The 68047-nt window shown below is 36.0% G+C and overlaps 2 protein-coding genes and 1 long non-coding RNA gene across 5 annotated transcripts; 2 read left to right on the top strand and 1 right to left on the bottom strand.

The window, feature by feature from the left end:
* Positions 1 to 15088: 15088 nt before the first annotated feature.
* Positions 15089 to 26245, bottom strand: LOC104884451 (vacuole membrane protein KMS1). The gene is made up of 8 exons (XM_010669099.4): positions 25867 to 26245; positions 24540 to 24751; positions 24179 to 24257; positions 23527 to 23826; positions 17213 to 17364; positions 15957 to 16073; positions 15674 to 15853; positions 15089 to 15584 (listed from the first exon to the last, which is right to left on the bottom strand). The coding sequence occupies exons 1-8, from the start codon at positions 25946 to 25948 to the stop codon at positions 15423 to 15425; spliced, it is 1284 nt and encodes a 427-aa protein (XP_010667401.1). The 5' UTR covers positions 25949 to 26245; the 3' UTR covers positions 15089 to 15422.
* Positions 26246 to 30660: 4415 nt separating this feature from the next.
* Positions 30661 to 33847, top strand: LOC125496025 (uncharacterized). Of its 2 annotated transcripts, XM_057393687.1 has the most exons (3): positions 30661 to 31081; positions 32979 to 33423; positions 33632 to 33847. In XM_057393687.1, exons 2-3 carry the CDS (start codon positions 33048 to 33050, stop codon positions 33634 to 33636), a joined length of 381 nt encoding a protein of 126 aa, XP_057249670.1. In that variant the 5' UTR covers positions 30661 to 31081; positions 32979 to 33047; the 3' UTR covers positions 33637 to 33847. The 2 variants fall into 2 exon arrangements, with proteins under 2 accessions (XP_057249670.1, XP_048497302.1); XM_048641345.2 differs by lacking the exon at positions 30661 to 31081 and having other exon boundaries at positions 32702 to 33423.
* Positions 33848 to 52816: 18969 nt separating this feature from the next.
* LOC125496023 (uncharacterized) lies at positions 52817 to 55737 on the top strand. 2 transcript variants are annotated; one of them, XR_008968792.1, is made up of 4 exons: positions 52817 to 53446; positions 53570 to 53659; positions 54727 to 54793; positions 54989 to 55737. It is a non-coding gene; the product is annotated as an uncharacterized LOC125496023 (long non-coding RNA). The 2 variants fall into 2 exon arrangements; XR_008968791.1 differs by having other exon boundaries at positions 54721 to 54793.
* Positions 55738 to 68047: the final 12310 nt, after the last annotated feature.

Genomic DNA, 68047 nt, shown 5'->3' with positions numbered 1-68047 from the left:
TTGGGTCTGTTCTAGATCCCAAGATCAAAGATGAACTGATCAAGCTGTTAAAGGAATATGAGGATGTTTTTACATATGCGGTCGAAGAAGTGCCGGGAATTGATCCCGATGTTGCCGATCAAAAGCTAAACATAGATCCAGGTTAAAAACCAATCCGGCAGAAAAAGAGGCACCTGGGTCTGACTAGGAATCAAGCTGTTGATCAAGAAGTGCAAAAGTTGTTAAAATCAAAATTCATCCGGGAAACTTATTATCCGGATTAGATTGCTAATGTAGTCATGGTCCCTAAGCCAAATGGAACTTGGAGGATGTGTGTGGACTACACTGATCTAAATAAGGCTTGCCCAAAGGACAGCTTCCCTCTGCCAAAAATAAAACGGCTAGTCGATTCCACAACGGGGTATGCACTATTAAGCTTCATGGATGCTTATTCTGGTTTTCATCAGATTCCAATGTGGCCACAAGATCAAGATAAGACTTCATTCATTACTGAGAAAGAGCTCTACGGTTGGCTGAGGATGTCATTCGGCCTTCGAAATGCACCAGCTACTTTCCAACGGCTAATAAACACTGTCTTCCAGCCACAGCTGAGACGGAACATGGAGGCTTATATTGATGACATGATCGTCAAAAGTCGGAAGGTGTGGATCATATTGAGGATCTTCGAGAAACACTCCTGACACTTAGAAAATTTAAGCTGAAGTTGAACCCGCAGAAATGCGTGTTTGGGGTGGTGGGCAGAAAGTTTTTGGGATTCCTGGTCGACCAGAGAGGAATTGAAGCAAACTCTAACAAGATTCAGGCTATTATAAGCATGACATCTCCGTCCAAAGTTAAGGAAGTTCAACGTTTGATAGGGTGCTTGGCAGCCCTAGGACGTTTTCTTTCTAAATCCGGGGACAAATGTCATCACTTCTTCGCAACGATAAAAAAGAAAGCAAAGTTTGAATGGACGGAAGAGGCAAAGAAAGCTCTCCAACAGGTTAAAGAGCATCTCTGGTAGTTGCCTCGATTGATAAGCCCGACCGAGGGGGAGATTTTATTTGTATGTTTGGCTGTTTCACCGTATTCAGTAAGCGATGTCCTCCTGGCCGAAAGAGATTCAGTACAAATTTCGGTCTACTTTGTAAGCCATGTGCTAAAAGATACCGAATGTAGATATTCGTTGGTGGAGAAATTCGGCCTAGCACTGCTCATGGCCAGCCGGAAACTAAGGCCATACTTTCTGGCTCATAATATCCTCATCGATACTGACCAACCCCTAAAGCAAGTTCTGCACAAGATGGATGCTTTTGGGCGAATGCTAAAATGGGCCGTGGAGAACATGTTCAACCTAGCATTTGAGCCTAGAAAAGCAATCAAGGGACAAGCCTTAGCTGATTTCATCGCGGAGCTTACTCGACCTACGGTTGAATCCGTCTAGGATCCAGCTAGGGGAAGGCAGCATTGGACCCTTATGGTGGATGGATCGTCCACTCCAAACGGCTGCAGGGCTGGTATAATCTTCCAATCACCGGAAGGGGACAAATTTGAGTATGCAATCAGATTTCAATTCCATGCATCAAACAACGAAGCAGATTAAGAAGCGCTGCTAGCCGGCATTAAAATGTGCAAAGCGGCTGGAGCTTTGGAAATTGAGGCAAAACAGATTCCTTGTTGGTGGTTAGTCAAGTAAATGATGACTTTGAATGTAAAGAGGCGTCCATGACGACAAAGTACATGAAGTTGATTCAAGAAGAATTAAAACCATTGAAGCGATTTGTGCTCGACCAGATCCCAAGGTCTGAGAATCATCAAGCCGATGCTCTCTCAAAACTAGGTAGTTCGACCGAAGGGGATGTGTCGCGAACTGTGTTTTGGGAGGTAAAGCCGGCAAAGATTATTGATCAAGAGCAAGTTCTGTTCCTTAGCCGAGGAAATGTTTGGATGGATCCCATCCTTGAATACAAGAAGACTGGACGCCTGCCCTCAGATCCCTTAGAATCCAAGTATGTGAAGGCAAGGGACAAGTGGTTCGAGCTTTGGGATAAAACCTTGTACAAAAAAGCATTTAAGCAGCCACTCTTGAAGTGCATTACTAGGAAGGACGGGTTAGATGTCTTGAAAAAATTGCATGAAGGAGCTTATGCCTCTCACATTGGGGGAAGAGCATTAGGAGAGAAGGCCTTAAGGAAAGGGTATTATTGGCCCACCTTAAAGGAAGACGCCTTTGTCTATGCAAAGAAGTGTGATAGCTGTCAGAGCATGGCAACGTATATCAGAAGCCCTCCAATTATCTAACTCCAATTCTTTTTCCCCTTCCTTTTGCCAAATGGGGAATGGATTTTTTGGGGTCGTTCCCTGTAGCTGCCGGCCAGAAGAAATTTATGATAGTAGCAATAGACTTCTTCACTAAATGGGTCGAGGCTGAGGCTATGAGAGGGATCACCACTAATGATGTAAAGGGGTTTATCTGCAAGAACATCATTACAAGTTTTGGTATGCCTTAGTCTATTATCTTTGACAATGGACCACAGTTTGAGACGCCTAAGATCAAAGAATGGCTGGCCGATCAGGACATAAAAGCTCACTTGGTTGTTGTTTCTCATCCTCACGCAAATGCGCAAGTAGAAGCCTTTAACAAGATCCTCTCAAATGGCATAAAGAAGAAGCTGAACAATGCGAAAGGTCTATGGGTAGCAAAGCTACAGCTAGTTCTTTGGTCAATCAGAATCAACTGGGGAGACTCCATTTATGCTTGTCTATGGCTCAGAAGCCGTCATTGCCATTGAAATAGAAGAATTCACCTTAAGAGTTATGCTATATTGAGAAGAAGCCAACTGGGCTGCTCTTCGCACGGCCTTGGACCAGGTTCCAGAAGTCCAGGGCAATGCTCTCTTTAGAATGCAGCTGTAGAAACTGCGAATGGCTCGTGAGTTCAACAAGAAGGTGATAAGACGGCCGTTGAAGGTAGGGGACCTTGTCTTAAGAAAAATGGAAGCAGTCGGTCGTGCCAAAGAAATGGGCAAGCTCACACCAAACTAGGAAGGGCCTTACAAGATCATCCACGAAGTCTAGAGTGGCACCTTCCGTCTGGAAGCGATGGACGGTCGTCCTATTCCTCGAACGTGGAACTCGAACACTTTGAAAAAAATACTACATCTGATGTAATTTGAAAGTGTAATTTCCAGATAACAAAGTGCCATAGCACATTAATGAAAAAGTAGAAATGTATACATGTATCTTGGCCCCCAGCCAAGCAAAATTCATATAATACAAATCTACTTTCAGTCTATGACTATCTCTTTACTTATTATGCCTTGCAATTTGATTAAGGGCTCCCACCATCGACGAAGCTGGTGGTCTAGAACAAATATTCATAAAAGAACAGTAAAACACAAACACCCTCTATTAGAATATCGGCTAATATGTCAAAATCCCACATGACAAAGGCCACCAATTGATAAACTCATAAAGTTAACATCAATCTCCTAAACGAAGGCGACGGGAATTAAGAAACTTTAGTATAAGGGTCTTACTTTCCGTCCAAAGGCCACTCACTGTAATAACCACCTTTGTAAAGGAAGAAGTTATTGCAAGCTTTAACAAGGATGGACGGATTGCCGAAATCCTAGATTATACTTTGCATAGTATATCACCATCAAACATGGTCGTTCTCCTTCTTAGAACAAAGAAAATTAATAAAATTTCTTCGTCCAAGAAGGGTGGATACATATTAAATATACTAATGCAAGTAGCAAAACGTCCTTGAACAGAGAACCAAGCCTTGGTGCAACTTTGAGTGAAGTTCTGACGAAGAACTCTAGCATTTCAGGCCGAAAAACTTTGACACTTGGTGTTATTATTCTCATAATTGGATTAGTGCGTCCATGATTGGATTGTCAACATCTTCGGCCAAAACAGTTTGCTTATAAAGGGGAAAGTTATTGAGGTTGAATTATTAAACAATGAGCAGAATGGAAACAAGAGACAATAAGTGAAAAAAATAGATTCTATTATAAAAATTTAAGGAAAACTACAATGTTAGGCTTATAAAGAAAAACTAAAGTACAAAAGGCATGCGGCCAAGATTGAAAAGAAAACAAAAGTTAAGCGTCCGGCTCGGGAATATTGTTGGTATCATCTGCTTGAGCCTCTGGATCAGCTTCCTCTTCCTCGTCGTTTGAGGATTCTTGAAAGACTAGGAGCTCCCTTCCGGCCATGGTAGCTTGGTGAAGGCTTTCGTGAAACTCTAAGCGACGTTCATATCTAGGAACATCGTGTGATTCAGCCAGCATTTCGAATGCCCTCACAACCCAAGTCTTGGAGGTATTTATTACCTCATTAAGAGCCTCCTTGGCCGACTCAAAAGCATCAGCGGCCTCTCTCTTCAGGTCGTGATTTTTTGCTTGAAGAAAGCAATTCTCTCTCCGAAGCTCAACAGCCGTCAGAAAGGTCGTGTTTCTTTCGTCCGTGAGAGTCCGCCCAAGGGCAGCCTTCTCGTCCAGAAGCTCCGTCAGACGAACGAGGTATCTCTTGTTGGCCGATTCCAGCTCAGTTGAACGCTTCTCCCAAGCCTTCCTCGATTGGCGATGCAATACCTCCTGCTCGGCTATGGCAAACTGAGCCTTATCCCCAACAGTGGTAGCATCCCTGACGAGCTACTTGTTTTCTTTTCTGAGCAATCTTGCCCAGTCCTCAGTAATTATGCTGCGAGCAAATAGCTGAAAAACAGAAGGTCAAGGAATATCAGGACGATCACAAAAGTAGGCAAATTTGCCAAGTATAAAAAAGAAGACTTTAGAGAAATGAAGAATGTACCTCAGTAGCTAGTTGAGATATGTAGCCTACATGCCCAGATGAAGCCCCTCTTAAGCCTTTGATGTAAGGCTCAAGGAAGCATTTGAATAGCTCCTTTTTCAGCTTCTCACGATCGACCAAAGTCATCCTCGCAAAGGCCGCGGAGGAGTCGTCGTCCTATAAGATGAGAGAACCGTCAGGAGCTACTTCAGCATGCCCCTTTGCCTTTATCTTAAAGAGGAGACTCGTCAGTATTTTTGACGGGTATAACCACGGTTAGTTTGTTGGACAGACTCATCGGACGCCCGGCGACGCGCAAAGTCTTTACATCTTTAGAGTCATAAGACTCACTAGAAGATCGAAAGGCCGATCTATAAGCCTCGGACATCTGTGAAACACGCCCCGCTACGGGCCCGGAAAAAGTCGAGCCGTCCTTAGTCATGTCCGGCTGAGAAATGTTTTTCTCGGCCCCTTCGGCCTCGTCCAAATTAACAATCGCATCTTGTTCAATAATAGTAGGGGTGCCAAACCCGCTGGACCGGTATAGGAAACCACGGCCTTTTCTTCGGCCGAAGGTGGAACTTCCTCAGTTGAAAGGGGAATTTCGACCTTCGGCACAGCAGGCCGGTCAGTTTTCTTCTTCTTAGCCGTGAAGCCTTTGGATTTTTTGGGAGGAGGGGCATCTCCCGTTGCGGTTAGTCTTTTCTTTGAGGCCGCCTTCTTTGCCAACGCCTTAGACGTTGGGGCATTTTTCTGAAAATAAAAAACACAAGTTAAAGACATAAGCGTCAAAGAAAAAGAGAGAGATAGAGAAAAGGAGATCGTCCAGAAGAATGGCAAGACTCCACTATGGACGGGGTCCTGTCAAAAAGGGAGATCGTCCAAAACAATGGCAATACTTCAATTTAGACGGGATCCTGTCAAAAAGGGAGATCGTCCAATGAAGATAAAAAATGTTTTCGGACGATGTCTCCACCGGAAGCAAACCGGCCAAAAAGCATTGGTCGCCTTTCTTTTTGAAGTCAGGAGTGTCCAACAATGGAGCCCGTCCAAAAAGTCAATAAAAATATTGATTCTCAGGACGGGCACCAGCAAAATAAGGAAGCCGGCCAAGGGAAATATGGCCGATCCTCTTTGGAACAGGGACCGTTTGAAAGTTAAAAAAGGTCGGCCAGTTGTTTCTTGGACGCCTTCCGTGTTAAGGAAAGGTTCGTCCAAAAAAAAAAGAATAAATATACATACCAAGGTATCCGTCCTCTTTTCTAAGTCGGACTTGCTGTAGTCCTTCTATAAAGAACTCGTGAACTTGGACTCACTGATGTCTCTAGTCCAGGATTTCTTCAGGACGACTTTAGTAGAAGCTACACAATAAGAAGGGCATTGATTAGAACAATTATAATCTTTGGACGGGGGCATTTACTTGGGAAAAAAGATGGAAGTAAACCTCTATCCTCGACCTGCCGCAAGCCTGTAGTGACCAAGAAGTTATCATTGTAAAACATTTCTTTGAAAGGAATCCAATTGGACGGACCGTTAAAAGAAGAATTGTTTAGAGTGGAATACTCCGATATTCTGAAGTATTCCATCATCTCCTCAGCTAAATCGTCCTCCAGCTCTATGTAGGACGATGTTCATCCAGTATTAGTAGTCGCCCGGCTAAAATATCGATACCGTCTGGCCACGGCTTCATTAGGGGCTTGGACGAACAGGAATTCTGCCTTCCATACATGCATTTTGGACGTCTTGTCCCATGATGTCAAAAAGCCCTGACGATTGCATACACTAAACTAGGCTCCGTCCACGGTTTTAGGAACCTTAGATACATAATGTATCTGGGAGAAAGCAGCCAAGGAAGGGGCAACGCCTTTCAGCTCGCAAACGGCCAAGAAAGTCAAAATGTTTTGCTAGGAATTGGGGGCAAGTCGGCTGCGGCCGATGCTATAATACTGAAGAAATAGGCTTATAAATGGATGCAAGGGAAATCGTAACCTTGCATTCAAAGCCAGCCGATAGACGGCAAAATGGCAGGATGGAGCACTAAGTATAATGTCCTCTCGACCAGAAAGAACAAAGCGGTATCCCGGCATCGGCATGGCCAAGGAAAAGTGATTAAGGTCTGGGCATACTCGTCCGAGCCAACTATTGTCGACCAGGATGAACCTAGGGTCTGACAGAGTACCTAGGCGACGTCTAATTTCGGAAGAAGTAGTGGACGGCTCCTCCGAGTCATAGGACGAGCTGGAGGAAACCTCCACTTCATTGGCCCCGTCAATCTCCAGACCTTGTTCGGACGGGCTAGCTTCTGAAAGTCTCTCATTGGTTCTCTCCTCCTGGACGTTTTCCGGAGAAGAGATTTTGTTTGCTGGTCGGGTGCTTTGAACTTCACGCTCCCCGTCAGCAGAATTCCGGCCTGTCGATGCCTCCATTTTCGAACTGGAGGCCGGGATATTCACCCCTCCTCTAATACGAGTTGTTTGCTTGACGCGTGCCAGATTATTACTCTGCTTAGGTTAAGACTGGGTCGTCTGACTTTTCCGTTCATGTCCAAATAAATAAAATGCATGTCCGACCAGAATATGCCCAACTCTAGAATATGTCGAGGAAGAAAGGCTCTCTTTTCTAGGGTTAAGACCAACCCTTAAGAGGCCGATATTGTTCGATGAAAAGGACGAATCTATTTTTTCTTAAAAAGAATGAAAAAGAAAAAGCACAAAGTAAGGATTAACAAAAGAAATACCTGTTGAAATTACTCGGACGGATGGTAGAAACTTAGCGAAGATCTTGGACGGATTGAAGAAACTTAGTGAGATCTTGGATGAAGAATCTTTCTCTCTCTAAGGTCCAGTAAGAAATTGAGCAGAGTCTCTCTCTCTAGAAATTCTCTCAAGGGTGTGAAAATGATTTCAGAAACGACAAGGGGACATATTTATAGAGAGGTAAAAATGACCTCCCCCTCCGGTAAAATAACCGTTGCATTCCAAAAAAAACTCTTGAGGGTTGACTTGTTGAGACCGGCTAAATGGCGCCCATTTCATTTTGAAAAAAGATAGGGCAGTTCCTATTGATTAAAAGAGAATTCCAACCGTCTTGGCGCCTAAACTACGCAAAAATCCTCTTTTAAGGGGTAAATGTTGTAGCCTAAAAAATCCACGGTTGTCAATGAGACACGTGGCCTCATCACGACCTTACATGTGGCACCTTATTGCTACAGTAAAGTACATGGTCCTGAACAATGTATGGACTAAAGTACACCTTTCTGAATAAAGAAAGTTGTACTAGCCCTTCTTCTTGCCCAATCTATACTCAGGCCTAGTAAAAGCAAAGGGCGTCTCTTTGCTAATAGATGATGTGTACTCTCCAAATCAATGATCGCCACGTGTCATACTATTATTGCTTACCCAATCAGATGTTCCCAAATAAGGGTGACATCAAGGTATAGCAGTCATTTCAGAAACTATAAATAGTCCTTGAAATCAGGGGAAAGGGACATTTTTCAGAGCAGGGTACTGTTATTCTGCCATAAATTCTCTCTCTCTACTTTCTCTCTCTAAAAGTTTCCTTTCTACTCCTGACACCTGACTTAAGCTTCGGAGGGAGAACTACCCAAACCTCCAGGGTGGGTCCCTTTTTGCAGGTCTGAAGGCGAGCTCGGGTTCGGATTTTGAGTCCAGGCATTGTTGCATAAGTATTTTATTATTGAACCTACTGTTGGGGATAGTAGTATTTATTTACGAGTCTAGCACTATGTAACAGGTTGTATATCTACAAGGGTGATTGGGTGAATTAATCTATGAGGTGTTGGTTGTACTTGATATGGTATGAATATATTAGTTGGAATGATTGTTTGGTTATAAAGGTGATCAATTGAATTAATCTATGAGAAAGTGAATTAGTTGTCAGAGATGTTCTCCGGAATGATTTGGTTGTTGGAGATGTTATCAAGAGAGAGTGATAGTAGTTGGCTAGCCAATAGAGTTAATGAGTTGTTTTCATAAACAAGAGTATAAGTTTGATCATTTGAGTAATACTTTTAGTTTTGGGACAAAACTTATTTTAAGGGTGGTAGATTGTAACACTCCGTATTTTTATATCCATTTAGTAACTATTTGTATTCAATCATTTAATGAAACTAATTTTAGATTTCTTTTGATTAAAATACCTTTTTTTGCTAGCTATTGACTTTACCCTATAAGTGGTCAAAAATAAACTCCTAAATTTACTAGGTTACGTTAGAACCCAATACCTATCATATTAGTATGATAAGTAGAGATAAAATTAGAAAAAAAGAAAAGAAAGAAAGCAAAAGAAAGAAAAGAGTGTACAACATCCTTGCTCCTCTCTAACTCACGGCCAACTATGTTATATTTTTCTTCAATTTTTTACCTCCATCAGCATTAAAACTACAAAATTTCCATCAACCAAGGCCGGTTTTGGACCTGTGCAAGCTGCCCAATTGCACAGGGCCCCAAAATTTTAGGGGCCCCAAAAAAAAGAAAGTAAAAAATACTTCATCTCCCCTTAGTCCCGTTAGATACGCTTTTCCATTTTTCAACCTTTCAATAATGACTAAATTCAACTCAATTCTCCAGATTTTTCTCCTCTAATTGCAAATTTCCTTAAAAGTTAAGATTTTCAATATTCTATTATGCTGCAACTGTCATTTATTTCCTTACTTCACCAAAGTTTCCTACACTTTCAATCTTCCTCCTTTCCCTCTCAATCAAGAGCCAAGAATTACAGTCATGAAAAGATCAAATCATGAATTTTTTTCTATGTCAAACGGCTAAATTTTACAGCCTCTATGTATATTCATCCAATCTCAATAATTTCTCAAACAATCATTATACGAATCAGAATTGCAGTTGGAAAAAAAAATCAGATTCGTATATAAATACCATATGATTCATCTGAAGTACTCTCCAAGTCTCCAGTTCTCCATACTCCAATCTGGGCAATTTCAAGACTCCAGTTGCATCACCAGATAATTTTCAAAAAATCCCAGATTTTTGTTTGAAACTGTTCAATAATTTAGAGGTAGACTTCACTCTTCGCATGTAGTTTTCTGTTCTTATTATTCCTTAGTGTGTAATTTTTTTTTTGTTTGATCGATTAAGCATGGTGTAATTTCTTGTATGATTAGGTGAGCAAGTTTCTGAATTGGTGGCCAATTTGTATTATACATGCATTTAGATTTTCCATATCAGATATTTAAAGATAATTATTTTTAGCAAATGTTGATGGATGAGTAGTGAGAGTGTTATTCTAACTTTTGTTTGTTGTTTTTCGTTTGCCAGGGAATGGTAATATGAAATAGAATGCTCTTGTCAGCTACACTTACACATAGTTTTGCAATAACGATCCATTTTTCTATACAATCATAATGAAAAAAAAATAATTATCGCACATTTTTGTATTAGGGCCTCATTTTAAAGATTGAACAGGCCCAAAATGTTTAAGACAACCCTGCCATCAACCATCATCACCCACTAACCATGATTTATCCATCTCCCATGTTTATCGATTTTTGTGGGTTTTTCAAAAGAGGATAATTTGTTCTTGGGTTGCGTTTTTCGGGTCGTAAATCGGATCGAAGTGGAGATTGAGTTATTTTATAGAGTACTTTCAGCCTATTACTTCACCTTAATCAAGTAAGTCATGGAAGTACGTTGAGTTAACAATGTCGCAACAATTTATTATAGTAGTTGGGAGTATATTGATCAATACTCTTGTCATTTGTCTTCCATCTTGATACGTTATCAAGTTAGGGTATGCATACTAGTAGGGGTGAGTAGAAATTCCGGGTACCCAGACCCAGACCCGGTATGGACCCGCCGGACCCGGTCCCGGTCCAACTGGGTCCGGGTCTGGGTCCAACTAATTGAACCCAGTTGCATCCGGTTCCAATTCTGGGTAGAATTTTTTCGGACCCAGTACATGGTGGGTACCCAGTTTGACTGGTTCCAGCACTGGGTACCTGGTTGGAGCGGGTCTAGGTCCGGGTACCCAGTACTTAGAATTGGTTTTTTTCATATACTCATATAGAATTGATAATAGGATAATAGTTGTTAAGTAAAAAGTTAGTACTTAGTAGGCCTTTAGGCCCATTTTATTTTTTAAAAAAATTTTATAGCTCAATTGGCCCATCTTAGTATGTTGTTAAACTTACAACTGGTTACCCAGTTCTGGACCTGGTACCCACCGGGTCCGGGTCTGGGTCCAAAAATTTAGGACCCGGTTTGACCAATTCCAATTCCAGATGTTTAATACCCACTTTGGTGTTTACCTTATCCAGTAAGCCTAGCTAGCTCATTGGATTTCTTTTACTTCCTACTCACATATTGCAAAGGAGTTATATTTGAGCGATTACAGAATGGTTTAGAAAGATAGAAAGATTGGAGTTGAGATTGTTAGAACCTTAATATATTATATATATAATCTATACAGCTTTTAAATAAATTTGCAAGATATTCCTATATGTCTTGCTTGCACATCAGATAGTTTTGTTATAATATGAAATCTTGCTCAGCCTTTGACTGATACTACAGTGTCTAATGTGCAAGTACCTAAAGGTAGTTTACTTTTGGTTGGATTAAAGAGTTCATTGATCTCCTTTAGCTTAATAGATAGTATTAAGACTTCCGCTGTTATTTGTTTGACTTTAGAACTTATATTTGGTTTGTAATAATTATTTACTTTCTATGCTATCTGGAAACAACTTTATCACCTCAACTTGTTTGTGTCCCCAACTTATTCCTTTTTCTTGTTTCGGTTATATGTTTGAACTTTATAATACCAATTATATAAATTTACATCCAAATCAACCTTACAATTATATTCCCATCATTATTAACTTATATCACTAGTTCCCAATACTTCATTACACAAGTTCTATATATAGACTCTCAACCTCCCTTTTTATATCGTCTTTCCCCCCTTTCATTGAGAAAGTAAAAGATACAACATCTGCAATTTAACCTAATTTGATACTCATAGCATAAAATTGTTAGCTCAGATATAATTTTTTCGTAACTTAGTATTATAATTTTAGGAAAATTTGTCAGAAACAACCTTTTATAATACACTTTTTGTCAGAAACAACCTTTTAAATTTTTTTTTGTCAAGACAAACCTTAAACCAAATATTTTTGTCACATTAAACCTTTGGTACGAAAAAGACCCTTGACTTAGTTTTCAGGCGTTGACCATCCAGCCCCACCACGAACCACCCCCACCCGAAATCAGCCCCTCGCTTTCCCCACCCTCGAAACTACCGCTTTCTTCCCCACCCAAAACCACCAACCCTCACTTCTCCCCACCGCAACACGACCCCGACCCCTCCCTCCATGCCACCCTCAACCGTGCCCCTCAAACCCTAAATCCCCACCCAAACAAACCTAAACCCTAACAAAGAAAGAGAAGGGGTGGTTTCGGGGTGGGGGGAAGTGAGGGTTGGTGGTTTTGAGGGTTGTGGTTTTGAGGGTGGTGGGAAGAAACGGTGGTTTCAAGGGTGGGGGAAGCGAGGGGGCTGATTTCGTAGGGTGGGGGTGGTTTCGTGGGTGGTCAACGCCTGAAAACTAAGTCAAGGGTCTTTTTCCGGCCAAAGGTTTAATGTGACAAAAAAATATAACTTTAAGGTTTGTTTTGACAAAAAAAAAATTAAAAGGTTGTTTCTGACAAAAAGTGTCTTATAAAAGGTTGTTTCTGACAAATTTTCCATAATTTTATTATACCATTTGCTACTAAATAGATCCACTACTCCTTTCTTGAGCTATTATATCCTAACGTAAACTCCACATGTTAAATTCTTACTTTTGTATTGCAAACCTAATTTTCCTATCTTATCTTCCTCAAGTGCCAACTTACATTCCAAAATAGAATTCCTCAAACTGTCATTTTAACATAGATTATCGATCTCATAAACCCTATTATAGGGATTCTTCGAAAGGACTTCTAAGTAATATAATTTTAACTTCTAGTATGAACTTCACCTCGTTACAAAACTAGAATCAAAAGCTAACTTTACAATTTTACCAATTTAACTCCATCCAACCTCCCATAGGATTTATCACTAGCTCCAAAAATCATCATAAATTCCAAGCGTATAGCTAAATCTTTCGCAAAATACAATTTTTACAATAACGAACATCTCCAACGAATAGTTTACTTTTAAAATCCTCAATCTTACACTTTTCATGACCCAAATATTTGCAAGCACGAAAAACTCATCATAAGATATATTTCGAAATCTTGTATTATAAGCAGAACTTTCAAACGCATATTTTCCAAAGTCAAATCTATATTCCTTAAAGTTGATAGACAAATATATTTGAAATTGTGTATCTTATATTTCAGAGTATGTATCGAAAACTTGAAACACTAGACATTTGACTATCACAATAGTATTTAGGAGAGAGAGCTCACTTCATAAGACTTAAGGAGTTTTCGCCATAAAATCATATGACAATAAGTAAAGTAGCTCCTTTGTCTTTTTAAAGTTAACTCATCTCTCTTATCTTATCAACGTGGAACACTCACATGTGTTGTGCACTATACATAATAGCTTTAACACTCCCCTCACATGTTAGGTCCCTTTTTCAATTGGCCAGAAGTTGTGAGCCTAGCTATGATACCATGGAAGATAATTAATTTCCTTGATTATTACATTAACATAGAAGAGTATATGTACATCCTAAACATGCCTAATACAAAGACTTACTGAAATATTGACATCCTAAAATATGAATATTTACATACACAGGAATATTCACATATACCGTAATAGTCTGGAGATTGTGGTGTCATAGAAATCAGAGAGTTATTATAAATGATGAGCCAAGTAAGGATGGTGTTCTTCATGTGATAGTTCGCAATACAAATCACCTGCAATCCTTCAATTCGCAGCATTACTTGTAGGGTTTGGCTTGTTTGCAACCCCCAAAAAATATTCAAACTCACCCCAACCCCCCCCCCCTCCCTTGGATGTTTGTGCTTCCAATTTGGGAGCCTAGAAGCAGGGGTTTGGTAGATTTTGCTCAAGAAAACCATTACTAATTTTTTCCCTAACCCTAGTTCACTAGAAAACCATTACTTGAGCTCGACCTAGCACGAAAACTCACGAACTCGAAAACATCAAACTCAAAATCGATCTCCAAGTTGAACTTGAACTCGAACTTGGTTGAATCTTGAATTCAATCATAGTTAAAGCTCAAACTCAAAACTTGGTTCAAGCTTGAATTTAGTTTAGAAATTTTTTTTTTGTCCTATCGTCCCCGAGAGTTATTAATATTGAAATACACCTTGCTTGTTTCTTCATCATTGGAATAGAGAACGAAAAAAAAAAAACTAAAATCCTAAAGAGGGGTGAAATGAAAATATTGAAAGTTACTACAAATTGATGAACTTTGACTTTTTCTTGCTTTTTTTTATATAGCTTAAGGATTTTTCAATAATTCCCATAATACCTTTGCCTTAAGTTTTTTGTTTTTTGTTTTTGAGGTGCACCAAATGTGTATGTGTGTGTTTAGAATAAAATATGCTTGATCAACTTATTAATATACGATAGAGTATGATGAATCAATTAATTATGTGGATAGAAAGGGAAATCCAAATCATTAACAAAAACTCTTAATTACTAATGTGATAGGCATAACTAGATAAGCTAATTGAGTCATGTGACTCATGTTCACAAGAAATTATGTTGATTATTAATATAATCAATGACAACTTGGACCTAAAATAGATAGACACGTCAATAAAAAATTACCACAATATTGACTTATTAATAGATCGGATAAGAGATAATACACCAATAAATACTTTTCCCAATAAAAAAAAAACCCTATTTTCCCATGTAGTTTATGCAAATTCTGTATCATGAACAAATTTTGCTCCAAATAGTTAGGAATTGTTATTCACTTGAATGTCTTCACATGTTTTCTTCGAGAGGTGGAAAGAATCATATGTAGTGAGGATTAGTCAAGGCAAGTTTCCTAACGTACTTAAGCCACAGAAAATTATCTGAATACAGTCATTTTAATAAAAAATGAATGTACCAATATTATCATATTTAAAAAGTCATCAAATAATACTATATCCATTATTCCAATATTAGGAGCATGGTAAACTAGGGAAATGAACTATTATTTAACATGCTTTCAACACTTTTACAATGCAATAATTTACTTCACGTATTCAAATTGTGTTAATATAATGCACGCTAAACAAGTTGATTGCGTACCATATGTATGTACATCTTAAAAGGGCACCTTCCAGATACTTAAAGATTGAACCGACTGAAGCCAAAGATCAAATTAGAGGGGAGTATCTTCTTTGTCTCTTGCATTCAGAAACAATTATGACATTTCCCAAATACCCACAGTAAAGTTACAAAGCCAACCGAATTGAACTTGAGAAACCAAACACTATCAGATATATTCAACCCTTGCTTCTCCTTGCCACCATTAATCCTATTGTCTATGTCTATACAAATTACAAAGCATCTAAAGTGGCGAGATGGCTAACTGTAAAAAGTCCAATTGTTAAAAGAATTCAACGCCTCCTATAACTTTATCTAGTCACAAAGAATGAAAGAGGAGGAACACATAGCAAAACACTTAATCCAGGTTCTTTGAGAAGTCTACTCTTTCACTGTTTTGATACTCTTGACTTCTTCGTTAGTTCCTTTTCTTGCTCTTTCTTCAAAAAACTCTGAGCAGTTGCATTCACAATCTTGAAGAAGAAGTTCAGAAGGACAAGCCAGACAACAGTATTCCAGATTGAAGCAAAAGAAAGACCCCACTTCTTTACCTGCAACACAGCATTCCATCAATCTTTATAACGTTTCGTCGCTCATATTGCAGAGGAACTTTTGCTTATCAAAGGAAGCAACCATCTACCTGGACATTAGTAACCACGGGTGGAGCGGTTACAAGATACTTGTCTTTAACAGCATGTAATTTGGAAATCACTGTAGGCATTACAGAGGCAACTCCTGGTATATGGCTAAGGACCCATATAAATTCATTCTCCACCCAATCTAAGAGCTGATTGTTGCAAACTGAGATGATAAAGAAAGTCTGCAGCATTCAAGAAAGGTGGAGACAGAATCAATACAAATATAACGGAAAACATGAACACCTCAAGTTCATAATGTCTGGATTCAGGAGAACACCAGCTAACCTGTATATGCGTCTTTATAACTGCCTTTCCAACTAACGTTGCAAGGAAAAATTGCCAGAAAGGTATCCCAAATTGCCCACACATTATACCAGCCAGATCAAACAGAGGATTTGGCACCTGAAAGCACAACAGTTGCTTGTCAGTTTTTCTAAGCCATTTGCTGCTCGATAGATTAATACCGCATTGATGAACACTACTTTGCATAAAGAACCTCCTCTCTTCACCTAAAGAACATGAGTCTAGCGTAATTATAATTTTCTGGAGGTAAACCAACGGACTTGCATATTGTGAATCAAGATTCTTAGTAACATGTACTTTGATGAGGACAGTTCTTACATCACCTAAGTGTACCATGAATCTAGTTCAGGCTGCTTTTGGAAAGTTGACATATTACCTGTAGCAATGACCAAGGGATAGCACTCTACCTTATGCTGTCCTGAAAGGTGGAACCAACTATCTGCCATAGCTATAATTTGATAGCACTTTTATCTCCACCCACACTAGTCATTTTTACAGGCTTTTCCTAACTGTAGATCGTTCTTTTTACTACCTAATGAAGTGCAACACACCACAAACCATGACTTGTCATAATCTATCATATAGCAAATAACTGTTGCATGTTCGACTTTCCTTCATTCCACTCATCCTCATATACTTAGTTCTAGAAAGAATAAACACGTTTCAAGGCACAAAACCTCCTAGGATCAAGGTGAAGACTAGTTGAAGGACCCACAAGCATGGAAGGCCTCTTTTCGACAAAATCACTTGTTTTTATTTCTGTAAATTCTTTACTAGTTCTTTCAGTAGCAATTCAAAATAAATACTTAATTTTAAATGTTACTCCGGTGAAACAAAACTTTCTATTAGTTTCAGAGAAAATCTAAGACAAAATTAGTTAGAGGGAAGAAAAAAGAAGAAAAAAAAAAGGTCCTACTGGATCCAACTAGAGTTGGCAAAAATCGACCCAACTCGGACCCAACCCAATAATAATGGGTTGGTCAAAGTTTTCAACCTCTTTTATTAAATGGTCAATCCAACCAACCCGTATAATTAAATGGGTCTACCAACCCAACCCGCATCATTAAAGGGTTGATTAGTTGAATTTTCCCTCCTGATTTAAATCCATCTAACCCGTTTGTATGACTGGGAGTATTTTGTCATTCAGTTTTAAGTCTATTCTAGATGCTCAAACGCTCATATGGGAACAGATGCTGAAATTAGACAATGTCAAGACAAGGAGTAGCAAGCAAACTAACCGAAGCAAGCAGCAATATTGTCCAGCCATTCAAGTACTGAGAATGTGACAAGAGCCAGTGTTTCACTTGATTTAAGTGCCTGCCAATTATTCCATTATCTTGAGGGGGAGATGCATCCATTTTTTCCATTGGGTTGCTTCCCGATAAGCTTGCTGCATTAAGATTTGGGCAAGTATAAGACATTTACCACGGTTCTTCCTGGCACATATAGTCTGAACAAGTGTAGAAGTCTAATAGCAGGCAAGATCAATCAGGAGAAATCAACCAACTGAAAGAACTTGTGCAACGTTATCCAGATTTAGCCAAGCATAGATGATGTTGAGAGAGTATCAGCGCAGAAATAGATAGGCCAGAGATAGAAGAAGCAGACAAACGGCAAACTTTGACCCTTACAACACGGTCAAAGAAAGAGAAGGGGGGGTAAGACATTCAAATAATTAAATAATACATAAGGTCTAGAGTGCCACAATTCTAAAATAAGCAGCAACACCACACAGCGCGAAGAAGACAACTAAATGAGGGGTCGAACACGGCCCATCAAATTGGCAAGGCAGTCTTATACACCACACAGCGCGAAGAAGACAACTAAATGAGGGGTCAAACACGGCCCATCAAATTGGCAAGGCAGTCTTATATCCATGTGTTATAAGCAACAATTTTCTGGAGCGCAACCAAAATAACCAGCTATAATGTCAATATTGTTTTTTTAAAAAAAAATAGGTACAATAAAAAGTTAGGTCACAGCCCAAAACCCAAAGAGGTTTCATCCCTTCCATGTTCGTGAAGAAGATAGTGTGACCAAGAGGATAAACCGACCAAGAATAATCCCAAAGGAACCCCAAAGATGGTTCGGGGTAATGAGAGAAGATTTATGATTGTAAGATTCCAATCGGTTAAACCCAATACAGGGGGAGAGAGAGACTACTGCATATCTGTAACAATTCAGAAAACTAGCATATACATTATAATTTATAACACATCAAAAGTTATGCTATAATGATTGATGAACTTTGAAACCAATGCAACTACCACCTGGTTTGCTAACCATTCAAGGGAAGAGAAACAGTTGAAGCTTAGGACTCAGTGAAGTGCGAATGAATTCCTGAATCATTGGCCTCATTAGTAATTTGATTCACATAGCTTCACCAATTGTTCCTATGTCATAGAGATTTTACCCTAATCTGCTTAGATGAATTACACCATGGACAGGAGCAAAGCTGGCAGCCCATACTTTTTTGCAATACAGCCCCCAAACTTGAAAATCAAATTGGACTAGACACATCAGTGTGATATATTACGAATTTCCTCAAGAGGCAATTTGTGTCATATATTACGAATTGCCTCAAGAGGCAATTTGGGTGGCATCTGAGTTTCGTTCATTGTTGAGGTCATTGGTTTAACTATAGCTACTGAATCAATTTTGTTTTCCTATCTTTCATCAGCCTCCTTTAAGCTGTTTCTCACTTTCTCAACCAATTTTTTTAGTGGGGCATCCTTTCCTTTGTGGAGCTCCTTTTAGCAACTTTATAGGATGGGGTTTTTATAGGGCTTTTGTTACAGGGTGATGTAGGGCTTAATTGGACAACCCAATAACTTTGGTAAAATTAGAAAAGGGTCAATTATTAGTTTAATAGGCTTCTCTCTCTCCTCGCAGCTACAGCCTACCCGCCTCTTCATTTTTTCAATTCGATTACACTCTCTAATTCTCATTTACACTCTAATTTCCTCAATCCTCCCCATTTTTTATGATATATCTTTCATCACAACACCATATTTTCTTCTACCAAGCTTATATCCGTCAAATTCTATCTGTCAGATTTCTTCTCCCTCACTTGTATTTTCAGTTCGATTGCAATTCAGTTCTTCGACATTTGAAGATTGATAATTTGATGAAATAAGATCCGTATTCTCATTCATCGTCATAACCTGTGTTTATTTCATGTATTTCGTGCTAAAGATTCAAGAAGATCCAAGGCCAAACAATTGAGATGACCAGAGGGTCTGTCGCTGCAGCTATTGCTGTTGTTTTTGCCACCCACCTCTATTTTCTTTTCGCTCTCTAGGTTTGCAGAAGTGTTTATCTGAACAATTTATGACTGCACCTCTGCGTCAGCTTTCTGATGGACTACTGTACTATATGGCTATGCTAAGGTTCTGCGTGTGTGGAGCTAATTATCTCTGCCAATCTTTTACAGAATCCCATAAAACTAATGGAAGAGGTTATTATAAGATCTGTTGGTTTATGAGCTCATATTAGACAGCCAATTCTTTGTTTTTTCTCTTTAACTACTTGTTAAGAAGTTATTTTGTCCTTGCTTGGAGCATTTTTATTTATTTATAAAACAATTTCTCGTTAAGGGAAAATAATTTATTAAAGATTAATCCTAACATGTAATGATGATTGTATTATAATTATAATATAATTCCTGCCATCAGACATGCGTCAATGATTTTAGAATTATCTGTCCTATCCTTTTTTCTAAAAAAACTAGTTGTTGGCCCAGTCAATGCCAAGGATCATTTACCAATGTGAATGTGAGGTCTTAAATCAAATACAAGAGAGAAGTGGGGGAAAAAAGAGTTATAGGGATTGGAGTGTGCTTAGGAAACGACCTTTAATTCCTTTAAAATTTTCTACATAGTAATTTGTAATATGAATTATTCATCATTATAACCCTCGGCTTCAAGAGAGTACATATCTCTATTATATAAGGCAACTAAGAGGGACACCAAAATATAAAACCCCTATTTTACCCCCCAAAACAATACAAAATTACAAAATCCACCACAAATTAAATTTAAAATAGAAAGCTATTTTACCCCCCAAAACAATACAAAATTACAAAATCCACCACAAATTAAATTTAAAATAGAAAGTGAAATAAAATAAGAGGGCGAACGAAACCCTTAACAACTACTTAGCAGTTACTAAATTAACAAAAAGAACAAGACAGCGAAAAACACGACACTCTTCTTCATCCTCTTTCTCTTTCCAACCTTTAATTAATTGTAAATCTTCAATTTTCCCTCTACGGTTCTTCCACAATTAAATGCACATCTTAGAATTTTATCCTTACAACAAAAAAAAAACCAACAAAACACGATAGAAACAATATCTTCTTCCCCTCTCTAATCCATAATATTCCTCCACTTCCATAATTTTCTTGCTCCTTCTTTTACCTATGCATATAAGAGGCATTGATTAAGAAACTCTTTGTCAAAACTAATCAGGTAATTTGATTGATTTAATTTTTTTGGTACAAGTAACTCTTTCTCCTTTGACATTGTTTGTTTGGTATAATATTATCAAGGAAACAAGGAGAAAGAAGACAACATTGACAAACATGGTAAACAACCAAGAAAAAGTTAGGGATTTTGAGGGACATTTACCAAGAACAACAAAAAGCACATAAATCAGGTATTTGTTTAGTGATATTAAATTGTAAATAGTTTGTTTGAGTTAGCTCAAAACCAAAAAGTAATATTTATAAATGTTGTTTACCAGCCATATAATTTATTTACTTTTAACAATGTAATTCAGTCCAAGTGAGAGTAATCACATAATTTAGTGAATATGAAACTCAAAATAAAGAGTTAGAGGAACTAACTCATCGCCTCATATTTCATTGAATAAGAGAGTGAGCATATAATTATGATTTTATATCAATTCTCATATTAAAACTTTTTAATCTAAGTTCAAACAAAATCAAAGATTTCAAGAACACCATTGCGAATGTAATTCTCACCTTCGATTTGTTCAATAAAAGAGTTGAAAAATGCAATTAGGGATTTCGAGTTACTAAAGCAAAACAATGTCTAAATTATCGAGTGGAGAAGAATTTGAACTTGCGAGAACCCCATGAAAGGAAGGAGCAAGTGGCGGCACTAGCACTGGAACTGGCACTGACGAAGTTGGCGGCAAGGATTAAGAAGATATGGGCATTGGGATTTTATGGTGGTGGTATGAGTTGGTGATGGCTAATGGTGGTTGTGGGAAGCTAAGGCCTAAGGATGGACAAACGGACAGAGGGCAGATTGGATTTGTGACGAGTATTAATGTATAGGCTATTTTTAGAAAAATAATGGGGAAGCCCCAGATATAGTGAGACAACAAAGTTTGGTATTATAGCCTTATAGGATTGCACTATGAATATCACGAATAGCCTAAGTTGGTAATATACAATATGATGTTAATAAAATATGATAATGTTATACAATATGATACTAATAAAATGATTGATGAAATAAGTTGAAATTACGAACCCGGACGGTAAATATAGGATGTGCAATGATATTAGTTTCATTACTATTTATTTCGTCTTCTACTACGACCAGTTTCTGTTGGTAAGGATATTGACATATTATGTGGGTTAAGAAATCTAGATTTTTATTTCTTCGACAATCTATGTTTAAGCAGCGATATTGACATTTTAAGGTACTTTTCTTAGGTAGCTAATAGTAAGTATATTACCATTGTCATTTACAGTTTGATGGTCTTTATATATTATGATAGATGTGTTTTTTTTTTTTTTGTCGATTATGCATTTTATGAACCGAATTGTTCTTCATTATTCATGAGTTTTTGTAATTTTAAGGAATCGTGTTTGTGATTGTTTTGCATATAACTAAACACATTTTGAAAATGCTAAAATCATCATATAAATGGATCACACGAATTTTAAAATATTTATTATTATAAACTTCATGATCGTATGTCTCAAAAATAGATAATCGTTTTGATATAAAATGCAAAAAAGACAATAAATACTAGGTGAAATAATATCATAACATTATGAAATTGCATTTATTTGGATAGAAACATAATAAAAGATATACAAGAATAAAGCTCCTAACAGAGATACAATAAAAGACCAAATCCCTATCAAAACCAAAACAATAATTAGTAAACTTATTCGTCGTTGGAACGTAATAAAGCTCCTAAAGGAGATAGAATAAAAAACAACAAATTCCTATAATAAACCATACAATAATGATTAGTAAAATTATTCATCCTTATAATATATAGCTAAAATCGGGTAGAAATATATGAATTATAAAATATGGGTCACTGTATATATACAAAATCCAATAAGGCTACTAATCATTGTTAAATCTCTATTATGTAAGTGAAGAGATGAGGATTTGGTATTCACTCTCTTTTACAATTGTACCCCCAACTAAAAAAGCAATTACAACTCTAATTTTTGGGTTATTTCAAAAAATAAATAAAGTAGACTGAAGTAACGGTTACTTTTGCTTAAAATAATTGCAATTACAACTTTTATAACTATTTATGTTTTTCTTCAAAAAATTTAAAAATAAATGTAGTGAACCAAATATTTGTACAACAATTGTTCTTTCACTTTACCAAATTAAATTTTCTGTATTCGCTCTCGCACGCATCACGTGCATATAAAACTAGTATATGAATATAATGACTCGCAAAGAATATAATACAATCTTGTTTTTGAAATTTAGGTTAATGTGTAAGAATATAACCGAAGTAATTAATGATGTAGTAGTCTTAATTATGGATGTTATAAAAATTTGAAGAGCTTTTTTTAAATATAAGTGTACTAAAAGATAGGACATGCTATTATTAGCATTAGCTTGATGAGTATTAATATATATACATTTTGATCTGCCAATTACATTTTCACATGTGGCAATCGAAGCAACATTTGACAAGATTCCATAAAGTGGTAAGAAAAACTTAAGTTTTTCAATTTACAAGGAAGTTAATTACATATATATGGTTTCATGGGCTTTTTTTTACTTTTGCAATATTCAATACATATATAACGTAGTTAGGACCAAATTATCTTTATAAAGCGGTTCATAGTCGACAATCAGAGTTGTGTTATGAATGCTGAACTGAAAATAGATGCTGAACCATTCATCTACATATTTCTTTTAGAATTTGTATCAACCCCCAAGTTCTTATATCCTTGCTTTGTTCCTAAACACGAAATCCCAGCAGTCGTGATTTTATGTTAGTAATGAGAAGCAATTTATCCTAGATCGAGAATATGCCAAGCTTGGAGATCAGCAAATCTTACTCCACGAAGTAGGAAGTTAACACCTTCACCGTACCAACAGAAAGACATGGAAGCATTTGAATTGCCAACACAAACAGAAAAACAAAGTGATAAGCATTGACAACAGTTTAACATCTTATAGCTTGAACACCATTATAGACATCCATATCTAAGTGTACGTTATAAATATTTAACAAGCAATCATGTAGCAAAAGAGTGTAATAAACACTTAAAGAGAGATAAAGCTTACACCTATGAGTTATAATGTGAAGATACCTGCCCTTGAGATGAAATATGGTGGAAGTTCACCTAATGCAGTCCCAACACCCCATAGAACAGCTTCGAACTGGATTTGAGGCAAGATGCTGGTAAGAGGCACTCTTGAACCATGAACAGACTTAAATAATGGAGGTCCAAATTCAGAGCAGTCCTTATCAAGCCATGACGGACCTCGTTTCAATTGGATTGTATCATATGGAGCACTTTTTAAATCAACTCGACCACATTGCATTGCTTTAATGGTAAAGAGGGCAATATGTGGCCCCAGATAAAGAACAAAAGTGTGCAGGCCAGATCCTGACTAATCCACAAGGAGCAAGGGATGCATGTCAGTAACTGGGCTGAAAATAATGTGCATCACTGAAAAATTCAAGTTCATTCAATTACTAAACAGATGCTCCAAGTTAAAAAAAAAAGATGTTTCCAGCTATAATAACATTTAAACTTTCTCTAACTAATCAATTATGCAGGAAATCATCAGCTAAAGACTTAGAATTTCAAAAAAGGGAGAAGAAAGCATAATCAGTCGGCTTGATATATCACTCTCGGAGAATTCCACATTTAATTTCTTCATAACTGCTAGTCTGCAACCATGTGATGCATACAACAAACTCAGCCAAAAATTATTCTCATCAATGTATTTACATACCAAGGCCGATAGAAGATGCAACACCAAGGGCAGTCCACCATAAAACAAACTGAATGTACCGGAGAACCTCCTGGACATGCTGCAAGACAAAGAAACACCAGAACAAAAATCAAACTGGATTAGACTCCTTGTTTCCCTAAATTGAAACAACTCCCGGTACAGGAAATTTATCAAATAGACACTGATATATCTTGATCTTAGCCGTGAAATCATGAACACGTGGATTCATTGCATTCCACAAAACACTGATAACATCTTTACCCAATTCGAAATTGTTTCCCGTTAAGTACAGACAACTAACCAAGAAAACCTCGATAATGTCTATGTCCAATATGATCATAGAAGTAAGAAGATGAAGTACCTTTTCATGAGGACCTTCAATAGTTGCCGAGAGGACCCCACAGGATATCACCAATGTACTAAAGACTAAAAGCCAACCACCTTTCTCCAAGAGATATGCAAATGATTGCTTGACATAACCATACAAAGCTAAAACAAAAAACTTCAATGTTTTGAATGGTTGTGCAGTCAACGTCAAAGTTTCGAGCTCATGTTGATGCTTCTCACGTAGTCCTGCATGTAGCATACTTTGTGTAAGAAAATGCCTTAATTTTCTTTGGGAGAGCAGAGCCACAAAATGTCATTTTCAAGAAAACGCCAAGCTAGCATCCAAAGAATTAGAAAAAAAAAAAAACAATAAAAGGATTTGTTATATCTCCTTCTCACACGAGAATAAAATAAAAGGTAGAAGTGAACTTTTAAGGCTCCCAGTATAGTGTCTCCAGGGGATGTTTGCCCATCTCTGAGATGAATGTATCACTATTCTCCTGACTTGCTACTGACTTAGCTCGTAAAAATCGGGAAAAAAAAATGTGAAGACTTCCCATGACTAGAATAACAGATGAAGCTTCACATTATTCAAACAAATTAAAACACATCTATTATGTCCAAACAAATTCTATGAACGGCTACCAAGTTGCATATAGATTTGAAGTCAAGTAGATATAAGGTCTTGTAGGATCAGATATTCACATAAGTTCACTTCAGATGAGTATAGGAGTTTACAAGTGAAAAGATCATATGTAAAGCTTCCAATTGTTTATCTAACAAGCTTGTTAGATATATAAGGTGCCTTCTTCTTAGCACCGATACTCAGATCTTCATGATATGCATAGAAAAACCTAATTAATGCTCGATTGCTCGCTTTCATAAAATTTCTCTCTTTTATTTTTCCTCAACCACTTCACCTAACCAGAAAAAATAAGCATAATGACCGATGCTCGTCTTCATTTTTCACACATAAATAGGGTGCATTCTGTTCACCTAAAACAAAAACAAAAAAAAAAAACTCCAATCCACACGAGCTGAATGTCAAAAGGCTAAATGACTAGTAACAAAATGCTTGACCAACCCACGATTCCAAATCCAAAATTCCAATAAATTAGTCGAACTCCAGCATCAATGGAATAAATCTTCTAACAAAATCGAAACTTAAAGACCTAATTATCATGTCCAATACTTTTTCTTGAAGAAAACAAACTTTGAGCTAAAAACAACAGATCAGAGTCAAACTAACAGTTAATTTAACACACGCAGTTATATAAACAATCTAACAAAACTACGAAAGGACCCAAATTTTAATTAATAACAAATGAATAAACACAAACATGTAAAAGTAAAATACATACTTGGAATCGATGAATTGGGGTCCTTTGAAGATGAAGCAGCAGAAGAATTAGACGAGTTGCTCGGTTTTTTCTTGGACCCCATCTTGAAATGCGCCCTTTTTACTTCAAACTTAAACTTTGTACAATTAAAACATCCCTTTTGAGTACAAAAAAAATTAGTACCCAGATGATGAATTTTGGTCTTCAAGAGAATAATTTGTTAGAAGTAAAATTTGATCCAAAAAAACAAAAAATGAGCAGATCTATGAATCTATGATTCATAAGATTATGAGGAATTGTTGGGTTATTTTAATGTGTTTATGAACCGAGTTTGCGTAAAGAGTGAGAGAGCCTCCCTGGCCCCTGCACAAATTTGTTGATGAGTAATGCTGTCCCTAAACAGATCTCTATAGGAAGCTAAAATATTGAAATCCCTATTTTAACCTAAAAAAATAACTACTCTATTCAAAAGTAACAATTTACGATCAATGTACAATAAAAAATTAAAAAATTGCATAGTATAGGGTTTAATAAATGAAATTAGACAATCGGAGGCTATCGGAGGCTATAGTGCTTGATATATGGACACTTAAGGTTGATCTATGAGTTTATGTTTTTAAGTTTCGAGGACGAAACTTATTTTAAGGGTGGTAGTATGTAATAGCCCTGTTTTTAAGAACCTTTATTTAAAAGCTAAAAGTGGATAAGACCATCATTCTTAGTGGTTAAGAAAGCTTGTGGATAAGCATCATCATTCTTAATGGTTAAGAAAGCTTGTGGATAAGTACTATCATTCTTAGTGGTTAAGAAAGTTGTGGATAAGTATATCATTCTTAGTGGTTAAGAAAGCTTGTGGATAAGTACTATCATTCTTAGTGGTTAAGAAAGGTCAAAGAGGATAAGAACCATCATTCTTATTGGCTAAGAAGGCTTTGGAAACCAATAGATAAGTTAGAAAGTCCTTGAGAGCCTTAAACATTAAGATTATGAAAATCGTTTGGAGATTGTTTTATCGGGTACGATGAACTTCCAGTTAAAGAGCCTTTCGGGGTTGAATCCGAGCTCAGAACCTAACCAAACTTGATATATGACATGCTTGGGATGTCTTAAGGTTAAAATGGTCATTTATCCCCAAGAATTACGTGGCTTAATAAGGTAAATTGCTTACATAGTAAAACCTGGCCAGCTGAAATTACAGCTCAGACCTATCCTCAAAGAAAGCTGCTTAGCAGCTACTTAAGTGTCGATCTCTCAAAATTTTTATGCATGAAAGCCAACACCTTAGGCTAACACCTCAAGCAAGAATCACCCAAAAACTCCAAGAAACCGACCTTGCCCAGAAGAGGTTTCCCTCCCTGGGGTACCGCCAGAACAGACTATAAAAGCCTGTTCTGGATTTTCGTCTCTTTTCTCTTATTTCTTCCTCTTGGACACCCATTTTTCTTACATATAACTCTTCTAAACATCCATACAAAGTAGTTCAAGCTTTGGTTCCAATCTTTAGACCTTAAACTCATATAGAAAACCTTGCTGAAAGATCACATAAGTTGATGTAAGTTCAACAGTTTACACCTCTTGTATTTAAGCTTAGTTTTTCATATCTATAAGCTTGTTGAAACTAATCTTTAGCATTTTATACATTCAGGGGAAGCTGTAGGAGTAGTTAACCAAGTGGATTAAGGAATTTCGTGGCTTTAAGCATCCTTAGTTAAGGTACACACTTAGTTTGGTTTTACCCTAGAGATTTCCATACCTATAGTTAGGTGATTGTTTCTTTCTAGTGTAAAGCATGTTTATGAAATGAATTTACTTATGATGTGTATTTTATTATGTGTATATTGAGTATATTACATGAGTATAACATGCTAAGGTTCATTAGAGATGTTTCATTTGACCTAAACAACACTTATACACTAAGTCATTACGATTATGATTCTTAATGGAATGTGTTTAGTACATGGACTTGTGGAGTAATTATGATGATTAAGGTCGAGTTGTTATGTTATTGTTGTTGTGGAGTTGTTATGTTATTGTTGTTGTGGAGTTGTTGTGGTGGTTGTGGTGAAGTTGTTGTGGAGTTGCTATTGTTGTTGTTGCTCTGTTGTAGTAGTGTTGTTGGGTTATTGTTGTTCTGTCATTGTGGTTGTGGTGGAGTTGCTGTGAAGCTGTTGCCTATTGTTGTTGTTGTTGTATCGTTCTTATTGGATAGTCGTTGTTGATGATGGAGGGAAGTCCTAATCTTAGAATTGGGAAACTGTTATAATTATTGTAGTTGGAGTTGATATGTATGAAGTCGAGTTATGAGTTATGGGAATGACTTCATTAATTTCTATTTGCGGATTCAGTTTTATTAGCATAATGGTTGCGTTAGAAGAAGATAATTAGAATAGTTAAGATTGGTTGTTGATTATTGTTATTGTTATGAGGTGATTATTGGAGGATGATTTTGGAATGGAGTATCATTCGGAATTATGAAGGAGATTATAATGTTGGAATTGATATATTGGTTAAGGATTTGAGTGCAACATAGAAATCAGTTTATTGAGGTTTATTTACGAGTCGAGCTAGCTTTATATTCTCAATATAATTGTTGGTAGCACAATTAGGTGCTTGATTTAGGTACAGTTGTGAGTTATGTTTAGTTTGTTTAGTTATATAATTTGGAATTATGATTATGAATTGGGATGCAAGTCGATGTAGCTAATATCATCGAAGTTATAGATATTAATTAAGGATTAAGGAAATTAGAATGTTAAAGGTTGATAATTTGTGAATTGGGAATTAGTTTAAGTTTGGTTATTGATTATTGATGTTATCGTGAGATGGTTGTTGGAGAATGGCTATGTAGACGTATATAATTCAAGATGATATGGGAAATCAAGTTATGATGCTTGGAGGTTTCGTATAATTGTTATAGAGTTGAGGTAACCTTTGGGTTCAGCAAAATATATTTAAATGCTCCCGTGGGCGTTATATTGAATTTTGGATATCATATATCGTTTGTGGTAATGGCCATGATTATAGATACATCTCTGTGAGTTAGTTGTGAATTGCTATTGGATTGTTATAAAAGTATCATTTTGTTCAATTATCGAAATCGTTCGAAAATACTATATTTCTCAAAATATGATTTGGTATGATAATGAGGAAATGATTCAGATATGAGTTAAGACCAGATAGGTCGAATATGGTGTTATGTTATGAGTATTGAGGATTCAAGTATGAATCATTAAATATCTTATTTTATAAATATGAAAGTGAGGCATGAATAGGCACCCCGAGTTAGGGCGGGTAGAGTCCCTAGCTGTTGCCTTCCAGGAGGGCGAATTCCTGGCGTTATAGGACATGTCCGGGTAAGTCTTGCAAGCATAACAATAAAAGGCTGGGGACGACCCTCAATAGTTTGGAGACAGCTGGTACTGCGTGGTACCCCTCTCCACTCGCGTTCATGCCAAACGATTTGATTTTGTGAAATATAATAACTGAAGTTGATGTGATTATCTGTTTATAACTATATGTTAGTTTTCAAAATACACCAAACTTGTATTTTCTATTACACAGTGTGTACTCAGCTTTGCTGATGTGTTGTCATTTCTGTGGCCTGTCACTTGGTGGGTGGCAGAGTGAAATATTGTTGCAGGTTTGGTGTTGTGAGCTCAGGATTCTGAAGTGAAGCAAGATAAAGATGTCGTCGTAGCTTATGGATTGAGTTTACACATACTAAAGTTTTAACCACTAAGCTAAATTGTATTTAGTGTTATTATCATAAAGTATTATATTAATAAATGAAATTTTTTTCTTACCCAGGACATAACCCAGACCTAATAACTAGTTGAACTTTTAAAACAAGGGTTATGCTATATGCAGCCCTTAGGGTTGCATATAAGACATAAATACACTACTTAAAATGGAAATAAGTTGTGAATTTATGGAAAATTTTTGCATCAATCAATGTAATAAATGATCAATTAATGCAACTTATTTCCATTTTTAGCTTCTTATATACTGCCTTTAGGGCTGTATATAGCTTTTCCCTTAAAACAAACCCAAAATTCATGGTGAATAACTGTGGCATGTATTTTACAATTTTCAATTTGAAAAAAAAAACACAACACATAGAATACAAATACATGTTACCTTAGGCCAACTTTGTACTAGTACAAAGTTGGCCTAAGGTAACATGTATGAGGTAACACTTTTCAAAATTTAAGTTTGTCGAATATATATGTAACACCTTGGTAACACTTAATCAATTCGTAACACCTAATGTAACACATTTTCAATAAGTAACATTTTGAAGTAACACTTTTTTAATTGAGTAATATTTTGATGTAACACTTTTAAATAGGTAACACCTTTAGGTAACACATACATATTGGTAGCATTTAACAGTAACACTTTTTTTCTTTAAGTAACACTTTAAGATAAGTAATTTTTTAGAGTATAATTTAAGTGTAATTTTTAATATAATATTATGATTTCTTATATACTTTGTCTTATTTCTTATAGAAGCAATATTTTCAACAAATTAAACTAATCTTCTATAATAGCCCTATTTTATAAAGAGTGTTTATCTAAAAGCTAATTGTAACTATTAAGTTAATTACGTTTCGAGTATTCTTATTTTATTTGAGTTGGATTACGGATAGTTATTTTTGTCGTATTTGTAATATATTTATTTGTTTAATTTTATGAAGTTATTTATATTATATATTTTGGATTTTTATATATTTAAAATAGGTTGAGCATATTTGGCCAAATAAGAAACTAGGATATATGTCTACCTTATAATTTCCTTTATGTCGGTTTTAAAATAAAAATAAAAGCCAAAACCTTCTCCCTCATTCTCGGGTCTTCCAAACCCCAAAACCCCAAACCCTTGCCCGTGAAACTCCATTCCCCTGCATTTCTCTCTCTTCGCGCATCCCATCCTCCAAACATCAGACCCCTCGCCGGAGTTTCTCTTGCTGCCGGCGATTTCCCGTTCCTTTCCTTTCCTCTTTGTTGCTATGCGCGCGGTGCTGCTCGCGAGCCACCGCAGTCTGTTGTCGTCCCTCCCTTGTCGTGCTCTCGCGTCGCCTGCCCGCGCCACCTGCACCCTCGCGGTGCCTCAAAGCCTCGTCGTAGCTCACCTCCGCCTCCATGTCGATGCTTAGTCGTTCCCGGTGCTCAGTCGCCTCACTGAAGCTTTGAATACCCCTCTGCCCTCTGTTCTTCGCTGCTCTTGTGAGCAGAGGTACTAACCCAAGCTTCCCTTGCTCTTTTCTATATTACTCAAGTTGATTATTCTTGAACTGAAAGTTCTGTTTATGAAATTATGTTGTTGATTGAATTAATTGTGCATTATTTGCAAATCAGTTTATGATTTTAGTTCTAATTGGTATTGTAATTGTTGTGTTGAGACATTTTGAGTGTCAATTGTTGAGTAAAGAATGATGTTGGTAGAGGAATCAAGTTGATTTAGTTTAACAAGTTTGATTATATGACTTGGTTGGACTCGTGAAAGAATTTTGATTAGAATAATGAATGGAATTAGGTTAGCTCCTTTTATGGAATTAGTGAGTACTATATATTTACACATAATTAGAATATAATACCACTCTTTTAGCAGTATATAATAGATGAAACTTGTAGTTTAAGGAACTACTTTCATGATAGTTAGATGTTGGGAAGTAAAATGTAATTTACTTCTTTGTCTAAGTTATTAGACTGTATTGTGTAAATAGCACTTGAGTTAATTAAAGTTAGCTTGTAAGATTCAAAATAAATAGTTTATAATGGAAAAGAATGTATTAGTATAATAGTTAGTACTAATCATGGTTATGTTTCTTGTTTCTAAGAGTAAATACTAATTGACGAGGTGATAATGATTTAATTGTGTGAAGGTAGTGGTGCATAGTTCTGTAAGTGAAACTCTGAATTGAAATGTTATTGATTTATGATTTAAGTACTTTGTGTTGGTGTTTGAAAGTGATCTAAATATCTGGAATGGAGTAATTCTAACTATGAGTTGTTAATCATTCATTAATCAAAGAACCCAAATAATAGAGACCTAAAGTAAGACACGAGTCTGCACAGTTCAGATCTGTAGCAGAAATCTCGCAATAAAATTCAATTGATATTGAGCTAGTCTTAGACTTTAAAGAAGATTTGCACATCCTCTGCAACAACTTTTTTCCGAAATTGAATTAAGTAGCTGATGAAAACATTTCTAATCTAAAAAATTTGATCAAGAAAATAGACGATATAAAAATCTTTAATCAAGAAATATCTCTAGAAAATCAGGATATGAAATAAACTTTAATCAAAAGGATAAATGTTGACAAAAAGAAGCAGCAGTGCAGCACGAACACGTTGCATTCGTATACTTAGCAAAACTGGTTGGATCTATACTTTTATGTAAAGAGGATGAATATCAGCTTCATCTGCCATATCTGATGGTTGATCATAGTTCATAGATTCTGGTTGGGCAAGGGAAAAAGTCAGCAGCATAAGCATCTCATTTCTTCTTAAATAGGAAATGAGCAACCATCCATTCTTCCCCATTGTTATACCCAAATAACTCAGCCACTGCTATGAAGAAGGTTCTCTAATATACTATCCACTTTACAGCTGAATCCTTGTCGTAGGTCATCTCCATTATCGGTCTTATGTAAGCGTAGTGCTTCTATTCCAGCTTTTCAATAACAAAATCTGACCCAATTAACAAAAAAACTTTCAGGGATGCGTCTGAACCAATTGATGCCGGCTCCTCTTTTCGCCAACCTGTGAGTTTGTTTCCTGGAGTGTCAAAAACTCCCATCTCAGAGTAGAACTAGTGTTGAGTATAAGTTTTCATCAGATTATGTGTTGAGGGAGTAGTATATGAATCCTTGGAATAGGATTAGGATGGGAAAATTGGTTGAGGATCTTGATGCTCTTGCTGGTACTATTTCTTATAAGGTGGTATTTTTTAGATTTTCCTTTTGTTGATTTTGAATGTTTGATGCATTTTGTGAACTGGGTATTTTCTATTCTTGTAAATTTTGTTTCTTGGGAATTGCTTTTATTTGAAGGGTTTTTATGGATTTTGTGAAGTCTGAATTCATTGATGATTGGTCGTGCTCAAACTATTGACAAGTAGTGAATTGTAGGTTGAATTCGGAGTCGATTTGTTGACCTCGTAATGTGTGTGGAGATTTGTTAGATAATCAAAGGAAGTAATGATGAAGAATTTTGATCATTTTTTTTATCTGGGGGGCAATATGATATCAAAGGAAGAGTATGATACTTCTTCCATACCTGAGAAACAAGGTCAACATGTAGTAAGTTGTGCTGATGTAGATCCTAACAGAAGCTGCAAGGATCAGAACCCAGAAGACACAAAAGCTCCTGCACAGCGATTTGGCAGTTCAGCCTCACAAGTAAGCTCCTCTGCAGTTGCTTTGCTGGAAGCAGAATTACATTCAACTGCAGAAGTAACAAAGTCAACTACTACAATGGAAGATAATAGTAAAGAGAAAAGTGGATCTGTTGCAGAAAATGTTCTGTCATCTGCTTCTGGGTACCCTATAACCCGACCCGAAAAAACATTGCTAAGTATTTTTCTCCAGCAATTACTACTTTGGTTTGGTGCTCTTGGTTCTTGAATTTTTTTTTTCAAACTATAAGAACCTATCTCTTACCATATTATCAAGTTTGCTTTTACCATATTACCAAGTATATCACTAGTTCTAATTTTTTTTTTTTTTTTTGACAGACTAAATTTGTTTTAATAGACTTTGAAGTTTTTTTTTCCTTACTGCAGGATGATGGAAATAATGGCGGATTAGAGTAGCAAACATGCATGATACATCGAGAAGCATGCCTACATGGATAATGGAATTGAAGAATAATGAAAGAATGACCTTAAGATTGATTTAGGTTTATTTAAGGAGAGATATATATATTATGATTTTATGTTTTAATTTTTAGATTAACTATTTATATATTGGATGCAATAGTATGTTTTCGATTGAGTATACTCTTTGGCTCATTTTTTACAATGGTCGTTGAGTATTTCTACTCATTTACATCAATAATATCTTTTTATTTCCTCTTCAATTATTACGTTTATAAGTTTTACTATTATTATCATTGTATATATGCCGATAAATTAAAGAATGTTACTATAAGATATGTGAAATAGAAGCGTTACACTATAAAACTAGCTGATAAGAAGTGTTGCCAAATATCTAATAGAGTGTTACATATGCTGATTTAAAATGATACATAATATTTAACAAAGTGTTACTATAAGTCAAGATATGACATAGAAAATGCTACTATAGACGAAAAAGTGTTACATAAAACATTATTAGTAACACAACAAAAATGCTACATTAGTTTTAAAAAAGTGTTACGTTAGAGAATTTTGAGTAACACTTAAGAAAGTGAAACATTAGCATTGGAAAGTGTTACCTTAGAGAATAGGTAGCACGGGCAGATGTTTCACTTATAAAAGTGTTACATATGACCTAAAGCAACATTTTTAGGCCTTTAAGTAACACTTTTGGGGTGATACTTTAGGCCAATTATGCACTAGTTGATATAAAACAGCTGAAATGAACTGAGCTTAATTAAATTGAACTGAACTGAACTGAAATGAATAGTGATATGTGAGAGTAAAAGTATTGTCCAGAGCTGAACTGAATTGAACTGAACTAAATTGAACTGAACTGAATTCACTGAACTGAACTGAATTGAACTGAACTGAAAATAAGCTAAGGAGAACAGGCATGTACCTTTATATTGATTAAGATCTTGCACAAAAATAATCATGTAAGTATATTGATTTTATTTTTCGATACAGGTAACAAAACTAATATTGTTTGCTGGTGTGATTTTATTTAGGAAATGTGATTTTATTTAGGAAATAAAGAGAAAGAAGACACATTTGGCAAATATTGTAAACAACCAAGCTCAAGACTTTGAGGAATCTTATCACGAAAAGTGAAGGTATCATGTATTTCTTGATGATATTCAATTGTAAGTAGTTTGTTTGAGAAATTAGGAAACAACTAGAAAATGTAACATTTATATCAAACTAAAAAAAACCAAAATGTAAAATTTAAGGGCCTGTTTTCCCCAGCTTATTTTCAGTTCAGTTCAGTTCAATTCAGTTCAGTTCAGTTCAGTTCAGTTCTTGACAATACTTTTACTCTCACATATCACTATTCATTTCAGTTCAGTTCAGATCAGTTCAGTTCAGTTCAGTTCAGATCAGTTCAGTTCAGTTCAGTCCAGCTGTTTTATGCCGAAAAGAATAGGCCCTAAAAGTCATTATTTGTTTTGACAAGAAACTGGAAAGTTCACACAACCTTGCTATTTCTCTTGAAAGTCTCAAATATACCCAACAACATACAAAATGACAAAACAGTAAACACATATTATAATTTCATACTAAGGGTATGTTCTTTTCGGCACAAAACAGTTGAACTGAACTAAATTGATTGGAGCTGAACTGAACTGAACTGAACTAAATTTGATTGAATTAAATTGAATTGAATTATACTGAATTGAATCAAATTGAATGTAATAAATATATAAATAATATTTAAACAATAATAATATGAATATTAAATAATAATTATAATGATGAGTAATAATAATGGATAATTAATAATGAATAATAATAATAGTATTTTGAATATTTTTAACTGATAGTTATAAATAAATAATATTAATAATAATAATAAATGATCATAATAATAAATGATAATAATGATAATTAATAATAATTATTTTATATTATTTGTATTAATATATTAATACTTGATGATGATTATATAATAACAATAATATCCAACAAGTAAATTAATAACTACTATTTTAATAATTAGATTCAATAATATAATAATATTTAGTATTATAAATAATGATTGGATCGGACAACGTAAAATTGCATCATAAACCGTTTTTATGCGATTTAATTGGTTTATGGGCTAAAAACATCGATTTATTTGTGCTTTTGACCTAAACCATGTTCCTTTTATTAATAATAGTAATAATAATGAGTAAAGCTATAATAAACAAACACAAAATAATATATAAAAATAATAATAATAATAATAATAATACTTAATAATAATGATATAAAAATAAATGATAATAATAATAAGAGTAATTAGTAAAATAAATTAGACCAACATAATAATAATATTTAACAAAATGGTTATAAAAGAATGGAGCTGAATTGAACTAAACTGAGCTGAACTGAATTGAGCTAAGATGAATTGAACTGAACTGAAAATAAGATGGGGGAGAACATGCCCTAATTCGCAATAAAACTCTGTACCATATAAACTCTTTGATTTTAGTTCAAACAAAATTAAATATTTCAAAGATACCATTTCAAATTTCATTGTCGAAGAAGAATTTGAACTCGCAAAACCTTGAAATTTGAGTTTAGGCCACAAAGGTAAGAGGTAGAGAGGAGTGAGAGACAACCAATAGAGTTCGGATTTCTGAAAGATGGTACGGTGCAAGGTGGTGTTTTGGGTCTCACGACGATGGTGGAAGTCATAGATTAACTGATAGCATTGCTGTTATTTCACTAGGAACACTACAAGAGGGGGGGTGAATTGTAGTGTGGAACTTATTGCCCAAATAATGCGAAATTTAAAACATAAGCAATAAGGAACTGAAATTGCAATAGAGATTTTTACGTGGAAACTTCTTGTCTCAATACAAGAAGAAAAACCACGACCTACTTAGGATTTAAACTCTTCACTATAATAGGAAATCTCCTATGATTCAACCTATTACATACACAAGTTCCACTCCGAACTCCAACTCTCTCACAATCTTCACTCTATACTCTAGACTTAACTCTAAGTCTTTCAAGAGTTCCCACAACTCTTTTACAAAAGGTTTACTCAAACCCTTCACCCCTAGATAGACTTCACCCTAAGTCTACGCATACACAACAAGAACTTACTCAAGTTCCTAACTCGAACTTACTCAAGTTCCTAACTGAACTTGATACAAGAATTACTCAAACCCTTTACCAAGTTCCCATTACAAGAGTTCACTCAAACCCTTTAACCCCAAACTCAAATACAGACGCTTGATAATTTGGTTTAACTCTAGTATATAGAAACTGAATAACTGTAAAGGAACATGGCACTCGTAGGAACTTGAAACTCAAAGGAACTAACTCAAACAAGGAATAGAAAATATAATTCTTTTGTAACGCTATTCCTTAAGCCAAACTTATGGAATGACATAAGTCTAACACTATGGAAAGACACACTCAGACAATTTGAAACTCAATTGAACTTGTATATTTATAGCAGTCTTTTAGAATGAACGTGGGATGAATCATGTGTTAGTGGTTAAACCATTATCCCATGATGTTCCTTCCCTTAAGGAACACGTTCATTAACACATCCCATGATCTCTATGATCACTGTTAAACGTGGGAGAAAATTAAGTTACTGCTTCCTAAATTTTAGCAACCACTTTGAGCATTAATTTGAAAATCTGATTTAATCAAAAACATATTAATTATTAAATATGAAATTAAATCATTTTAATAAAAATATTATCTTTAAATTTTTTCCGTAAAACCGAATAATATTTTTATTATCTTTTGAAAAATAAAATCTTTTCCTTAAAAAGATTTTCCATAAAATCAGATTTTTCCTTAAATAAAACAGTTACCTAGAATATAGGCGTAATTTACTCAACTGACATTAATGAACCGTTATAATGCTTCATCCTAAGTCTAGTTCCTTTAACTCATAAGTGTAATAGACTACCACGTCTGTTCCTTTAGAGAGGAACAGACAAACAATTTCTTTAACAACACTCATCATACGTATTATAAATCTAGGCTTTTTATTTTTCAAAAACTGAAAAGATAAAATTAAATTAATTAAAATCAGATTCCTAAAGAAACCAATTTTATTAAAAAACTTATCTTTTATTTTAAAACTAAAACTTATCCTAAAACAACTAATGCATATTATTTATAAATAATTAACCAAGTAGAGATTTATTAAGAAATAAACTCTAAATAAATTCTTATAGATAAAGATAATAATATGCATCAGATTTATTGACTCTTAAATACTTTTGACTCTAAGTTCCACGAGTTCCTTTATCCTTACGAGTTCCTTTAGACCTTGTTCCTTTACCTTTTATGTTTCCACATACTTACATGAATCCTAGAAAATAAACTCATATTTTCTGCCTTCATGCTCCATGCTGCTCCAACTCAAGAACCGCATGTTGATGCTCCACCTTTGGAACTTCAGTGTGCTAGTTCCTTTAAGAAACTTCGCACTCATAGTTCCTGCTCAGGAACTTCTTGTTTCAACTCTGAAACGTTATATTGCTGCTCCCACTCAGGAACTGCTCCAGAACTTCATATTCAATGTTCCTCATAGGATGTACCTAGGAACCGCTCTATTTGTGTTCCTTATAGGAACTCTTTTAGGAACTTCACTTGTTGGAATACCTTCATAATGTGATATATTCAACCTTTGATGACTTGTTTCATGTTAATGTAATATGCACATCTCAAACACACATGTTAGTTAGATAATCATCATTTGTTTACAATCATCAAAATACTACATGACTCAACAGTTGCTTTCAATAATGAAGGAAGAAATAAAAAAGAACTGGAAATGGTTTGCAATTGCATTTCGTCTATTGGAATGTTAAGGTCCCAAGTTTTATCAATTAAAGTAAGTACTTTTATTGTTGGCTATTGTACAATTTTTCTTTTCATGACTCTTCATAGATATACTATAATTCCCACCCTATGGCTGAGATTTAAATTGACATTGATATTATTTTTTTACCGACGCTTAAAAGCGTCGATAAATCTTGTTATGTAATTTTATTAATTCTCATAAATACTGTATTTTGTTGGCCATTTAATATGACTTATGCAAGAATCAACGAATGCATAACAACAAACCTTAACTCAGAAAAGTTTAAAACAACAATTCCATTAATTTTGATTATTAATCTGTTACAGGAATTTAAACAAACACTTGAATCTACAATTGAATCTAAAATGTTACATTAAAAAAATACAATATCTTCAACTTCAACGAGCACTGACGAATATGTAGTGCTTGTGATATCTGGAGGTTTCGCAGCAGGAGGTCCCACCAACCGCGACCATAAAAATTACTTACGGGAACTCAACCAGATAATGCTTACCAATCAGGCAGATTTGACCCTTTCCCTATAAGATTATTGTCAGCGAGCTGGATCGCGGGAAGATAAGAACCCCCCATGACGACCCGTTGGTGGTGGAGATGAAAATAGCAAACCTCAGAGTAAGACGAATTTTGATTGATACGGGGAGTTCAACTGATATCATCAGTACGGATTGTTTGTCAAGATTGAAGTTCGATGAGAATGACTTGGCCCCAGTCAACCATCCCATCATTGGATTTGGGGCAGGAATAATCCACCCAATGGGAACTGTCATTTTGCCCGTTACGACAAAATGTTATTAGTTATTAATTTATTTGTAATAGTTAAATAATATGAAGTAATAGTTATGCTGCTAGAATTGTTGTATCTTATGCCTTGGGAATCATGCACATGCGTTCAATCACAAAATACTACATGAGTATATGTGCAAAAGGTGGATTAGATATGTAAAGAGGAAAGTGTGGAAAAGAGAAATGAATAGATAAATCAATGTGACCACATGGCGATATGAAACCGCGAGAAAATTAGTTTTACAATCTCATTCTCAAAAGTCAAGATAATGAAGATGCAAGAAAGGCACTCCAAGAAGTTTACAAAAATGCTCTTGCAATCATAAATAAAGTCTTAACTACAAAATCAATCGTAGAAGAACGACGCTCATCAAGTACAACTACATTGGTTATTTTATACCTGCATGTTTCAAAAACAAAGAGAAGAAGTGCAAGAAAGAAAAGTCATTTTGAGAAGACCAAAAAAAATAAATTCCAAGAACCAAACTAAAATTGGTATAATAATTACTCCAAATGCTAGGTTGTTTTAAGTTATTTTTTCAGGTTGTCTTTTGTATTTGACATTTTAGATTTCCAAAAAAAATTGTTTCATTTATATTAAAAACCAAAATAATGCTCAATTAACCTTGACTAATTATAGAACAACACTAACTAATGTATTGAATATGTTAACTAAAAAACAATGGAAGTCTGCATAAAGATTACCAGCTGTAAACTATTGTGCTAAAATTCTTAACCAATTCGCCAAAAATATTAACTAATTCGCCAAAATATTATCGTGCGAATTTGTGAGACGCGATCCGTATTCTAAAAATATATATCTCTTGGGCTGGTCATGTCTCACGTTAAGACTAACGTGAGATCGTCTTTTTTAAGACTTTGTGTTGTTAATATGGTTTCCTACTTTGATGTACTATATCTATATATATATATATATATATATATATATATATATATATATATTTGTGTGTGTGTGTGTGTGTGTGTGTTTGATATCAATAGAAAAGGCAAGCAATTAAACCCTAAACACTTCTTTACATGGTATCGGAGCCGTAATGATCTTTTTTCTCTCTATTTTTTTTTTCTCATGGCCGGCGACAACTCCGACAAACCGCTGGAATCTTATGTTTCCCGGATTGATATTACTAATCCATTTTTTCTCGGCACCTGCGACCGTGCCGGAGACTTCATAACTCCGACTCGCCTGCGTTTCGACAACTATGATGACTGGGCGAGTGACGTCCAACTCGCACTCGAGGCTCGCCAGAAATTCTGCTTCATCGACGACTCGTTGCGTGGTCCGATTACCCCCTTCACCAACGTCGACTGGGTGATGGTAAATGATATGTTGTTTCTTGGCTCCTCAACACTATTGATGTTGACGTTAAAGGTACGTTAAGCAAATTTCGCGAAGCATGTCAACTATGAAGTCATTTAAAAATTAGATTTGCTACAATTAATGGCCCTAGGATTCACCAATTAAAATCAGCTATTGCTAAATGTGAACAAACCAAGAACATGAGTGTTTCCACGTATTATGGTAAATTGAATGTTTTATGGCATGAACTCTTCAAACATGAACCCTTAATCTCGTGCACCAGTGCCTCCCCATGCTCGACTAGTTCCCTTCATGCCGAACGATGTGAAAAACAACGTCTTCATGATTTTCTGATGGGTTTATATTCTGATTTTTATGGTCGTCTTTGCACATAACTTTTGTCAAGTGATCCATTGCATTCACTTGATCGTTCGTATCAACTCGTTGTTCTAAAGGAACGAGTTCGCACGGTCAAGCCTTCCACCGAAGTCAAGCCCGCTGAGGTGCTTGGGTTTGTAGTGCATGGCCCGCCTGCTTCTGCCGGATCTGTTGCTCGTGGTCGGGGCTCCACGGATCGCCCCACGTGCACCCACTGTCATAAGGTGGGTCACAATGTTACTCGTTGTTGGACTCTCCATGTTTGTTCTCATTGTAAAAAACCGGGCCATGAGATCTCTAAGTACTACGAACTTATTGGGTATCCTGAGGGTTCGGACCCCAAGGTTCACTCCGCCAAACCTTCTGCTGGCCGTGGCCGTGGGTCCGTGGCAGCACATGCTCCTGCCGTGGTTGGGGTAGCTTCCTCCCAGGTCTCTCATGCCTCCTCGCCTTCTAGCTCGCTCTTCACTCTAGAGCAGTGGAAGGCTCTTGCCGGGATTTTTGGCTCCACCAAAATTTCGGATGACAGGTTAAGTGGTGAGTTCTCTTCTTCTTCATGGATAATTGACAATGGTGCTACTCATCATGTTACTGGTGAGCGTTCTTTTATGTTTGATTTGGTATTCATCTCTCCATGTTCGGTTGGTCTTCCTAATGGAAACACAGCAGTTGCCACTGCAAAGGGATTGGTTCGGTTGTCTCCTTCTATCACTCTTACTAATGCTCTTTTAGTTCCTCAGTTTTGTTGTAGTTTACTTTCTGTTGCACAACTGACTAATGATTTGTAGTGTTTTGTTCAATTTAACTCTTCTATGTGTGCTATATAGGACCACATGAGCACGCTGATTGCAACGGGTCGTAGAGAGGATGGACTTTACTACTTCACCAGTGAAGCTGATTTACCTTTGGTTTCTGTTCATGGACTGTCTAAGGACTTTGAGTTGTGCCATCGTCGTATGGGTCATCCCTTGGAGAAAGTGGTGAAGTTACTTCCTCCTTTGTGTAGTCATAAGGGTAGTTTGAATAAAGCATGTGAAATTTGTTTTCGTGCTAAACATTATAGAGATAAGTTTCCTTTGAGTGACACTAAAGCTAGTAGGATATTGAAAAGATTCATTGTGATTTATGGGGTCCCTACAGACATGTTTCTTCTTGTGGGGCCCGCTATTTCTTGACTATTGTGGATGATTTTTCTAGAGCTATTTGGGTTTATTTAATGGCTGATAAGACTGAGGTTTTTACCATGTTCATGAACTTTGTTGCTATGGTTGATCGGCAATTCTCTCAAACCATTAAAGCTGTTCAAAGTGACAATGACACTGAATTTAATTGTTTACTTGATTTCTTTGCATCCTCTGGCATCATATTTCAAACTTCTTGTGTTGCTACCCCCAACAAAATGGCCGTGTAGAACATAAGCATATTCTTAATGTTGGTCGTGCTTTACGGTTTCAAGCTCATCTTCCTATTTATTTTTGGGGTGAGAGTGTTCTAGCTGTTGTTCACTTAATCAATCGCACTCCTTCTTCTCTCCTCCACAACAAATCTCCCTTTGACATTCTCTTTGGTTTTACTCCTAACTATGATGCTATTCGTACTTTTGATTGTCTTTGTTTTGCTCACAATCATAAGACTGAAGGGGACTAATTTGCTAGTTGTAGTAGGAAGTGTGTGTTTGTTGCTTATCCTTTTCGCAAGAAAGGTAAGAGGTTATTTGATCTTGATACAAAGGAATTTTTTATTTCTCGTGATGTCAAATTTTTTGAGGAAGTGTATCCTTTTTTATGACCTGATGATGTGAATATTGATCCTAGTAGCCTGGTGCCTAGTGACATCACTGTTCATCCTGATTTTGATGATAATATTATGCCCTCTTATGCTCCCTCACCTGCCCCCACAAATTCGTTCACTTCTACCACCCCACAAATGCCTCCTACTCTCGTGCTCTTTCAGCCCACAAATCTGTCTTCCTCTCCTCCTTTTGATCTCCTCACCGCACTAGTAGAAAAAGGACGATTTGTGTCCCACCAAGTGCGTCGCACTAAAATGAAAATGACGCAAAAATCTAATTTGCGTCGCACGGGAACCAGAGTGCGACGCAAAAATAAGTGCCATATGCGTCGGATCCTCATGAAGTGCGACGCATATTAAGGATGTGCGTCGGACCCTGAGATCCATCCGACGCACATTGCTACATCCAGGGACAAAATTTAAGGCCCTATCTACGTCGCACGTTATTATGGTGCGTTGCAAAAGGTTGATTTGTGTCGGACCCCCTGGCCCATCCGACGCAAAGCACTTGAAATACTGCACTCATGAATGGGCTAAGTGCGTCGAGTGGTCTCCACGTGCGACGCAGATGGGCTTCCCATAAATCCCATATTAACTCCCTTTGCACCTCTTCCTTTCAAACCCAACATACCCTCTCAGTCGTTCCTTTCATTTCATTCATAGTTTCACTTCAAACCCCACCCCACTATCTCTCTCCAATTCCCTAGTTCTTCAATTCGAACACCTCTTCCTTTCATTTCATTCATATCCCCCCAAAACACCACCAACTACATCAAAATTCGAACAAATCGTATCTTCTCAAGTTCACATCAATTCAAGTTCTCAAGTTCGCATCCACTAAAATCTGATTTTTTTTATGAGTAATACCTTTTCCGTTTTCCGGCGAGCGAACAAACGAAAGACCTTCAGCGAACGAACGAAAGACATTTATGAGTAATACCTTTTCCGTTTTCCGGCGAGAGAACAAACGAAAGACATTGATCAGCGGCGAACCTGCATCAGCACTTTGACAGGTTTGAATTCTTTCGATTTTTAAATTTCGTTCATCAGCGTCTTCAATTTTGTTTTTTCATTTTTGGATATGATTTCTATTTTAGTTTTCAAATCTGAAAATTCGTTTTTACATTTCAGATCTGAAAAATAAAATATTTTATATCTGATTTTTTTTTTACTTTTTTTGCATTTGAAAAATAAAAACGGACATAGTTCATGCAATTGAAAATAATAGCCTTTCGTTTTTATTTTTATTTTTAATATCTGATTTTTTTGCTTACTTTTTTTTGGCATTTTTAGGGTTTATTTTCAAATTTCGAATTTTCTTTTGACCTTTAGTTCTGAAATTCTTATTTTCATTTTCAGATCTGGAAATCGTTCTTCTCGAAGTCGTCTCCCTCGAGTCATTGGAAAACTCGACCTTAATATTTTCAAATGGAACAGGAATTGTACCCAGATATATAATTACTTATAATGAACGACATTGTTTTCAGATGGAATTGTTCTAGATTGAATTTTTTTATTGTATCTTTATTATTATAGTGGTTTGTAATACATATATGATAGTATTAATGCAGAATTACATTTTTTTATTTGTATCTATATTATTAGGCAATTCGATTGTGAGTTTTAAATCATATTATAGAAAGTATTTGCTTTTAGAATCATGTTAGTACGAGCAATATTGTATGTACTACAAAAAAAATTGGCTATAGAGGCACATCATTTGGCCGACTTGCCTCTAAAACCCCCTTTTACCATCACATAAACATGGTTGCCTCTAATTATATGGTTTTTAGTGTCATGTATATTCTGGTGCCTCTAAAGATACATTTTAGCATCAGACGAATGTTGGTTGCCTCTAAAACCATGTTTTTAGCATCACATGAATATTGGTTGTCTCTAAATCCATATTTTTAGCATCACATGAATTTAATTGTCTCTAAAGCCATTTTTTTTAGCATCACTGTAGTTAGTTGTCTCTAAAGCCATGTATTTAGCGTCACATGACTTTAGTTGTCTCAAAAGCTATTTTTTTCAGCATCAACTGTAGTTAGCTGTCTCTAAAGCCATGTATTTAGCGTCTCATGAATTTAGTTGTCTCTAAAGCCATTTTTTCAGCATCAACTGTAGTTAGTTGTCTCTAAAGCCATGTATTTAGCGTCACATGAATTTAGTTGTCTCTAAAGCCATTTTTTCAGCATCAACTGTAGTTAGTTGTCTATAAAGCCATATATTTAACGTCACATGAATTTAGTTGTCTCGATAGCCATTTTTTTCAGCATCACATAGATTATTGTTGCATCTAAAGATATTTTTTAGTGTCAATTGAATTGTCGTTAGTGGTGTCAAAAACAGATCTGACTGCTAGGTCAACCTGATATTGACCTGATTTGAACCTGGCTCGACCTATGAGGGTCAGTCTCTAAACATGATCGAAACCTAACCTGAGATTACCCAAACCTGACCGTAGTGGTGTCAGAAACAGATCTGACCGCTGGGTCAACCTGATTCTGACATGACTTGAACTTGGTTCGACCTGTGAGGGCCAGTCCTAAAACCTGACCTATTTTCATTTTCTTTATGAGAATCCACCCCTTGCGTATTTATTTTGGTTATTTGGATCAAAAGCAATATAATATTTGGTTTAGGTTTTCAGCATTCATGACTAGTTAGTGTATGTTTCTTTTATAAAAAAGGTATGAGAAAAAATATCTCAATTATAACTACTTTTTAAAAAATCATAACTAAAAAATTAATAAGATAATTATCGAGCTCCTCATGAGTTAATCAAGTTGAGTTGGGTCTTGCTTGACTCCACTCGTTCTACATTTAAGTCAAGTGAACTTGAGCTGAACTTTGAATAATTTAACTGAGTCGAACATGAGCTACTTGTGAGCATCTAAACTCGATTAGCCCGTAATTCAAGTCCGATATGTCAATCACTACTAGAAAAAGAGTTTTTCTCAACGCTTTTCCTCAATATTCTTGACGGAAAAAAGTGTTGAGAAATTGATTCTCAACGCAATGTAAAAGCGTCGAGATTTCACGCGTGGAGAATTCTCGACGCTTTCATGCGTTGATATTCTCAACGCAAAGCCGCGTCTAGTTATGACTTGTGACACTATTTTGTGTTGAGTTTCTCGACGCTTTTATGCGTCTCGAAATGTGCTCTAAACACATTCCAGCGTCAAGATTATTTTACCTCCACAAATAAATTTTTGGAGCCAAAAGAGCTCTCAACACGAAAAAGTGTCGAGATTTTAACCTAGAAAATACATCTACAAACAGTAGAATGCATGAGTTTATAATCAATAATAATTATAATAATAATTACTATTTGATTGGATATGGATCAAATATAATATATTATAATTAAGCGATTCAATAAAAAATATTTAGGTAGAAATGACTAGTATATAATAAAATTAATGATTAAATACACTAAAATATTATGTTTCATCACAAATAAAATAAGTCAATTAGATAATGTCTACTATCGACTTCCTTAAACCTTACAAAAAAAACCATAACAAAAGAAATATATCTTTTACAAGGCCTTTTCAAATCATTAATAGCTTTACGAGTTGTATTAATTTGATGGATCCTTGGTTTTTCCTTCACCATCATCTTGAACCTTGAAAAAAAAAAACAGAATAATGACATAAGTAATCTTTCCTAATTGGTTGGTGGAACTCATTAAACTGTATTAAAGTATGTTCTTTGCAACAGTTAAAAGATGTTCTCTGCTGTCCAAAGAAAAAATGACTCCATTAAAGTAGTTAATAACTGCTGCATAATATGCTCTCAGCAACAGTTAAAAGATGTTCTCTGCTGTCCAACAACACTATTATGAAGATAGCAAAAGCACACTTAAATACATTAACTGATCTTATAGTCATGAAAACACAACCAAAGAGCGGAGGAGAACACCCACAAGGATTGCAAACAGCAAGGACTTAAAACTTCAACATAGATTATCTCCATGCTCGTACTTTCAGTTATCTTCTCAGAAATTTTTTGCTCTAAAATCCCGATGAACCAGCCTAAGATCCATTCTTATGGCTCACTTTGGCCTGTTAAATCAGCAAGAATAGCAGAGCAAGCAACAAGAACTCAAGAGCATGAAGAAGAAAATGTGGAGTCAACAATGCCCAACACTAATAATTATGCACTGTTAAATCAACAGAACTGCTGCCAATATCTTGTATATAAGTGAGTGTTTAGGAAAAAGCAACTGGATGATGATCATCGCTACCCACAATTAGCTTTGTTCAGCAGCAGCAATCAGCAACTTACTCTAGCCTAGACAACTCTTCTTTGACCTCGCATACAAGCCAAAATTGTTCAAAACGACAGGAGTTCTCTATAATATGTGAATTCTGGGGTATCATTATGGTTTGTGACCATCTTAGCCTAGAACAAAGAGTTAAGATGTTCCTTTCCAAAACATTCACTATTCCAATCAGACTTATTCACCATCATCACTAATTCCCCAGGATAGCAATAATCTTAGCCTAGAAAAAGGAGTATAGTAATATCAAATGCTCAACTACAAACTAGTATAGTATATATCACTAAGGAACTCGTTGAGAGTCCAAAAGTTCTGTTCAAAAACTATACCAATTTCAGTGCTTCTTATCACAATTCTTGATTGAAAATGACCCTGCATAAGTAGAATCTACTCTGTTTAGGCTTGAAATTTTATGTGCAATTAGTAGTAAAAAAATTACCAAGTAATATATATATCACAGTTTAGAATATGCTTTATATCCTTGGAGGTGTTTATAGCCAATATCCATAATACTGGTTCTATTTGCAGCATTTCTTGATTGAACATGAACCAGGATCACCATCCAAAAGTTTAGTCAGTAAACACTACAGTGCCAAAGGAGAAATAGCTTAAAACACTCCATGATGGCATAATCCTACGGAACAACAGGCATGGCCATGATCAGTAATGCTGGAAGTAGTGATAAGGGAAATATTTGCCTTACCAAGAGCCAGAAGACTATTTAAAAAGATAAATTTAGTTGCAAGAAGACACATATGACATAAAATAAATAAAAAAAAAAAAGTGATATTAGGAGCTACATATCAATATGCCTATTACAGTTACTGGAGAAGTTTGTTTACTATTATATTTGATTAGCCTTATTGAACTAGAATTATATGTTCATTAAATCAATTGAAAAATCAAAGTGCTTGGATGTTAGATAAGGTAAGCTTTATTGAAGAATCTTTGATTCACTAGATGCCATATTTTGTGTCATAAGTAACAGAAATCCAGAACGGAAGGGCCAAACTAATCAAGTCCATCAAGCAGTGAGTCATCAATTTCCCTAAAAGTAAGTGCTATTTTGGTTTAAAAAGATTATAAAGGAATACCAGGACAGGAGGAAGTCTTCACAAGTCACAATGTCCACCTAATTTTATAATCTTTCTTTCTTTTGATAAGTACTAAAGGATATAACAAAGAGACCAAGGGGAAGTACTTAAAAATGAGATTTAATTCCCTATAGTCTAACAACATTCAACCAACGGCCACAAAAACGAGATTCAATTCGTAGCTCCTCTCTGTATACCATGGCAACAATCAGTCAACCAGATCATTAGAAAAGTCTGCAACTTGATATATCTCCATAACACTTTTGGTCCCATTAACTCATATAGTTTCTCTCAGCAGAGTAACTGGAAAAATCGGCCCTCACAATCCCCACACCAGAAAAATTGGAAGGAGGGAACTGGCAGCGATCCAGCATTTTTTGGCAGGAAACAATCATATCAACCAAATTAACTCTGTAGATTACATGCTTTGAAGGCTTTTCTAGCATATGACCCTGTGCAAACAATGAAAAAGATCAAAGTAGGAGTTGAAGATGATACATAATCTATGTAATTTAATTTGACTATTGACAATGGATCGTAATTACAGCAAATTTTCGAAAGAAATTTAGAACCCAAAACAAAATTTGAACTCAAGAAACTCGAATCATTGAACGAAATCTAAAAATCCAAATAAATTCAATAGAATTCCCCAAACTTCTAAAAAAAATTCGAATTCCCCAGATCTGGAATATTAAACCCTAAATTCAAACGAAAAGCCCCAAACCCCTGTAAAATCGAAGCAAAACGAAAACCTATAAATCGAATAAATTTGTACAACAAACAAACAGAAATTCAAACGAAAAGCCTGAAAATCAAGAATTCAAACCAATAAAATCCCCATAAAATAAACAACAAACAAATCGAACGAAATTACAAAATTTAAAAACTTACAGGAGGAACGACGTTCGTCGCTGCTTGGAGATGAGAGAGAAAAAAGGAGGTGAGTTGAGATAGAGATTGAGAGAGACGAGGAACAGAGAGGAGAGAGAGGGGAACCGGATGAGCTGAGAGTGGATGATGAGGGAAAGAAAGGAGTTCTAAAAAGTTAGTGAAAATAAGGCGCTTAAACTCTTTTCACAAAAAAAAAACAACGCTTAAACTCCCGCTTGTTTTCACCAAAAAAAAAACTCCCGCTTGTTTTTTTTAAAATTTATTTAAATGACGGTCAAATATTATTAAAGGCCTCTAATAATTTCAGCTCTTATCAGATTAGATCAGGCAAAGAGAACGTATCCATAGTTTTTGACCCAGATATGTTCGATATATTGTTTCTAAGAAACTTTATGCAATCATTACTAAAGATATATATTTAGATAACTCATTCAAAATTTATGCAATCATCATTACCCGTACCCATAGGGTTCGATAGGGTATGGGTAGGGTCTAAGGTCCTTAATGAGTATAGTGTAATTTTTTTCCGAAATATAATAAACCTTCAATATACATCACAAAACATCATTTCTATATAGATTTTTTGCAAAACTACGATCGAAAAGTGAGAGTTAGATTGAGAATTGAGAAAGTAGAGCGGCAAATTTTGTTTCTACGAAAGTATATAGAAGATTAGAAGTTTAGAGTTTTTCATATATAGTTTATATTAGAACTAAAAATGATATATTTTGAAATTAAATGGTAAATGTTACAATTGAAGGTGTATCTTTTCGAAATAAAGTTGTTAATATTTACGACAAAATCATTAATGAAAAACAAATTCCTCTTTGAACATCATATGTACACCTTTTAATTTGCTTTTCATAGTTTTCACGATTTTCACATGATCTTCTTCCTATATATTGAAAAATTTTAAAAAAATACATATATAATTTTTTAACTGAGTATGTGGGTAAGGTTTTGGTAGGGTCTGGGTATGAGAGGAGTGGACCCTTACCCTTACTCTACCCGATAGCTATTTGACCCATACCCTACCCATAGTCATAACTCATACCCATAGGGAAAAAAAATCAAGACCCATACCCTTAAATTAGGGTAAGGTAGGGTAGGGTAGGGTTTGGACAGGGTCCAGGGTAAACAACCATCTCTAATAGAGAGCAAGCTAAATGACGTGGCTTTGTTTTCCGTAATTTCTTTTTCTTTTTCTTTTACTTCTTATTTCTCTTTTTCATTTTATTTTTTGTTTTTATTCTTTTATTTCCCTTATTCCCTTTTAATAAGAATTTCTCACTCTTGTCTCATCTTTTAAAGCTTTCCCTTTGATTTCATGCTTTAGTTCATTTTTTCTTTGTTCTTTCAATTACTTGTCTTTTAATTCATGTTTTGCTTTTAGTTTCCTCAATTCATGTTAGATTTAGTTTCAATTTCATGCTCTAGCTTTCAATTTCCATTAATTGCTAGTTTAATCGTTCTTTTGCTTGTTCAGCTCAATTTCTAGGTTAATCCTAGGATATTCTCTTTTGAATATGAATTTTAGCCATGAGTGAGTAACTTCCTTTGCTAGAGGAAGTAAAAAAAGTCAAAGTATTGCAATGATTGCATGATGAGTACTTGATAAGAGTTAATTGATTGATTGTGACATTTGATTTCCAATATTCATAAGGATAGGAGTAATCAACCTAAAATTAGGTCTAAATTGGATTATGACTACTAGGTTTAGCAAGGGATTATGAATCTAGAAGTCCATACTTGATTGATTTGAATTGAAACCTCTAAATCTACGACACTCATAGCGGGATACACCTCATTACCTCACATTTTCACTCGCTTTCTCTCACCTCACATACATATCAAAATACTCACCCTCACACCGACACTATTCTCTCTTTCAATCTCTTTCTCTCACCTCACCTTCACTCCTCTCTTCGTTGCCCTTCATCTCTCTCACTTCACCGTCTCCTTCATTGCGATTTCGGTAAGTTCTTTTTCTCCAGTTTGGTGCATCTCAACTTTTTTTTATCTTCGAATTTTCTGGATTAAGTTCGAAATTTGGGATCTTAAATTATGTGGGTTTGGGGCTTTGAATTTTGAGGGGTTTGGGGTAAAATTCTGCTTCGAGTTAGTTCGAATTTTGGTGTTGACTACTTCGAATTTTCTGGATTATATTCAATTTACATTATGTTATACAGGATGTGGGTTCATATTTGAGTTTTATTTGGATAATCTGATCTGTTTACGATTCGCTATTAACAGTGGCGATCCTCTGCAACTAACAATTGGGTTGGTGTAAATTTTCTTATATGATATAAATTTTCCTGATCTAATATGAATTCTTCTTATTATACTTCGTTGGTTTTAAAGTTATAATTAGTCGAATCCGATGTGATTCGATTTGATTTTTTCTTATCTAAACTGAATATTATTACTCTCTTCGTCCCATAATTTTTAGTGCATTTGAGTTATTGACACTATTCACATGCAGAGATAATCTTCTATATATTGATCAACATATAAAAGTAAATAGAGTCATGTGGGTCTTGTTTGAATTGTCTTAATGATTATAATATTAATATCCAATTGCAATAATTTTTACAAATATGTAATCACAGATATTTATGACATAAAATGTGCGTTCGAATTGTAGTACAAAGTACCTTTAACATAAACGGTCCAAGTAAACAAAATACAAAGTATCTTAAATGGTTCATGTAAACCATATACACCAATTAGCTTATTGACTTTTATCAATAAATTGATCTAATCCAATATTAGCATATACATACATTAGCCTTGTGCAATAACAAATTGTTTCAACTTTTTTATGTGTTTAGATGTATTCACATATATTACATCTAATCGAATAAGTTAATAACAACTCAACTAATCAACTTGTTTTGCTTTAGTAATAATATGTTTTGTATTTGCAATAGATAAAGCTTAATCAAGGTTCACTTGGATAGATCATTGTGATTTTCAATTACCTTGTCAGCTTACATTGATATATTATATAATCCAATATCAACTTATTTCAGTTATGTTAGATATTCGAATTTCAAAATAAATGTAATTTGAAAACGATTAACTATATTAGAGCGTTCTTATCTTGATTTAGGTTATCGTTTCATATTGATACAATATCTAATAACATGGTACTAGCTTGTTTAACTTCAATATTATTTTCGATATCATAATGGAGGCATGGAGCAATGTTATCTTCATCAGTTAGTCTTGTAAGAGATTGCATATTTTTAATTTAAAACTAGACATCGGTCCAGTCCCAATATTAAGAAGAGAACAAACCGTCTTTGTTAATACCATGACTAGTTTAATCTTAGTGACAAGTTTATCCCATTTGGTTTTCACATTCTTTAAGACTGCAGAGTTACTTTATGAAATTATTTGTCGTAGTTTGAGATTCGTTGTAATCCAATATCAATTTGGTTCACTCAAATATTATGTTTTAAAATCAACATGGATACAACTTAATCTTACTTTAAATTGAGTAAAGTTATTTTCAATTACTTAATTGTCCCACAAAGATACCTTCATTTGATATAATATTAACTTATTTTCGTCGATTATATTTTTTATAGTTTTCAGATTCATATAGCCTCAATGACTAGTATAGTTATAGTAAGCCTTATAGTTAAAGTAAGACATACATTAATCTAACCGGTTTTTTAAAAATGTCTAACTCGTCTTTCGAGCAAGTTTATAAGAATTTATAATGATATGGGACGTCCTTTTTAAACCAAACATGATATGATCTGCATACAACTAAAAGTTTGAATATCGACTTATATAAATTTGTCTTATTCCAAATTATTGAATATATTATATCAGTAATAAAATACACATTTATCGATGTCACTTTCATACACGTTTTAATGAAGTACAACTGTTTTTTTCGAGGCAATTGCGAAAGTGCCGACAACACTTATTTGTTGCAATATTTTTTGACCGAACCCGAAAAACACATGGCCAAGACCCGACATGGAGCTCATTTTTTCCCGAACAAATACAAGAATGTGATTAACAAACCCTCGCCGTTTTCATTTGACATGCTACCCGTGTTTTTTTTTTTTAAAAAAAATCAAAAAAATAAAACAAAACCTAAACAAACCCTCGCCGTTTTCATTTGACATATTCATTCTCTCAACCCTAAACAAACTCACTCACTCGTCGCCTCCTATCCGTCGTTGGCTCGTCGGTCGTATGTTCGTCGCTTCTTCTCAGTCGTCGGTCGTCGCATCTTCTCAGTCGTCGGCTTTTCACTTCCTCTTAGTGGTCGCCTCCTCTCAGTCGTCGCCGTTGGTCGTCGCGTCGTCGGAGTCTCAGAGAAAATCAGAAAATGGTGAGTTACTGAGTTTGTGTAATTTCGTCAATGATTCCTTAATTTTCTTAGGATTTAGCCGTTTAGGCCTTTAGAATTGGGGTTAACTTTCTTTCTCTTTCCTCTAATCCTCTCTAATGGCAGTTTGAACTTTGAATAAATCGGCCGAGTTCTCCGAGCCTCAGTTAGTCCGATTTCGACAGGCAGTTCACAGAAAGAATCACAGTTGTTCAGGTAACTAGTAAAGTTTCTTTAATTTGCTTAACTATTGAAGATTTGAAATTGTTGGAATTTTGAATGTTGGGCTGAATTTTGATTGTTAGTTGTGAATTGTGATTGTTGTGAAGTATGATTCTTAGTTGGGTTGAAATTTTGATTTGTTAGTTGAGCTTAATTGGGTTAAACAATGGCGTTCTTAGACTAAAGCCTCGCAAGAGTTAAGATGTTCCTTTCCAAAAGCATTCACTATTCCAATCAGACTTATTCACCATCATCACTAATTCCCCAGGAAAGCACTAATCTTAGCCTAGAAAAAGGAGTATAGTAATATCAAATGCTCAACTACAAACTAATAGTATATATCACTAAGGAACTCGTTGAGAGTCCAAAAGTTTTGTTCAAAAACTATACCAATTTCAGTGCTTCTTATCACAATTCTTGATTGAAAATGACCCTGCATAAGTAGAATCTACTCTGTTTAGGCTCAAAATTTTATGTGCAATTAGCAGTAACAAAATTACCAAGAAATATATATATATATATATATCACAGTTTAGAATATGCTTTATATCCTTGGAGGTGTTTATAACCAATATCCATAATACTGGTTCTATATGCAGCATTTCTTGATTGAACATGAACCCAGGATCACCATCCAAAAGTTTAGTCAGTAAACACTACAGTGCCAAAGGAGAAATAGCTTAAAACACTCCATTATGGCATAATCCTACGGAACAGCAGGCATGGCCATGATCAGTAATGCTGGAAGTAGTGATAAGGGAAATATTTGCCTTACCAAGAGCCAGAAGACTATTTAAAAAGATAAATTTAGTTGCAAGAAGACACATATGACATAAAATAAATAAAAAATAAAAAAGTGATATTAGGAACTACATATCAATATGCCTATTACAGTTACTGGAGAAGTTTGTTTACTATTATATTTGATTAGCCTTACTGAACTAGAATTATATGTTCATTAAATCAATTGAAAAATCAAAGTGCTTGGATGTTAGATAAGGTAAGCTTTATTGAAGAATCTTTGATTCACTAGATGCCATATTTTGTGTCATAAGTAACAGAAATCCAGAAGCGGAAGGGCCAAACTAATCAAGTCCATCAAGCAGTGAGTCATGAATTTCCCTAAAAGTAAGTACCTCTCAGTTGACTTTAGTTCTCTAATTTTGCTGTGTGGTTTTGGTATAGAGTATAAAAACAGGTTTCCACTGTTAGATTAAGTGGTATAGAGTTATGCTTATCTTATATGCATTTATGATGTTAAATTTTTTTGATCTTATCTTTGGGTAACAAATGTTTTTTCTTTTTTTCAATCTTTTGGTGTAGTTATGTGTTCATGGTGTCATATTGGAGCTGTCAAATTAAGGAAAATAAGGTGGTTTTCATGTAAGTTTCTAATTATTTTAATGAAGTTCAAAATTCAAGATATCATGAATAGATATTTATAGTTACTATAACGGTTGTAAATAATGGTGAATAAAATTGCTACCTGAATCCTTCTAGTTGTGGCTTTGATGCTGTTAAATAAGTATTTTTAGTCAATCTGGAAAGGTTTGTGCTGCTGACTTGCTGATGTTTGTTTTTGCACGATCATTGTTGTTCATGTACTTAATCTTGTGTTATTGCAGCGGTTGCGATGCTTTTTAGTTGTTTACGGTGCAAGTTGTCGTGCCATTGCGTGCTACTACTACCGGCTAAGCCAATTTATGTACAAGTTATTACAACTTTGTTAAACTAATATTTGTTATTAAACTAATATTTACTATATGCATGTGTTGCAGGTGCTTGCGGAATCCAACTATTCAAACAATTGAAGAATAATATGAGGAAGAAAATAGCATGACACTAACAAAGACTGAGGCAATTGAAAAATGGAATGACACTATTCAAACTATTAGATATCTTTTTTTTTCTCTCTTGTAGTTTCCAATTTCTTTTTAGTGTAACAATTGTGAACAACCAACTAGACATGTTAGTTGATTAAGGTGTTTATATAAATGACAATTATTTTTTATCTATATAGTAGCTTTTTATTGATTCATTAAATTATTTTGTTTGTTTACTTTTAGTATTAATATAGCATATATATGTATTAATTCATAAATCTTAAACTGTAAAATGTGTAGTTGCCCCTAATAGTTTTAATAAAAATGTAAAAGTTGCACCTAAAAACATCCTTTAGCGACTAACTTATGGTTGCATTAGAGGCAACATATAATTAGAGATGGATTTATGGTGCCTCTAAATATAAGTGGTCTTATCAACAATATAACTTGTGTGCCCCAAAAAGGTGGCATTAGGGGCAACCTATAATTAGCGACAGACATATGGTTGCCTCTAAACGTAAGAAGGCTTTAGTAGAACTTAACTTGTGTGCCTCAAAAGTGGCATTAGGGGCAACCTATTATTAGCGACAGACATATGGTTGCCTCTAAACATATCAGTCTTTAGCCGCACCATAACTTGTCTGCCTCTAAATGACGCATTAGGGGAACCTATAATTAGCGACAGTCATATGTTTGCCTCTAAACTTAAGAGTCTTTAGCAGATACCATAATTTGTCTGCCTCTAAAACGTGGCATTAGGGGCAACCTATAATTAGCGACAGGCATATGGTTGTCTCTAAACATAAGAGTCTTTAGCAGCACCATAACTTGTCTGCCTCTAAAACGTGGCATTAGGGGCAACCTATAATTAGCGACGGACTAATTAGAGGCAACCAAAAAATTGTTTCTAAACACCATTAGAGGCTACAAATGTATATTTAGATGCAATTTTGGATTGCCTCTATATGTATTTTTTTTTGTAGTGATGTGTGGGAGAAAAAAAAAACAGTTGGAAAAAATCACTTATTTGCGTCGCATGTAGTCATACATGCGACGCAGATGATAGTTGCTTGGGCTTGCTGGGCATTGTTATGTCTCCTTTCTGCGTCGCATGTTGAGACATGTCTGACGATGATAAACCATTTGCGTCGCATTTTCCTCCACATGCGATGCAAATTACTCACAAAGTGCGTCGTGTGCTAGTCCAACGCAGATCCCGTCTCTCTCATCTGCGTCAAGACCTGTGCCATCGGACCCATGTCCGACGCAAATGGACGCCTCGCATACGACGCAAATTATAGATTTTTGTACTAGTGCCGCTTCTTTTCTCAGCCCACAAATGATGTCCTCTCGAAGCCCAAAAAAATCGTGCCCTCTCAGCCCACAAAAACTGTGCCCTCTCAGCCCACAAACACCGTGTCCTCTCAGCCCCCTATTTCCTCGCTTGTCCTTTCCTCTTAATCCACTCCTCTCCCCTCTTCTCCGGTTTCTCGGTCTAACACACAAATAACCTAGTCTGGCCCAATCCTGTTACCCAGCGCCTCTACTGGCGCCCTCCTCCTTCTACGGATCCTAGCCCATTATCTTTTGGCCAGCCTTCTCCCAGCGATCCTTCTACCCTGCACTCGCCTACTTGTGATCCTTTGGTTGCGCCCTCATCTCCTCCCGCCCCTCCTGTTTTGGGTCGTGTTCTGCGGACTAAAATTCCTTCGGTTGTTTTGAAGGATTATGTTACTCATGCGGTTGTTTCGGATAGTCCATCTTCCTCTACACCTGCTCCGTCTTCTTCCTCAGGTACTCCTTACCCTATAGCTCATTATATAAATTGTTCAAATTTTTCTGTAAATTATTTGAAGTTTGTTGCAGTTATTGTTTCTACTGCTAAACCGAGGTCCTTTAAGGACGCTATGCGGAGTGAGGGGTGGAAACAGTCTATGCAAGTTGAAATTCAAGCGTTAGAGAATAATGGTACTTGGACATTGGAGGAATTGCCTCCCGGGAAACGTGCATTGGGTAGTTAGTAGGTCTATCGCACCAAATACTTGTCTAATGGTGAAGTTGAATGGCTAAAATCTCGATTGGTCGTCTTGGGGAATCATCAGGAAGCTGGTATTGACTACACAAAGACTTTTGCTCATGTTACTAAAATGACTACTGTGCGCACCTTTCTTGCTATAGATGCCTCTAAAAATTGGGAGCTTCATCAGATGGATGTTCATAATGCTTTTCTTCATGGTGATTTGGATGAAGAGGTTTATATGAAACTCCCTCCAGGTTTTGCTTGTTCTAACCCTAATCTTGTATGTCGTCTCCGCAAGTCCTTATATGGCTTAAAGCAGGCTCCCCGTTGTTTGTTTGCCAAATTGGTCACTACCTTGAAGGCTTATGGTTTCCTTCAATCTTATTCTAACTATTCTCTCTTCACTTACACTCATCACTCTGTTCAGATTAATATTTTGGTGTATGTCGATGACATTATTATTTTGGTAATGATTCCGCTGCGCTCTCTACTTTCAAAGCTTATTTGAGTGATTGTTTTAAGATGAAGGGTTTGGGTGTGTTGAAGTATTTTCTTGGCATTGAGGTGGCTCAGAGTGCTTTTGGTAATTTTCTCTGTCAGAGGAAATATACTCTCGATATTATTTCTGAGGTCGGCTTGTTGGGTTCTAAGCCATCTGGTTTTCCTATTAAGCAGAATCACCATCTTACTCTCGCTTCTGGTACGTTGCTTTCTGATGCTGCTGCTTATCGACGTCTTGTCGAATGTTTGATCGATTTGGCTGTTACTCTGCCCGATTTGGCTCATTCGGTTCATGTTCTCTCTCAGTTCATGCATGAACCTCGCCAATATACTGGGATGCTGCTTTGCGTGTTGTTCGGTATTTAAAGGGTACTCCTGGGCAGGGTATTCTTTTGCGTTCTGATTGTGATCTCTCTCTTCAGGGCTGGTGTGACTCCGATTGGGCGGCTTGCCCCCTCAGTCGTCGTTCATTATCTGGTTGGCTTGTCTTTCGAGGGCATTCTCCTATCTCTTGGAAGACCAAGAAGCAGCTTACAGTTTCGCGCTCCTCTGCTGAGGTGGTATATCGTTCCATGGCTTCACTTACTTGTGAGTTAAAATGGTTGAAGGCCTTATTGTTAAGCTTGAGTGTCCATCATCCCAAAGCTATTCCTCTCTTTTGTGATAGCCGATCTGCCCTTCATATCGCCAAAAATCCTGTTTTTCGTGAACGTACAAAGCACATTGAAGTTGACTGCCATTTTGTTCGCGACGCCATTCGGGATGGTCTTATTGATCCCTCCTAAGTTCATACAAAAACTCAGCTTGCCGACATTTGCACCAAGGCTTTTGGAAAGTCTCAGTTTGATTTGTTATTATCCAAGTTGGGCATTTTGGATCCTTCCCATGCCCAACTTGAGGGGGGTGTTAGGCAGGATTGTATAGGATTTGTAGGATATGTTTCCTTATGTATAGGGTGCTTTGTTAATATGTTTCCTACTTTGATGTACTATATATATATTATATATGTTTGATATCAATAGAAAAGGCAAGCAATTAAACCCTAAACACTTCTTTACAGATATGTTGTCTACGTGAATCGCGTTAGTTTTCTCAAGTTATCTTCTTCTGCAGTACTTGGGGAAAAATGAGAATGCGAGAATATCTTTAAATTAAGTAGTGTCAGGTTCTAGCAGCTTAATCTGGAGTATATTTTCAATTTTGATTTATCGGTTAGTAATAGGTTTTGATTTGAACTATATATACGCGTATTGTGACTTGCTATCAAAATGTTGATATAATTTTTATGCTTTGTGATGGGAGACAATGACTTTTGCTTTACAACAGAACTTTCTTTATATGAGGGGGGGGGGATTCATCAATTATTGTTCCTTTTGCTAGAGCTTTGTGATGGGAAACAATGGCTTTTGATTTACTACCACTGTTCATCTTTTTGCTAGAGCTTTATATAGTGACAAATATCATATGTCTAACTCATAGGAACAAAGTATAAATATACCAGGCAATACTGACTTATACGTAGGAAAGGATTTTTGTTTAATATTAGATTGTCATCTTCGTTCGTGAGTTCTTTTATATTTTATGTTATGAAACTGTTGCTTTACTTGTTTGAGTCAGATGCGTAATGAGAATCCTGCAATCTATTTCTCTTGCAGGTTGTGGATGTATATCCAATTACTGTGTATGAGACTTATCGACAATATTGGCCATCTGTTCATTCTTACATCTTTTTCTCCCTAATTCTCATGCAAATTACTATGGTTGGTCTCTTTGGATTGAAGTCAAAGCCGCATTAGTTGCCACATTACCAATTCCCGTGTTTACCTTGCTGTTCAACGAGTACTGCAAGCTCCGCCTTCTTCCTTCTTTCAGCCAAAATACAATCGAGGTGCTTTTAGCTTTCAATCTAGATGATTATATGTTGTTTGTTACACCAATTTTTATTTTTTAGAATGGTTATGATGCGGAATAGAGGTTTATTATTGACTAATCGATGTCTTACATAGCTGGTGGTGGGCCTATTCGTTGGAGTTATAGCATATGTTAGAACAATGGACTACAGATGCATAAAGAATTTCTTTATACCTTTATTTCTCACATGTGGAACACTGTCGAAAACTCAACTTGAAGTGACGTACAAGTGGAGAACTACCTGGCCTTACCATATGGATTAAGAGCTCCTTATCAAGCTGCTCGTTATATGTTTCTTGTAGTGACTGTAATATTCCTTTTTTATTCTTGTCACGCTTACTAAATGATCTTCATACTAAGTATATTTTGTTCGCAGTCTTATTTTCCTTTATAGGCTATTTATCTTTTATGTATGATGACAATACTCTACATGTCATCTACATGAAGCTGATATTTTCTTCTTCCTATTAAGTCGAAATGTTACATATGAGATATATGCACCCCTTGTATTTACTCTTGATTTAAGGGTGGTTAGGGTGAAGGTTGCATACTCCTGGTTTACTTTGCCCATGGGTTCGTTTAATCTCATTCTCTCTCTCTTACAGAATGTCAAGGAGGATGATGAGATTGACGAGAAAGTAAATACACTGGAAACCAACTCCCGAGATGCAGCAGATGCATTTCGCCCACCTTTCTTGAGACCAATTAGCTCTGCTGAAGAAGGATCAAGCTCACACCATCAACCAATCTAATTTTCTCGCTAATGCCAGAGCCTTAAATTAAGTTAACGAGCCCGTCTTGCACTGTTTGCACAGCCTCAGTGATACTTTGATTGTCTGGCCTTGCATCAAGATGTGGAGGACATGCGAGAAACATAAACATAGTCCTTGGCAGAATTTAGCAAAAAGTAAGTAATTTGTAACATATATTGTTGCATGAGCTGTTAAGTGCGTATATCATCTTCCCTTCATGTATTGGAGCTTAATAAGATACATTGTAATGATGATGTGGATAATTATATAAGCCACATCATCTCTTAGTTTGTTAGGTAGTTATTTCTTCCTAACTAACTTTCTAACAAACTTGTATATAAATAGCTCCTAGTCTTTCTTTGTATAGTAAGTTTTTCATAATACAAGTAATCAATTCTCTCTCTTCTCTCAAACATCTCTCTTCTAGTTTCTCTGAATTAATGAAGTTAAACTTCATAAACTGTCATGGTATCAAAGCTTAAAATGGATTCTAGGACATTTTTTGCACTGAAGCTTCCGCACTGATTCCGGATTTCAATCCAAATTCGAAGATAATCAGAAGTGTCTTAGCCAAAATTCTTCGTTTCAGGTGTGTTTTTGGTTCAAATCGCACTTGTTAGTTCTTCAATTCTTTCCTCATTTCTTTTGAATATTGTAGAATTTCTTTGATTATGTCAATTCTCTTGTATCTGCTGCAATTTTTCTCATCACTTTCACATAATTTCTCAAAAATTCTGCGAATATCAATCATTGTTTCCACTGAATTTCTCTGAATTCTTTCCCAATTCTATTCCTTATGCCTACTTCTTCAACCACATAATCTTCTCTCCCTCTGAATCAGAATCCTAGTAGTTTATACTATATTCATCCCTCTGATTCACATTCTGCTCAACTAGTATCTTTCAAGTTTAATGGTGATGGATATACTAGTTGGAAGAGAGCAATGCTACTTACATTATCAGCCAAGAATAAGGTTGGTTTTGTTGATGGAGGTTGCAAACCTCCTACTGATGAACTGTCTGATGAATATAAAGCTTGGTCTAGATGTAATGATCTAGTTTGTTCCTGGATCTTGTTTAATCTTGATGAAAACATAGCTAGTAGTGTTATGTTTATGAGAACGTTTTGGTTACACTTCTCTAGCTCAAATTTATGCATTAGAACAGAAATTAGCTGATATACATCAAGAAGGAAATCAATCTGAATCTGAATTCTACACTAGCATTAAGACAGTATGGGATGCAATTGATGAGGCTAATCCTTTACCTTACTGCATATGTAACAAATGTTCTTGTAACCTGACCAAGAGACTTCTTGAAAGGCATCAAGAAAAGATGATCATTCAGTTCATGATGAAGTTAACAGACCAAATTGCAACTATTCGTGGTAATATGCTCATGATGCAGAAGTTACCTAAAGTTGCTGAAGCATATAGAATGTTTGCTCAGGAGGAGAAACACAAGGAGATTTCATCAGGCACTACTTCACATTCTGAGTCTATGGCTTTTATAGTTGACAAAAGAAGATATTCTGAGCATAGCGTCTTGCCGAAAAAAAGCGAAATTCCTTCCCGCATGCTGCATCTTCTATTACCGCCCCGTGGGTCGTATGATTAAAAAAAAAAAAAAAAAAGATCGCGCGGTTCGGGGGGCACTTGAGTCAGCCGCCGGCGCCCGACTGCGTCTTGACCCCTAGCCTTACTCTATGGGAGTGTTAGCGCTTTACTAATAGAATAAAAAAGTAAAGGCTCTTCTCATCGAGAGTAGGTTCTTTTCAGATACATTTGGAACCAATGCCAAATCCACTCATAACAACATCAAGAAATCTTTCAAAGGCTCAGGAGGTTCTAAGAATGATAAACCTGATTCTAAATACTATTGCACTCACTGTGAAGTTCCAGGTCACAGCATTGATAGATGCTTCAAAATCCATGGTTATCCATCTAATTTCAAGGGCATCAAAGATAAATGGGTTGCTGCTTTATCCACCCATGAAGAAACAGCTGAAATGGATATTGATGCTCCACCAGGTCCTTCCCTCTCTATGGATCAATACAATCAGTTGATCAATATGCTTAAGGCTCAATCCAACACCAGTGGAGCACAAGCCATGATGGCAGGAAACAGCCAATGTTTTTTTATCTTGCTCTAATTCTAAATGGTTACTTGATAGTGGTGCAACAGACCACATTTGCTCTGACTTAACTTATTTCTCTGACTATAATATTATACATGATTCTGATAAATTTCATTACTATTCCTGATGGAAGTAAGATTCCAGTGAAGCATCTTGGTTCAGTGAAGTTAACTAATGACATCACACTTCATAATGTGTTGCATGCACCTCAATTCAAGTTCAATTTAATTTCAGTTCACAAGTTATGCAAAGATATGAACTATGAATTACATTTTACTTCTGATAAGTGCTTTGTGTCTCCGAACGAGAAGTTGATTCATCTTGGTAATCTCAATGCTGGGTTGTATAATGTTCAAGATCAGAAGACTTTCCATCAGGCTGCTGCCACTTCTCATACATCTAATAAGACTTGTCTAGCTGCTGTTAATGATGCTAAATTGTGGCATCTTAGGCTAGGTCATTTGCCTTTTAACAAGTTACATCTTCTTCCTATTTCTTGTGATAACAAGTCTTGTCATGATACTATTTGCCAAGTTTGTCCCAAGGCCAAACAAACTCGAGTTTCTTTTCCTAGAAGTTCTATAAAAACCACAAAACCCTTTGAATTGTTACATCTTGATGTATGGGGTCCTCATTGTGTTAAAACACCCTCTAGATGTAATCAATTTCTCACCATAGTGGATGATTTTAGCAGATATACCTGGATGCATTTCTTGAAGTATAAATCTGATTGTGTTTCTGTTATGAAGATTTTTTTACAAATGGTACAAACTCAGTTCAATACAAAAGTGCAATGTATTAGATCAGATAATGCTGGTGAATTGTGTGAAGGTCAAATCAAAATGCTTTATGAGTAACTTGATATTCTTATTCAAACAAGCTGTAGTGATACACCTTAGCAAAATGGAGTTGTAGAGCGTAAGCATAAACATCTTCTTGAGACAGCCAGGGCTTTATACAAATAATCTAGAGTGCCTGACAAATTTTGGGGTTATTGTATCATGTGTGCTGCTTATCTGATTAATATAGGATGCCTCTGAAGTCTATTTCTCATGCTACTCCATACTTCAGACTCTATGGCAAGCCTGCTGGTCTTTCCCATCTTCGAACATTTGGTTGTCTATGTTATGTCTCTACTTCTAAAGTCAACAGATCTAAGCTTCATGAAAGAGCTAAGCCCTATGTTTTTCTTGGCTATTCTGATAGGCAGAAGGGTTACAAAGCTCTTGACATTGACACTAACAAGGTTAGTGTCACCAGAGATGTTTATTTTCATGAGAGACATTTTCCCTATCACCTTTTTCACAAACACATCACCCATACATCCAATTACACCAATGCAATTTACCTCCCTACTAGTTCTGCTCCCATTATTCATGGTTCACCTGATTTTTCTTCTCCTACTACTATTTTCCCTTCTCATGACTCTTTTGAATCTCCTTCTCCTTCTCCTGCCTCTTCTCCCATTTCTACTACCCTCTCTCATGATTCTACTGATTCTTTATCTGTTGCTACTCCTATTGCTGTCCCATTTTCTTCTCCTACACCCGAGCCTCACTCTCCTTCTATTCCTTCCAGAAAATCCACCGGACATCATCAACCACCTTCTTATCTCCAAGATTATCATTGTCCTTCTATTTCTTCTTCTCTCCCTTCTTCTCATTTGTGCAACTTCATTTCCTACCATAATTTTCCTATTGCACATCAGGCCTTCATTTCTCAGGCTTGTACTTTAATTGAACCATCTACTTACTCTGAAGCTTCTAAAGATCCTCTCTGGATTGATGCTATGTCTGCTGAGTTGTTGGCTTTACAAAACAACCACACTTGGGATCTAGTTCCCCTACCTAAGGGAAAGAAACCAATTGGTTCTAAGTAGGTTTACAAAGTCAAGCTTAAGGCTAATGGTGAATTAGAAAGGTGTAAAGCTCGTCTGGTTGCTAAAGGTTTCAATCAAAAATATGGGATTGATTATCAAGAAACCTTTAGTCCAGTAGTGAAGATGAGCACAGTTAGAACTATCATAGCTGTGGCAGCTTGCAAGCAATGGCAGTTATTTCAACTTGATGTAAATAACGCCTTCTTGCATGGAGATTTAAAGGAGGAAGTTTATATGAAAGTGCCTGAAGGGATGCCTAATCCTCACCAGCTGGTTTGCAAGCTCACTAAGTCTCTTTATGGCCTTAAACAGGCTTCAAGACAATGGCATGAAAAGCTAGCACATTCTTTGCATACTCAGGGGTTTGTGACATCTCATTATGATCATAGCTTGTTTATCAAGAAGAATAATGAAGATATATGCATTGATGCAGTTTATGTGGATGACATTATTGTCACTGGTACTAATCTTGCTGAAATAAAGGCTCTCAAAGCTCAGTTGCATCATGAATTCAGCATTAAAGACCTTGGTAAGTTACATTACTTCCTTGGTTTGGAAGTAGGTTACACTGATTCTGGTATCTTGTTGAGTCAAGGCAAATTTACAAAGGAGCTTCTCTCTTGCTGCACTTTTGATCTCCATAAGAAAGTGTCTACTCCACTTCCTTTGAATCTGAAGTTACAAGCAGACAATGGTGATTTGCTAGCTGGTCCTTCTACCTACAGATCCTTAGTAGGAAAACTTAATTTCCTCACCACAACTAGACCTGATTTGGCTTATGCACTCCAGAATCTTAGCCAATTCATGCAGTCTCCCAGATCATCTCATCAAGATGCATTACATCATACACTCAGATATGTCTCTTGTACTGCAAGTCAAGGCATTTTATTGAAGGCTAGTGCTCAGCTGTGTCTCCAAGCTTTTTCTGACTCTGACTGGGCTGCTTGCCCTGATTCTAGGCATTCTATTACTGGCTACATTCTCTTACTTGGTGGGTCTCCCATCACCTGGAAATCTAAGAAGCAAAGTACTGTATCTAAGTCTTCTTCTGAGGCCGAGTATAGAGCCATGGCAGCTGCTGCCTCAGAAGTCACCTGGGTTGTCAGGCTATTGGAAGACTTAGGAATTACTAATCTAAGGCCTGTCACCCTTCATTGTGACAATCAATCAGCCCTTCACATTGCTAGGAATCCTGTATTCCATGAGAGAACTAAACATATCGAGATTGATTGCCATTTCACAAGAGAAAAAGTGCTTGAAGGCTTACTTCATCTCACTTACCTACCTACTCAGCAACAATTAGCCGATATTTTTACCAAAATTCTAAGCAGCTTAATATTCTCCTTAACAAGTTGGGAATGTCCACTACTATCCCTTCCAACTTGAGGGGGGGTATTGGAGCTTAATAAGATACATTGTAATGATGATGTGGATAATTATATAAGCCACATCATCTCTTAGTTTGTTAGGTAGTTATTTCTTCCTAACTAACTTTCTAACAAACTTGTATATAAATAGCTCCTAGTCTTTCTTTGTATAGTAAGTTTTTCATAATACAAGTAATCAATTCTCTCTCTTCTCTCAAACATCTCTCGTCTAGTTTCTCTGAATTAATGAAGTTAAACTTCATAAATTGTCATCATGTAGTGACATTTTTTTTCTAATAGTCGCATGATTTCTTTACTGCTAACAATCAGACTCATAATTTCAGGTTTAACATAAGATTTCTAAGATTTTCTGCCTGATCATAGGTTTTGTGATGAATTCATGATGCATTTAGTCAGTGGATTTTAGGAGACAAGTATTTCTAGAACTAGTTCATTAAGTGCCACTGTTTATAAGGCAATTGATGGCAAATTAACATACTAATAGAACAGAAGAGTCAAGCATGTGTTGTTCTTACTGTTCCCCTTTTCCCTTTTCCCTTTTCTTTTTCTTGGGGAGAGACGGGAAGGAGCTAGAGACAGATGGGTGAGGATGAAGATATAATACATCTTAGTTGAATTGTTGAATTCTAGGGTTAGTTTCATCACCCTTTCTCAACAATTAAATGTAGGCAAAATTGATTATTGTTGACCTAGAGGATTAGCAGGGCACGCGCGAGGAGGGTTGGCAGGGGGCTGGGAAGGGTGGATATGTAAGGGGAGTGCATGTGGAAGTGTGTGAAGGGTGTGAGTGAGGTGTGTGTGTGTGTTTGCAGGTTGGTGTGAATGGTGTGTGCAGGGGTTGTGTATGTACTGAGACTTCTGATTATCGAGAATAATAGATGAGGATACACATACATAAGTAATATGAACTAGGACCTCTTCATATCTGCTTTCATATTAGGTTTCTAAAAGTGCTCTTTTGTGTACTTGTGGTGCCTAGTTGCACCCCTCTTTTAAGCTCTCAGTTTTGGCAGTTGCGTAGATGCCTCAATTTTAAGTGACTCTTTTGAAGCATGCCTTTCATTTTTTAAAGAACCATGCAAGTATTGCTCATGAGAAAAAGTGCTAATTGTGATTCAATTAAAAGTTATGGTGGAGCTTTTGACTTCTAAAACTGGTTTCAAGTACAACAAACTGACTCCTTGTTGAGGTTAGTAATGCTAATATTTTAGTAGTAGGTCTTAATTTGTCATTTACATGTTCAGGGAATTTGAATAGCAAAGGGAAGTTAGTGAAAGAGGGTTCCAGACTAACATTGGCAACAGATGTGTTGTTTGGGCTTTTGAAAGAAGTGTTGAGAAAAATACCAGACTTAAAGCTGGTTGTTATGAGTACTACTCTTGAAGTGGGAAATTTATGTATCTAATTATTTATGCTTCAATTGAGCATAATATGCTTAATAATATAAAATGAGAATTTATATATATTATTAATTTTGTATTGGTTAACAATGAAAAAAATGCAAAAAATATATATTTTATTTCTGGTTTTTTAGGGGGGGATCGATTATTGATAACCTGATCCGTTTTGAACTGGATCAGTTTGTCCCTCAAAGCACCTGCGAGCCCATCTGATCCGGACCAGTAAGCCCGATTTCAACTGAATTGGATGGGCTTTTTTCCGGTGTAATATGTAGAAATGCATCGAATAACGTGTGGAAAAAGCCAACTGGCACTTGCGCGCAGCGTAAACCTTGCGCTCGACACAACTTTGTGCGCTTGGCGCAGAAGCATGTGTCTAGCGCAAAGTTGTTATGGCGTTGTGAGCATGATAAATTCGTCTGGCCCATGATCATGTGCCTGGCGCATAACTCGAATTTTTTGAAAAAATTCTGATCCTTGGCTCTTACACATGAGATTTGATTTCGATTCTTATTATTTTTCATGATTTTTATTCCTTAACTAATGCATAAAAGGATGTGATTGGTGGTTAA

Source organism: Beta vulgaris, chromosome 3, assembly GCF_026745355.1.
Source record: "Beta vulgaris subsp. vulgaris cultivar EL10 chromosome 3, EL10.2, whole genome shotgun sequence".
NCBI classification, from domain to species: Eukaryota; Viridiplantae; Streptophyta; class Magnoliopsida; order Caryophyllales; family Amaranthaceae; genus Beta; species Beta vulgaris.
This window is presented reverse-complemented; position numbering and strand designations above follow the sequence as displayed.

Bases quoted from the DNA above. Each gene is read 5' to 3' on its own strand.
- LOC125496025 (XM_057393687.1), top strand. From the start codon at position 33,048: ATGATGAAGAATTTTGATCATTTTTTTTATCTGGGGGGCAATATGATA.
- LOC104884451 (XM_010669099.4), bottom strand. From the start codon at position 25,948: ATGGGGTCCAAGAAAAAACCGAGCAACTCGTCTAATTCTTCTGCTGCT. The intron at 24,258-24,539 runs GTACTTCATCTT...TTTGTCTTGCAG, and splicing joins TTGAAGGTCCTCATGAAAAG to CATGTCCAGGAGGTTCTCCG. The intron at 15,585-15,673 runs GTAGATGGTTGC...GCTGTGTTGCAG, and splicing joins CCGTGGTTACTAATGTCCAG to GTAAAGAAGTGGGGTCTTTC.